Raw genomic sequence first — 51,528 nt, 5'->3', positions numbered from 1 at the left:
TTCTTGAATGATCGGTATTGCAAAATAAATTAAATGTGAACTATAAGTTGTACTGAATTTTGACAAATTGGGGAAAAACGTGATTGCCCGATAATAAATCATTTGCGTTTTTCTCTCATCAAGCTAAAACAGTGTAAGTTGGGTAATATCGGCTCGCTCTTCTGGAAATATCTTGAGCCGTCTGCTGATTTTATGAATTATTAATGTCTTAGTCATTTTTTGTAAATTATATGTCAAGTCAAGATATTTCATACTAAGTATTCGATAGTTCTAAATTTAGACAATATGCATAGATATTATTTGAAAATTTCATTGGGTATTTCTTCATAATATTGTCCTAGTTTCAATAGAATTAGTAATAACCCAATAGTCCATTTTCGTTTTGAAATAAACAGAAACCGTACCAGTTGCTATAAATAGCTGTGACGTTGATCGGCGCTTGCGCATTGGGTTTGTTTACAACAAACGAAGTACTCTTCGTGAAGATTCTGCCGGCTGGTCGATATTCAACTATCGAAGCTGCCAAACATGGAGGGAGTTTTTATTGCGGATTATATTAAAAAGAAGAGAAGGAGGAAAGTAAGACAATTATATTTATCTTTAATAATTATCCATACTTCATTTATTTAAACTTGTATTGCATGACAGTATGTATTTAACCGTTAAATTTTGAATTCAAATCTGCATGCCGGTACATCGTTTAATGATATTCTTCTACGCACAAATGTACGTATTGATCCGGGCCTTTAATGCTGATGTAAGGAACAGATAGAGCTGGAGCGCTTTAGTTGTTGCCCTTTTTGAACATGAGTGCATTATTAACAAACAAACATGTTTGGGATGAAAAGGCTATCATAACTTACATAAAATACTTAACATCTATATGATCAAGCCGGATTCCGACACTCTCGTTTTTAAAGTGTTTAATGCATCCTGTACAAAAGTGATAACATTTATGTAGACCTAGAAGTTGCATGGACTTGTCGCTGCAATTGTGTGCGATATCAAATTCCTTTTTTGAATAGTTTCCTTAATCAGAACGTTTAAGTTGAACAACTGATATGCACTTGTAAAACTTCTTCTGATTAACCGATCTACGGAAAATGTTGAATACATGTATTTATTTGCAGTTCGTATTCAACGGTTAATAATTTATAGAGGAAAAATACTGGGGCATTTATCATTCTTGTTGATTTATGAATATTATTAACGTGCATTCGTTATAGCGAATATGTATGAAACTAACTATTGACACGGTCATAACTTGAACTCAATAAATTACTAAACATAATCATCCAACTGCATCTGAAGAAGGCAGTACTGAACTTATAAACCAAACATTGCCCTGTCATTTAGAGTATAATAACATGTAGTCTGTCATTTTTCACGCGCCCCGTTAAAGTTAACATATCGATACAAGAATGACATGCATGTACAAAACCCTTTGGGGTTTAATGATAAAACTACTCAAGACATGTTTTATTGAAAATGCTGTCCGTATTTGTTTAAACTTGAAAATTATCGTTTATACTTAAGTGAACAAATATGACTTAAAACATGTTTACTATGATAATGACATGCTCGAGGTAACGATATTATAGTTGATTTATTGCTTAGTGCTCAAACCAGTTCAGTGCCTCTATGCAGAATCGTTATATAACTTGTTGTGGGTTGATTATGTAATAGTCTGAGGTCGATTTATCACAAGGTTGAGGTTGAAAACATCTGTTTCGCTGATGGATACAATAGCATTAGTGTTCTATAAAAACTATATATTGTACTGTTTAATGTAGTACATTTGTCCTAGTCCTTGAAATGACATTAAAAAGATTCTAAACACTATTTTGTGGTTTTCACGTCCGCTTTAACCCATATACACGAGTGTATGACTGATGTTAATAACTTTAAAAAGTATTATCTGATTATTAAACATTAAATGACTCGCTACTGGTGTTTTTAATCTTTACAACAGTTTTAATTCAACCATTTCTGTATGTAATATGTCTGAGCCGATACATGTATGTATGTATTTATGTAACAATATTACTTTATTGTATAACTTTTACCGCTATCATTATTGAGTTATCGTGATGTTCTTATTACATAGAAATATAATGAAAACAGCGTCATAAGAAAGAAAATATAGGCTTTTCGCAACACGTAATGCAATTTCCCAGACAAAAATTGCAACGTTTTATGACATTGTATATTCTTCCAGTTATTAGGCTAGACGACATTTTGCTCTAGATATAAAAGAGGTCTTAAAAAGCGTAGTGATGAAAATGTAACCCAACACAGATGAGAGGTTAGCTATGTATTGGGAGATATTGTCTAAACTCGGCAGTAACATCACTTATCTATCTGTTTAACGGGTTTAAAGATAACCATAAAAAGCATATGTCAAGCATTGACAAGTATAAAGAAAGGCACTTTTTGTCTTAATAATACAAGAACGTCAATTATCTATCTTTTTTAACGGGGTTAAAGATAACCATAAAAAACATGTGCCGAACAATAAAGAAAGGCACTTTTTGTCTTCATATGACACGAACGTCAATTATCTATCTATTTAACGAGTTTAATGATAACCATAAAAAAAACACGTGCCAAGCATTGACAAGTATAAAGAAAGGCACTTTTTGGCTTAATAAGACAGGAGCGTCAATTTTTTATTTATATTGAAGGGTTTAAAGATAACCATAAAAAAGCAAATGTCGAGCATTGACGGTATAAAGTAAGACACTTAAGATATTACGATCTAATTACGTTTAAGAGTCACCATCTTACATTAAAAGCATTTTAAGGAAAGAAGTATGAATAAAATATCGTATAAATATATACATTTCAAATTTGAATTCTTAACTACATTTTGAGAAATTTAAACAGACATGTTGAGGCTAACAAAGTCGTTTTCAATGTGGCAGAAAACCCCATATAATTATGCCATCCTTATGTTTAATGTTATTGTCATAAAAGCATAAACCATGCAAGGTAAATATGACTCTAATAAGATATTTTCAATTACATGTAGCCGTAAATCATAGAATTTCATATCTATATTTGCATATAATCACACATGTGCGGTTTGATTTTCAGGGACAGTTCGAGTTTCTGGTGAAGTGGAAAGGTTACTCAACCAGGTAAGGTTTTGTGAATATCTGTCTTGTGATATAATCATTACAGGTGTCTTGTGAAATAGCTGGTATCGGCCTTTACGTTTAGAACGTTAAATTCGTGACTTGGGTATTACACAACCATCTTATGATGCTTACTCATTTTACTCATGTGGTTTGGGACACGATTTAGAAGAAAATGTTAAGGATAACGAATAATTTAATTGTCAACAAAGATTAAGGATCACGAGTCATTTAATTGTCAACAAAGATTAAGGATCACGAGTCATTTAATTGTCAACAAAGATTAAGGATCACGAGTCATTTAATTGTCAACAAAGATTAAGGATCACGAGTCATTTAATTGTCAACAAAGATTAAGGATCACGAGTCATTTAATTGTCAACAAAGATTAAGGATCACGAGTCATTTAATTGTCAACAAAGATTAAGGATCACGAATAATTTAATTGTCAACAAAGATTAAGGATCACGAGTCATTTAATTGTCAACAAAGATTAAGGATCACGAATAATTTAATTGTCAACAAAGATTAAGGATCACGAGTCATTTAATTGTCAACAAAGATTAAGGATCACGAGTCATTTAATTGTCAACAATGGTTCGAATCTTCAAAGACACTCTGACCCAATTTCATATACAAGAATTAGATTGTATTCCATTAGAAATGAAAATATTTTGTGATGAAATTGTCAGAATTCATTAAAAAAACATCGTATATTTTGATCCTTTAGTTACAAACAAATATACATGAACAGTTGAGGGAGCATAAGCATAATATATACTGAATTTTGTTTGAACTTTACGATAGAACACGAACTCCCTGATGGACGTAGAACACTTCTAATTCATGTTTTAAGATGGAAAAATATCTATTTCGAAGACGCTATGACCTTAAATAACAGTCTTCCGTGACTGTGGTTATTGCAAGACTTTTACTGCCCTCTCGACTCTTTAAGTCTCGACCTAACCGATGTTCGACGTAACCGTCGTAATTTGTTCAAGAATCACTAACTCATAAAGGTAAAATGATTTTATATGCGTCTTTATGATATGTCTCTTAGAACATATTTGCCTGTATACCTGGGTATGTTGTATAGAGTCAATCGTCCCGAGGGACCGGGGCCGGTCTCCATAAAACATATTCCAAGTCATTTCCGTACTTAAGCGGTTTTCCTAAGTTAAGTAGCTCACTTTTTACATGATATTATAACATATGTTATATGCATACGTTGCTGCGAAAAATACTAATCTTTAAATTTGACTATTCAAATTTTAGGAAATCTACTTAAGTGCAGATATGACTAATGATGTTTTATGAATAACGACCTAGGACATAATGCAAAACGTTCATGGTATAATTCATTGCGCCATTTAATGAACTTAGGCTATGCGCCATTTAATGAACTTAGGCTATATATGTATGTACTCAAGATCTCATATCAAAAGGTGGTGTACTGAAAAACACACGATTTGTGTATTTCGAACCCGGATATATTAGCCTTTCTGAAACAGAGCGTTTCCTGTGCCCTTAGTCAGAACGTTTATTTATAGTTATAGTTCATGTACTACAAATTAAGCGAATTCCTTTTAAGGGTGCGACAGCGACCGCTGGGATATTTTTGTTTCAATCTTGCTAAATATTAACTATAGGGGGTTTATCGGTTATCATTGAAACTCAGGAACGTCTCGAATGAGTGTGACGTAACAGCCACGTGGTCGAGCGGCTCAATCACGTACACCAATTAACGAAAAAGAGTGGACGAAATATTCCGGACGAAGCTCCGATTCACGCGGCTTGTTTGAGCATTAAGTTTTTGAAAAAGAGCATTGAAATTAGAAATGAGAACATTTAATGGGAAAACAAGATATGAGATGTTATAATGATAACCAATTGGACAGTTACATGATATAAGTTTTCATATTGCACCATATCACGTATAAATGTATCGCCTATCGAGCGTATAATATACATCACCGACTTTTATCGCGTGTTATATAAGAAATACGATATCAACTTAACATACATGTAAACAGTCACGCTTTTCCCAATAGCTTAGTTTAGCATTACATGAGCGGTATTACAGAACAATTTGTCTGAAATCATAATTGCATAGGCAATGTGAATCGTGACCTCAACCTGGCGTTCAATATATTCCTACTAGTATTCGATACTGACTAGACATGTTTTATGTAAGTCGAGGGCTTACTGTAAAACAGACGTAAAATCTTGTAATTTTATGTGAAGATACGATTATATCAAATGGATTGCGTAGGTTGCAAATTGGGCACGCTACGTGTGAAATATTTAACAACTATCCGTGTACATGTAATATCTGAGACATCCATATACTTAAGTATATATGTATGGGGTTTATGCTAGATCTTTTTAAAGCTGCATCCCACAGATTGACCGTTCTGACAAGGTTTTTAAATATTTTTTTGTCTTTTAATGAGTCATTTTTGCGTTAATCTCTTGAAACCAGTGATATAAGACTTCTGACTAATTATCACGTCGCAGTTGTCATATTTACGTTCGAAAGTTAATCTTTAATGGCTAAAAACGTTACAAACGCTCTTACTAACGCCCTGAGATAAATGACTTGTTTTTTTTGCATTAAAAACAATTTTGAACGTAAATATGAAACCTGCGATCGGATATACTGTAAGCAGTCTTATAACATTGGTTTCCTAAAGTTTAAGCAATCATTTACTAATTAAAAGGCAAAATTAAGAAAGTTATCAAAATGGTCAATCTGTGAGAGTGCAGCGTTAAAGGACATAGACAAGTTTTCAGTCCAATGCCATTTTATGTCGATGTGACCTTAAAGGCAATCGTTTATCATAAGATCTTCGTCAAAACCTAGGAATGAATTCCTCTAAATTAATTAAAGAATTAGTTACCAAAGCTTTGTTGATATAAACACACTGACCGAAAAACGTCAGTTATGGTTAGAAATAAATGTAAATGTAATAAAACAACACAAATCAATGATAATGAGTCGTATTTCGGAAAATCACTACCCAAACTCGTGTCTACCAAAATAATGAGAAACAAGGCACTTTTACGGGAAAAATGAACAAATAAAGTGATGAGTAAAACCGATGAATAGATGAATGGAAAAACGGTCTGAAAACGGTCTTTGTGTTATAGGGGGAGGGGGAAAGCGGTTACGCATCCCTATTTAAGAACAGCTGACGGATATGGACGGGTGACTGATTCCTAATGGCGCGGTGCCTTATTTGGAGACGCGCGTGATCTTGAGTTTATTATAGATTATCACTGCTATATTTAGTGTATTTAATCATGTCGAAGCGCGTGGTATTTATGATACATACTATTTAAGGCTTTATTTGCTTTTGAAAATGACTACGCCTTCCATTAAACGCCCGTCTTTTTATTCAGAAGTAATATAATTACTATTTAATACATGAACAATCATGGTTGTGACCATATTGAGATTAAACATCTTCTTTCGTGAACTAGTTGATAATATGTTTCATATATTTACTTTAACTATTATATATTTTACAACGATTGTGAAGGAAGCTATGATAGCTTATACTTAGTCACTCTCGTTGGCACGATGTTAACGAGAGTATGGTCTTGAGTTGTGGGGGAAACCGGAGTACCCGGAGAAAACCCACTTGTCCGGCTTGGTGACCACTTACCAAACTCACATACATTTCATATATTTAAAGAAAACAAGTGCAGCTGAAACACTGGTCTCAATTCTTGTTAGAAATACTGCAAATCACAAGTCTACCATTGAAACTTCCAGGGCAGAAACTAATTGAAAGTTAACAACGTTGACGTTAACAACGTTGTTAACTTAAAAAAGTTCCCAACGATTGGCCTAATGTTAAATACTTTTATATGTATTACTAACATGCATCTTAATCATTTAACTAGAAAATAGTTGGTCTATAGGCGCAACCTTTATATTAAAAAAACTCCCATTCAGTGTAATTACTCGGGTGACGGAAGTTAAAATCCACTGAACGTGGAGGGGGGTATTTACCATTTATATTACTTTGTTTCATTAATAAAATGGTTAGTTTCATAGGGCTTGGTCAGTGATAGTTTCCTGGTGTCGTTTTCGAAATTGAACCTTAATATAGTCAAACGATAATAAAGAAATAATAAGAATGAGTTATACACAATATTGACCGTTCACAAGTGATATTGTCTCTTAATTTGACCCGAAATCTTTTAGTGATAAAAGTTTTGTCAACATGTTTACAAACATTAAGAATACGGTTACTTTAACCTTTAGTCCTCGTCAATACTTCCATTGACCATTGAGCCGGCGGAGATTGCCGAGTTGATACGACTGACGCAACCTTATCTGGCCAAAAGGCAAGATAGCAATTAACCTGTGAGCGTATTAAGCTACTTTGAATGCCTTTTGGTATATTGGACGCTCCTGTGACGTATCGAAGTTTGATGTAAACAAATAACAAACACGTACTACAATAATATGACAAGAGCAACAACAACATTTGTTTATTTGCTACGGTTGAATCAAAGGCATTCATGGTTTATTGAATCGAAATGATGGCAACATTTATAGCAACAATAGTATAACTTTTGTACATTTGATTAATATTACATACCTGGCTATTATTATTATTGCAAAATAATGAGATGGTCAATGCTTAATATTCATGACGTATTTCGATCACAGTAACAATGAAACATTTGTTTATTGGCTATTATTGGACCAAACTATTGATATGGGAAATGTATCACATAAACATCTCGACGTAGGACGAAGACAACAACAATGAAACTTGTGTTTACGTGCTGTTGAACCAGAAGTAACTCGTATATTGGACGCATCTACGACGTGTGATAAGGGATATAATAAAAGCTTGTATTTGCTATATCAGTAGAACAAATCCATTTTGTAAGTCGATCACGCTATTTCAAGAGTTATTTTCACAACTAAATCAGAAAGAAGAGTTAATTAATACAGTCTGGCGGACAATCCTTAATAGATATATTTTATTTATTGCGTGTTTTTTTTTTTCGTATGAAGACCTAACCCTTAAACCACGTTGCTAATATGTTTCTCCGGTGGCGATCTAATTAGTATTGACTACCGTTGTTCCATCCTTCATGTAAGACGATGATGATGACAATAAAATAGGATAAATGATAAACAAGTCTGTTATACAGAAGTGACAACAGCCCTAGAAAAACACGAAAAGACCAAAGACGTAATTGTCCGCCCATCAGCCCATCGCCCATCATCGAATATCGAACCACAACAGGATGGGGGTATTGACGTCATTAAGTCCCACGATTTCTTGTTTTTGCAAAGCTGTTATCAACCGTCTCTGTAAATCGTGGATGTGAATGGATTAGGCGTATATTTACCAATATGACGTCCGCTATGGAGATCCGTATAATATATCAGAACTCATTTTCCTCAGGGATCAAAGAAGCAATTGACATTTAAAAACAGAAAAGCTGATATCTTTTCCATCGTTTTTATTCTCGATGTATTCAGAATACTGCGGTTGTGTTGGAGGTGTTTTTTACCAGATTTGCTATGTTTCCATTTCTATGCAAATTGGTTTTGAATTTCCATGACTAAAAGCTTCGACGACAAAACTCGGGTTTGACATTAATATTAAAAGTTATAAAAGAGGATTGATTCCTAAAAGGGATGGTGGAATTTCTCTGAAGGTTCCAGCTTAAAATTAAAAGTTTGTTTTACTATTGATATCTCAAAGGGCTTTAATTATCTTTGATTCTCAAAGAATTAAAGCTGCACTTTCACAAAATTTGACAACTTTTTGTCTTGATATGAGCAATTTTTGGCGTAGATATCATAAAACTTGTGATAAAAGACTGCTGACAAAAGCTCAGATCGCAGTTTTTCATATCTAAGTTCGAAAACTAATGAATTATAGTTAATAGCGTTACAAATGCTTTTTCGGCATTAAACATCAATTTACGAATGTAAACATATATAAAAAAACTGCGATTTGATCTTTTGTCAGCAGTCTAATACCACTGGTTCTCAGACATTTACGCAAATACTGCCTCATTCCATCACAAACAAATAAAAGAAGTCAAAACAGTCCATCTGTGAGAGTGCAGCTTTAGCAATTCCGGCGCTCGTTTCGGCAACCTGTCGGAGGGCGTGCTCGTTAAAGTGGGAATTAATTGAAAACACTGCAACTGTTGTTCTTTAACATTTTGTCTGTTCTTTTCATGTACACAAAAGTTTTAGAGGCTTAGTCGCGTGGCCGATCGTAAACATCAAAGCGATTCCACAGTTATAGTTGAAATACAATATTGATCATAAGGTCATTGAAAATCATTCCGAAACAGATGTCCCTTTAAAGAGAGACTTTTTGGCGCGAACATTTTCAGAACAAAGGTTGGACGACAAAAATCGATTATGAATTTAATTAGTTGTCCATGGCAGCCGTCTGCTAGCGGATGAATGTTAATATTGTTACGCTTTATGATGCATTCACCCGTACATTTCTCAGATTACGAAAAAATGGCGCAAATTGATTGATTGATATGTTCGAATTCCGCTACTGCGTACGCATTGTTTAACAGAGTTTCGTCTCGGTTTTTTTTTCTGAATTTAAAGTTATGTATTTAATAATACCATAACTCAGCGAATGACTCCAGCTAAGATTGATTACGACATCAAACTTTCCCGCGATAAACGAATCGGCAGCTTGGATTGAACATATGATTCCAGAAATAGAATTCCGATGCTATAGAGCTTTGGCATAATTTTAATTATCACTTCGTGAATTATCATTACAACTATTTTCATGACGTCGCCCGTAGTTATTAAATCAAATGAAAACGATGATAATTGTTTGTTTCAGTGTAAGATAATAATATATTTCACCGAGTCAGCGACAACAGTTTTATTTCAAGAGCGGGGTAGCCACGGGTGAAATATTTATTTTGTGTTACTGTAGAGGTAAAATGCATCGATAGTTTACACTGAAACAAACAATATATTTTTTATTATATGCCTGAAAGTGATTTAAAAGTTGATGTTAGTTTTTCAGACAAACGCGTTAAATTGTATACGAACGTTACGTCTTTTCGAAAATGACGTCGGCGAAATTGTATGTCAACCCTGTGCGCCCTGACGTTTAATTTGAAAGTGAGAGTGTGCTAAAATTTCAAAATAGTGGAAAAAGACAATATTTTATTTAACTGTTAAAACAGTTAAATATAATTTTAATTTCACTCATAAATCTCTATAAACCACCAGTAAGCATATAATAACAGTTAATTCATGTATCATTTTGATTCTTACTCAATATCGATATTATGATCTGGTAAAAAACAGCAACACTGCACGTATATCATGCAGCATTCCGTGACATTGACAATAGACAACTGTGAGATGGTATCCGAAAACACCTGCAGATACTAATAAATAAGAACGCCTCGTAGTTAAGTGATTAAAATCATGTACATGGTAATAGTTGTTGTTTCATTCGGTTTCAATAATGCGCGTAACAATAAAAACGCACGTTTTGTGGAAAAGTATCGGTTAAGTAGTTTTGCTGTCGCGAAAGTGTCAAGTAAAACAGATGATATTATATTAGACAATGAGAAAAATAGAATTAAAGAATACAACCATATCGAACAATGTCATACAGTGATATGACGTATACAGTTGATTAGCGTTGACGGTCGTTGACGTTTACGGTAATACTATAGTGACCTGCTTTTCATGAATAAATTTCTAATTTGATATGTTAACGTGAATGCAAATGAGTTAGATTAAAAATAAAACGTTACACAGCAATTTGTCGTCAAATGAATTAATTAAAACTGCCTTAATGGAATATTAAACGATATTTTACATAAAAATATTAAAATCAAATAAATCACACTGATGGAGATATTTTTCAAATGAATTATTTAAAACTAGGGGAGGGTCCAGGTTAGAACGTTAAAGGCGGCACCTTTCAGGGGCTCAACTTACATTTGTGTGTGCCCCTTTTCACAGGGACCAAAACAATGGCCTCTCAATATGATAAGTGGGAGGTGGGGGTGGGGTGGGGCTATTTTCAGTGGTGCATTGTGATATAATTTAAACGTATGTGTTTTACCATATTGACCGACCAACATTCATTCCATCTCTGTTGTAGTGAAGGGTTTAAAGATAACTATTACAAATTGTATGCCATTTTTAGACGGGGACGTCGTCTCTTATACAACAAAACACACATAATATACTAGACACCAGATGGTCCCTAAATCGGCTTAACAGTATTTCCGCAAAACAAGCCTGGAATTATCAAGACGAAGTAGTATGAGAACGATTATACATCATTTTACATGATAAATACAATATTTCGTTGCTGTCTCAACTGAGTTTACCCGTTTGAATATATCGCGTAATGCTTTCCCAGTTCATAGTGTGTATATTTAGCACTTGAAAGTAACGTGATTAGTAAAGTGACAAATTCCGACGTTATTTTTAAATTTGCTGGGATTTACGCGGTAGATAAACCCAGTAAAATTCCAATTGGAAAAATACCCCAAAACTGCGAAAAATACATGTGTCGTAAGCGATATGATACATCAGTCTTACATTAAGATTCAACGTTTTGTACACAACGATATCAATTTCAATATCAAGTTTTTGACAAATTTCGTTTCTGTATTGCAATGGTATCATCTGACGTCTAGTCGCTTTAAATACTTGGCTATTTGTGTCTCTTTAAGGGAGTGCGTCAATAAGGTAGATAATACTAGAGTGTCGCACTCAAGGCAGTATTGAATTATAACGTTCTTGTAAATTATAACGTTCTTGTAAATTATAACGTTCTTGTAAATTATAACGTTCTTGTAAAGTCATTATTACAGATATACATTTTTTTCACTATTAGTGGTGATGCTCATTTCTCCGCTAGTGAGACAGTTTGGTTGGGACGAAACAACAGACTGGGTCCGATTTCTCGAAACAACTTATACATGTTATAATACGGTTAAGCTAAGCTCAATATTTGTTCTTATATATATATATATTGTGGAAAATGTACTTTTTACTGTTTATTGAAGTTATCTGATAATCACTAAAAGCTATGTTTAAGTTTTCAAAATCAAGTTTAAGTACGACAATTTGCTTAACAAAATAAGCTGCATAAGTCTATTAAGCTTACGAAGAAACGAAGTTTCGAGATATCAGGGCCAGATGGTCATTAATTGTTTTAAGTGGGCTATTCCGCGGTTCACTCATGGGAAATGGTTAACATGGGGACATTTGCGCAAACAATAAGGAAGTGTGAACAGAAAACTAAGATAGCCTTCTGAGTACATTCTTATTCATCAGTGGTCATCGACAATTATAAATCTAACCATAGAATCACCGCCCTGGCGTATGTGAATAAATAGAAAATATGACACAGTCCTCTAAAGGGTCGTTTGTAAATAATCAAATACGGAAATATTATCATCGTTATTGTTGCTTATGTTTTAAACCTCTGGTTTCAGGAATGATTAGCCATCATCTCTCAAGGCTCATTTGACTTTAAGGATAAAAAATACATACGAGCTAGGTACAGAAAAAAACGCTATCAGTGACATTTTGGCACTTTTTAAACTTGGGAATTAATGGCCACGTGGCTATTAATCAGAAAACAGCATTTATATTTGCTATTATTTGTATCTGTTCCTAAATCATATGTTTTCTGATATATTTTAAGCCATTAACGCCAATGAGTTAAACACGACAATGCAATATTTTATGTTTTGGCATACATTAATAGTGTGCGCCTTTTAAGCTGCACTCTCACAGATTGACCGTTTTAATTTGTGGTCTTGGAATGAACCAATTTTTGTGTAAATGTCTGGAAACCAGTGATAAAAGAAGGCTGACTAGAGGTCTAATTTTGTGACGTTTTTTTAACAATTGTGACCCGTTCTTTTCTGAGTAATCTTTTATGACTGAATTGAAGGCATTGATGCCGAAATCAGCTGATTCTGAGACAAATTTAAAAAAAAAATGTCATGACTGTCAATTTGTGAGAGAGTAGTTTTAACACAAAAATATAGATCTATCATCTAACTACTTTATAATAGTTGATATTGACAATGTTTCGAGTTTCGTTCTCAATTCACTAAGCAATATAGTAATACATGTCAACAATAGCTACATTCGATCTGGTTACTCTCTGAGAGGGTACTGTTTTGTTGTATTTGTTTACCCAATACAAGGTCTGATGAATTATCATGCAGGAGGGATCGTAGACCATCTGTTTTCCTTGTTGCTAGAAAATACGCTATGCTTGTTAAACAAATCGACCTAATTCTAGTAATATTACCGCCAGCTTTTAAAGAAGCCCTGTCAGAGATTTCATGTTGGCGAATTGTTTTTATCAAAATGTGTTTAAATAAAGTTTTTTTTTGTAATTATCTGATAACATCTAAAACCTCAACTTAACTCAACTCAATATTATCTTATTATATCACAGTTTAAAAATAAGTAAATGCAAGTGAAAAAGTCAATATTACTTTACATGTGGACACGGTTACCAAGTAAACCTGGGCATATAAGTAAGCGGATGAAAAGTGCACCCGGTGTGGGTCCCGAACCTACAGCCTCCGGAACACTAGCACAGAGCTGTAACCAACTAGACTAACAGGGTGGTTGGTTCTTACCCACTCACACTACACGCTTAAATAGGTGGATTTACAATAAACGCGGCAGATATGTATTTGTTATTTCGTAAATAATGATTGAAGAAGAAATTATCGGCAAATTGAAGCATTTGCTTTCATATTTGAAAACGTTTGTGAACAAAACATCTAGTATCTGATCATCATCGGACTGCTTTCCATTGTTACAAGCAGTAATTTTATGTTTAACGTTAAGTTAAAAGCATATGGTATCTGACACTAAAAAAGTGAGTAAGTTTCTTTAAAGATTTAAACTGGTTGTCAATAACAGGTGGTTGCTAATCCATTGATTGTCATTTGTAATCGCCTGTAATATGTGCCGTGTTATTATGTTGCTACTCCAACAAGGTAATTACTAATTACTAATCCGTTGTTATGACTAGAACACAGTGCAGTCAAGTCAAGTCAGTATTTAATTAGCCCAATACATGAAGAATATTGTCATTAGTATCGTACAAACAAACAGACATCGTTGTAAAATAAGATCGTATAATAATTTACAGTAGTTCAATATTAATTATAATCTTAAAGCGAAAAGTATGCAAATGAAATGGCTAAAAGCCGATCGGTTTTAGATTAGAACACAATTAAAACTTCTTTTTATTCTAATAGATGGTTAAATATAAGTCTTTTGCAAGGCTTAAATTGTAAAAAAAGGTTTAAAACTTACACCAATGGCCATTTTAGATGCAAGTTAAGTAATTCCAGCATGACCAAATGTGTGGGATCTACTAATCCTGGGTGGGGGAATGGTATGTTAAATGCAAATGCCGTGTGGGTTTGATATCTCGCCAAATAATGTCGAAAAATTCTACATGACTGTATTTAAACATGTTTTTATCTATGTGGGGTTTCGTAATTAACTTCTCAATCACTAAAAAATTGGGACAAAAACCGCTAGGTATTTCATTTCCATCCATCAAAGTGTCTTAATCATGGTACGTGCACAAAGCTCATACTCGGAGCTTAATGTAAAACTACTGTAACTTCATATACCAGTTTAAGGCGGTCAGAATAGTCTTGAACTCAACTCGGACAACGATCAATTACATGGTTATTTTAGCCTTATAAATACAATGTTCGACATTATAATAAAAAAACAGGTGATGTTTTAGCATCATTATTTTTTTTTCAATTGATATTTTAGTTGGTGTTGTTAACTTAATGTGAAATGTAGCACGTTTTTTTTTCCTTCGTTCATAAAATAAAACTGACGATGTAAGTTTGTAAGAAAGTTAATTCTTCTATAAAGAGAAATAATGCTTCATTTGCACTGAGACATTAAGACACAATTGGTTAAAAATGAAACGAATGTCTTTTTCTTTCCTTATATATTACACCCCCCGCCCCCAATAGTTATACGACAAAAAACATTATGGTATCAAATCAGTTATTTATTCGTAGAATCTAATTCGTTTTATATTCGTAGAATCTGGTTACCAATCTGTTACGGACGAAAGGCACATGACAAGTTATCATTTAGAATATTGCGAAACTTGTTTTTTTTTCTAGATGTACGATAAGTGATGTCAATAGTTTGCTGTATTTTTTCCACCGGGCATAAAAAATGAAGCATGCTTTCAATAGGGACGAGCCGTGCTTTGAATAGAGACGAGCCGTGCTTTAAACCGGATATGCGTTTTTAATGAAGATCGTTTTCTTGGTTTTGAGTACAAGCTTTCGAAATTGGATACAATTTAAAGTGTGCTCTCAATGACAAGTTCGTAAGGTATTACGATACCATCTACGGAAGCCTTAGTTAAGTACAATATGAAGGGCGTATGTGTTATGTATTTTAAGTAATTGTTATTGTTTCTTATTGCTGTACTTAACCACAAAATCTGCATAAGCCGGGAGCTGCCCTTCTTCCGATTTAATTGTTTAGTAAGCCAAATTTTAAAAAATATCTTCTTAGTGTATGCGCGAATGTCTCTTTACTAGCTAGCATGTTATTACGAACCGCCGAAATCAATAACTAAAATAAAATTAGAACTTTATGGAACTTTGAAATGAGTAAGTCAAATTCAAATAAGAGTTTCTTAGTGTTTGTGCAAATGTCTCTCCACTAGCTAGCATGTAATTACGAACCGCCGAAAAAGAAGTAGAACTAATTGGAACTTTGGGTTTAGTGAGTCTTATCCAATTAAAAGTGTTCTAGTGTTTGCGCGAATGTCTCTCCACTAGCTAGCATGTCAGTTCGAACCGCCGAAAGAAGAACAAAAACTGATTTGAACTTTGAGTCTAGTGTGTCAAATTCAAATCAACCATGTCAGCACAAACGCCGAAAAAATAATAATAAAAAAACACTGATTGGAACTTTGGTGGTCGTTTTCGTCGGAGATTTCTTATGATGCACTAAAATTCTGTTCGGTAATCCCATTTGCGGATAAATAAGCCTAAATAATAAAATAAAGGGTAAGTTTTATTTGTCTGCGTCTGCTCTATAAAAGAAAACAAAACAGAGATATAAGTCAAATTGAGATCACAGTTTCGCGCAAATACGTGACATAAATAAGAGCACGTACGCATAAACCATACGTACGTGATAAAAGACTTAAATCTTAACGTACGATAACAATGTAAATAAACAAATAAACGTAAACAAATACACGTGAACTATAACTAGATAAGTAGTGTTTTATCGTTACCAACGTTAGCTTTTCAATACATGTCTTAGCAACAAAATAACATGACATTGTTACATGTAAAACCATCGATCTTCAATACTATGGCAACATATGATTTAAACAAACATATATAAATGTATAACAACAGGACGGCTCATTTAATTGAATAACAGAAAAGTGGGTCAACGAGGGAAATCGCAACGCGAATATCGATACAATAATAGTAGTGTGTTTACACTGATCACCAACTCTTCTCTCTCTCGTGACCTTGCACTCGGTTTCAACCCAAACCTGTTTACCAATCGCTCGCGTGGAGGCACTGAAGCGGAACAGTCCTCCTGACCTGGGTTGTTTTTATTTCAACTCATTAACTGAGTTTATGTAAGGTTAAGTAGATATTGTTTACGATATGTTATTGATTTACCAATGCAGTTTGATACGTTTGTGTTTATATTTTGAGTTTAAGAGTCAATATATCAGATTTCTGTGTATGCACAATGGCTAAATTGAAGGAGGTGAAGTGCTTTAATATCACGTTCAAACAAAACATTTAGAAACATGAGCTATGGTGATATAGAATGAATTCGTAACATCTGTCCTTGACCAGGCAATATAGGTTGTTGTTTATCGATTCAAATCAGATCTATGAGGCAAAACTTGTATTGAGCGACCATCTAATATGACTGTCTTTTTTGTACTAACTATATAAGTATCGATGTTGTTTTGAAATCCGCCATAATTCTAAGACACATTAATTATGTGATATTTAGTCGTATTAATGTTGCTGAATTCATGGCCACTAATTCTGCGATGACACAGATACAAGACCGACTTAGACAGTTCAAACTATACATTTGCATATACATTTGATTTTTTTCTTTTTCATAAAATTTATTCATATAAAACTAACTAACATGAGGGTGGGGTGTAGAGAGCCCCAACAAACATGCATCAAGAAATCACATTAACAGAACTTGCTTAAAAATCATACTGAATTAAATTTCAGTCTGAAAGTTGTTTTTGCAATAAGATGGGCCTTTGTTTTGCGTCACATCATGACATCATGGTCACTTCATGACGTTATTATTACGGATACCTTATTGGAGTAAGCGCGTGATTCTAAATCGGACGTTATGATTGGTTATACAATGATATTCAGACAGTTCTATTAACATTGTTTTCATTGGCTGTTCAATCTTTTCTCACGAATTGTACTTTGGATATATGCATGCTCAGACTGTTTGTTAACTGTATTTTCATTGGTTGTTTGTGTTTTTCAGGCACTGCACGTGGGAACCGGAGGAAAATATACTCGATGTGTCTCTTATACACCAGTTCGACGAGGAGTGAGTACTTTTGTCAAATAGTAAAATATTGTAAAATGTCTGATGTATTTACGTTAGAATTTATTATAACCTACACGTTCTTCAAATAAAATCGCCTAATGCCTTCAAAAAGTACATTGTCTTTATAAATTGCAGTTTGTCATGTTAAGTAACCCGCATATTAAATGAAAATATATATATAATAAAAGACACTTCACTTAGGAATGGCTCGCTTGACGTTCATTGAGTGTTCAAGTGTTATGATCTAATTATTACAACGTCAATGACGTCATAGTAAACTACACTGACGTTTGTATATAGATATTCTTAACTGCCGCTATACAGCATTTGTACGTCATAGACATAAACATTAATTAACATGACTTAATGTGTTAATTTCTATGCCGTTAATTTTTACATGCCTTTTGAGTGCTTAAAAAACCCCAGCCATTGACTATATACTTAGTTAATTAATTATTTTTGCCCATTTGTGGTTGTTGACGTTTGATGTATGTGCACGAGTGTGTTGCATATGTGCTAGAACATCATTAATTTCGATTAAAGAACGCTTCAATATGTCAGAATGTACTTGTGATCTTCATTCAAAGCAATGAAGGCAAATGGCCTTTTAGGAATTGATAAATTAATTATTTAATTTATTCACTAATCACAAAGTTAACATAGTTGTTTTGTCGGCAAAACATCTTTCTTCAAGCCTTTTAATTAAGAGTTTCACTTGACATTGAACAACCACAATTGTGATAAACAGTCCAAACTCGCTATGTCGATCTCTGATATTTCGATTTTCCTGTTATGTCGAACTTTTCACCCAATCACAAATTTATTCCTTCTTTTTCTATATATGATATAATATAATTCCGCTTATATCAATTTTTCTATCTCGATTCTTTTCGCTATATTTCAGTCCCTGGGGTCGAATTTCTCACATTTTCTGTGTTCTTTATGTTGAACTGTATGTGCGAAAAAATCATTAAGGTTTGCAGTATGTTGCTGTATTACGTGCGCTGAGGTCATTTTGCACGTGCGGTTAATCATATTCTATTCGGTGTTATGCTACTCGCATTGTTTTCCCCGGAAACTACTGTGAAAGATAAACACGTAAAACACCAATGCTGACCTTTCCATTTCTCCAGTTTCCACTTATCAGAAATTGTGGTGTTACACCTTTTTAAAATCTTTGCGTTTTTGCGGTTAAGAGTGCATGGGCGTATACTTTTCTTTCAATTTCTGAGCGACTGAGTTTTTTTCTGCAACAATTTGTCTCAGATGCATAAACAGGTTTTCAAATAGTTGGGAATGTTGGTTTCTGAATAATTATATTCATTTGAACATGTATTCATTAGAGCAGCTGACGTAAATAGCCTATGTAATATTTGATTTAATACTTCTTCAATGCATTGCAATCTGAGAAATCATACTAATATTTATCTTCAAACTGCATAAATACTGAGTTTTAAAAGAATAATTATGCAAAGTTTTGTGTAAGAATGTCATGGGTTTTTTTATTTAGCAAACGAATTTACGTATTTAAAGGATCATACAAACAAAGGTACGATGGCAAACAGATGATATGTGTGATTTTTGTTTATCTCGTGGCCACGTGTAACTTACGTACATACTTACCTAATGGCCACGACTTACGGTCTCGTTCCAACGACTTTGTTATCTTTTTGCCAGCACATACTTTATCGTTCTGACGACGTTGTTATCTCGTGACCACGTCTTACTTACCCGTTCCCACGACTTCGTGGTTCTTGGCCACTGTTTCGATGTTTATCTCGGGTCCACGATTTACCATCTCGTTCCAACGACTTAGTCATCAGGTGGCCACGACTGACCATCTCGTTCCAACGACTTATTTATATCGGGTCCACGATTTACCATCTTGTTTTTACGACTTAGTTTTTCATGGCCACGACTTACCGTCTCGTTCCAACGACTTATTTATATCGGGTCCACGATTTACGATCTCGTTTTTACGACTTAGTTTTTCATGGCCACGACTTACGTCTCGTTCCAACGACTTAGTCATCTCGGGTCCACGATTTACAATCTCGTTTCCACGACTTAGTTTTTCATGGCCACGACTTTGCGTCTCGTTCCAACGACTTATTTATATCGGGTCCACGATTTACCATCTCGTTTTTACGACTTAGTTTTTCATGGCCACGACTTACCTTCTCGTTCCAACGACTTAGTTATCTCGTGTCCACGATTTACCATCTCGTTTTTACGACTTAGTTTTTCATGGCCACGACTTACCGTCTCGTTCCAACGACTAAGTTATCTCGTGGCCACGATTTACCATTTCGTTTTTACGACTAAATGTGTCATGGCAACGACTTGCTGTCTTGTACCAGGAGCGAGATAATACGTATGGATAAACAACCTCACGCATCCAAAGTTTTGCACCTTGATAACTAGTCATACAAATGGCATACAAACCTGTTGTCGAGTTATTCGCTTTATTGCTGAACTGTCTGATTATGTCTGATTAAGTTCATATTTCAAAAGTTCAGGAAGCCAATCTTCTTTAAGCAAGCGTCTCAGAAAACAACAACTGAAGGTCAATTTCGAGAAACGTATTAAAATGGACATCTGCGTCTCTAAATATTACCATAAGGCCACAATTCTAGACGTTTCCCTATACCCATGTTTGATATTCATATACAGTTGAACCTCGTTGGCTCGAACTCCTAAGAACCGGCGAAAATACCTCGAGCCTCGAAAATATTCGAGCCAAGCAGGAATGCTTACTTCCAATATTAAGAAATCGGTCCTTTACATCCACTTCGAACCAACGAGGAATTCGAGACAAGCGAGTTCGAGCCAACGGGGTTCAAATGTATACATATCGGTATGTAGGTAGTTTTGTTGCTTAAATCAGTACAAAAGAAAAACAATTATCCTTAAAAAATACTTTCGGGTCGCTTGTATTTTGAGTTTACGGGGATTTTTCCCTCAATTTTTTTTATTCATGGCGGCGTGGGTTTTTCACGTTTCTTCTTCACATCATACAGCTGGTGATTGACACTTAAAAGGGGGGAATGTGAATCGTGAATATATAAGTTCCCTTGGCCGATTGGCTTTTACGTAAGGATAGGTGGTTATTCAGAAATTAACGCCACTTCCTTGTTTGTTTACATCGGATGTGACCCGTGATGACCCATGTGAGAACCCCTTTTATTTTAGTCACGTGATTTCTCACCCGTCATTGACCGATAAACTTTAACGTTAAGGATAGGTAAACCATTGATGCAAATATACTGGCCACCTTTCTGGACACAATTTCTCCTTCAATTATGCTATGACGTACAACATGGACTCTCTGTTGCCCATAGCGATAAATTCACCAATAATGTTTTGTATTTTATATATGTTGATTGTCGAAGAAGAGATTTCAGTACCAGATGTTACATCAATTCGATGATTTCCTATTGGACTATTCAATTCTAGACATTAGTCAGACTTTTGCTGATGTAGTTTCCAACGAATGACTAAGAAAATACTGAATCACTCTTCCTGCCTAATAATTTCCTTTTAAATGGCCCCAGACGATGACTCCTCAAATTTATGTATTTCTAAGAGCTCTCTGTATATATCTCATGAAGAGGAAATTTGTGTTGTCCATATAATTATCATGTTACCACTTCGTCTAAACTTTCACTTAGCTCAAGTGTATTTAATTAATATATCCATTATAAATATGAATATAAAGAACTGATTAAAGTTATACTCGTATTTATAATCAATATAACAAACATAAAATTTGAAATATAAACTTTTTACTACTTACTTAACTTACTAAATAATTCAGTTATTGAAAATATTAATTACTAATAACAAAATTGTAACCGTGTATTTAATAGCTGAAAACGCACGAATATTAAATGACTGGTGGGTCCTAAAAGACTTACAGGGATCAACTATCGTCTCATAAGGTAGAAATACCGTGTTTTCTGCACATTTCATTCAAATTTAGCACAGAATCCTTCATAAGAACTATTGTTTTCAATATTTTCTCATCCCTTTAAAACAATAGTATTATTTGCGGTAATGCTTAATTGGGAGTAAGAGTGCATCTTTAAATTGTTCAGATCCTACGATCTAAGATAACTTAATAAACGCGAACTGTCTTTTCCTCAAAAGGCTTGCTTTAATTTTTGATGAGGCGAACAAGAGTCTTTCACTTTTTATAAAATGGCAGACATTTTCCAGACACAACAGTCCCTGCAGTGTCATCGCGTGATTAAGCGAAATAATCCGGTGACGTCATCAAGAGATAAAATGATAAAACATCCCATATATAGACATGAAGTAGCGCATATACGGCTTTAATCAAGACAGTTTAAAACAGCTTTGTGAGTTAGACCACATCATTATTGATGTTAATATGTTATAATATATATTACCTATTAATATAAAACGCCGATATATATTGTTTTCTATTGACTGATTCTTTCTTGGAGTATATGATGGGCCTTCGCTATTGACTGAATTTTCTTGACGTAAATAATAGACCTTTGACATTTAGCAACACAATGTTGTTTCAAATGGCTGTTTCTTTTGCTAAGGCCTAGAAGATATATATCAGGGATTCAGGATTTCGCGTTGGGGATGGCCGCACTTTAGAAATGCAACAAAGAACGTACGTTCGCTTCCCAAAGAATACCGGAACAATATATGGCTTTAATTGGTTAATTGGGGCTTGAAATCGCCCCAAGGAAATATTGAGAGATTTTAGTCTGAAATATGGTATCATTTTCATTTTAGATCGGGGGGGGGGGGGGGGGGGGGGCGCCGGTCGAGCCCCCGTCTTAAGCCGCTAGTGTATTTGTGTAGTTCTTTTATAATCTAAACATAGGGTAGATGAGTATGCAGCACTCGACATTCTAAAATAGGTTATATATATATATATATTAGAATGTCGAATATATGACATATAGTTGTAAGCGGCGTTCGATTTTTATATGAACGAGAAGGAAGCTAAGTTAAGTCAACGATACATTGTATTTAAAGTAATTTAAACATGTAAATACATGTTACTCTTGAATGGCTGTTATCTTTAAGGACGGAAATGATTGCTTAAGTATTTCTCTCTTTTTGTACAAATGCCAATACGAATAAAAACCAATTGCTAATGATCTTTTAAAGGAATTGCGTCTGTGTAATAAAGGGGACTGTCTTGCCAGGGAACGTTTGAAAAAAAATACACACAAATTAAATATTTTTTTCATTGCCTTCGGTTGAATATCTTATAAGTGTCACATATTAAATTTACAGTTTTGCATGCAAACTCAAAAACTCGAACGTTCCTTGAATTGATAAGATGACTCCGCATTCGGAACACCTCGGCCATTTTCCATCGAAAACAACCTCGGGTGTATGCCGGTACATTGGTAGAAGTAGTTCGTGAAAATTTGAATAATGATATTCAATTGAATTGTTTAAACGAGTAATTTGTATAACTAAGTAAAACTGATCCCCATATAAGTCTTTAATTGCATAAATAGTAAAGATTTCCAAGAATAAAGGCAGAACGTTTAACTGCTCAATCGAAAATACTACGCGATCTACTTGTTGCGCAGTTAAATGTAAAGATTTATGACATTGTGAACCGTCAATATACAACCGAGGTTAACTTCGATGGAAAATGACCGAGGTGTACCGAATGATGACACCGAATGGATGCCATTTTCCTTAAAAGGTTCAAGTTCAGTATGTTCATTTTACAGCGCGCCAAATAATTTATAGTCTGTTTTCATTATCTAGCGATTGTATGCAAACAACCATTAAACACTTTGAATTGTCGAGAGATAATTCGCATTAGACTTCATGAGTAATTTTCCGGCATAGATGACTGTTGCTCATACAATTATAATGTCTTTGACAATGATATCTCGTGTCTGGAATCGACAATTGCAGGTCACAACAAATTAATCACTAAAGCACGTACACTCTTGTATTGTCATGCGTAAAATAAATTCTAAAACAGGTCCGGCCAGTATCACGCACGTGGTGATTCACACTTTCAGGAAAAGGTTAATGGCATAATAACTGTTTTAGTAAGTGAACTGCAATTGATATTTCTGTCTAGACATGCCTCTGTCACTTATGTAGACTGTCAAATACGCACGAGTACACGTGCGCGTAGTAGTTTAGAAAGGGGGCCAGGTTCACGAAAAACATATTTTCCCGCTAAAAATCCTACCGTTTGATTTGACAGTGATAATAAACTATAGTAACATGGCATGAAGTAACATTTTAATGATGAAGAATGGACGGAATGAGAGGAACGAACGAGCCCTTCTTGTTTATTAAAATATTACTTCAGGACATCTAACAGTCTTAGAATACTACCTCATTGGCTGATACATTGTCAACGCAAAATCTGACGTAATGTGTGTATATCGGATGAGTGGCAATAGTCGGACCTTTAAAGCTGCACTCTCACGGATTGAACGTTTTGACAATGTTTTTTATTTTTTGTATTGGAACAAGCCAAATTTTGCGAAACTCCATGGAAACCAGTTAAATAAGACTGCTGACAATAACTTAGATCGCAGATTTTTATATGTAAGTTCAAAAATTGATGTTTTATGCACTTTTCTTAAACCGTTTGTAACGGTTTAAGATATAAAACATAAATTTTCGAACTGAAATATGAACATCTGCGATCTGATCTTCTGTCAGATACCTTACATCATTGGTTTGCAGATATTAAGCAAACATTTGCTCTTTCCAAGACAAAAATAAAAAAGTTGTAAAATTTTTTAAATCTGTGAGAGTGCAGTTTTAAACGCCCGCGAAAGTTAAGATTCCTAATAGTTAAGCCTAGTACTTAATGATTGCATTTTTATTGGCTGAAGATGTAAGTTGTATTCTTATTATCAGGTGACTGAAAGTCTTTGCTTCGCTTGTAAATGACTAAAAACAAAAATATTTGAAAGTTATTAATATTATGCACGTGCGCATATCTCGTGCTGTTACTTATATCGCCAGTAAATCTAGCTTAATTACCTACAGTTAATACGACATGTGACATGTTCTGAAGTTCATTTAAGTATGCAGTCTTACTCCCAAATAAGATTTACCACAGTTAATACGAAGGTTTAGAAATTAAAATATTAAATCAAAAAGGATGAATGAATGACATAAACAATTGTTATTATAAAGGATACCGAGTTTAATTTGAAAGAAATGTGCTGAAAACACGGTATTTCTACCTTATGAAACGAAAGCAGACTACAGTGTATCTTTTAGCACTCACAAATCATTTAATATTAATGCGTTTTCAGCTATTAAATACACGGTTACAATCTTGTTATCAGTAATTAATATTTTCCATAAATGCAATATTATTTTATAAGTAGTGAAAAGTGTATCACTCAAAATTAATGTTTGTTATACATGTGTATGTTTTTTGTTTTTGAATAAGAGTGTCACTAATTAATAGAAAAATAATGCGTTGATCTACATGAGTGCTGAAGTCAGCATGTGTCAATTTAAAACCATGATAATAACCACATACGGTAATCATTTTAGTGATATTTTCCGACAATACATCATGTGGGCTTAAATACACATTGCGACTTCGTACAGATCATTCTCCACGTAATTAATGATACAAGTAAAAGCAGTGTGAAGTACCTCGGTGCGTGGGACAGATGGTTGAGATAAAATACGATGTTCGAGGATCTCTTTTTTAGGTTAAGCAAAAACATTATGTGGTTTTGGTCCATTCTTACTGTTATTTGGCCTTCAAGGTGGCGTTAACCGTTTGATGTTTCAGAAGGGAGGTTTAAAATAGTTCGTCCGTCCGTCCGTCCGTCCGTTAGTACCATGTCTCAGTTGTAATTGTGTTTTCAAATTTCCATCAAACTTCACAGAGCTATAGACCAACACGTGTAAGAGTGTCGCGATGCATTCGTTCTCTCGCCTCAAAGGTCAAGGTCATACTTATTAGTCAATGGATCCAGATAGGGATTTATAATTTGTGTCTCAGATGTTTCTTTGTCACCTTCAATCGGAGTTTGATTGAACTTTACAGAGTTTCACAGAACTACACTTCAACATAGTAAGATGTGTCGCACATGACATTGTAACTCTCACTGCTGTCACACTCAAAGGTCAAAAAGCCTTTTGCAACTTATATTAATCACTCTCGTTGGCACGACGTTGCACGAGAGATGGATATTAATTACTCCGACTTTGTGACATATTTTGTTTTGTATATAGCCGGACATAAGCACATCTCACATGTGTTTTGCTTGTTTGTATTCAAGGACATCATAAATACAGACATTCAATATTTATCTTTACAAAAACGAGAATTATAAATAGTTAATTCATTCGAAATATAAAAAATAAATTTTACTTGTCCTTGCATGTTTAGTAAAACTGCAAAACAGTCGCTTCACACTGGTTAATCTGAGATAACGCCCTCAAATTACTACCATCTTTGTATTTCGTTATCAAAATACGTACAATCTACCTCAAGTGGAATTCAGTTCGGTTTTTGTAAACATTTCTTCTGTACGTGATACCGCTTTAAGTGCATTGGATATTAATCGGTCTCTTAATGATCCCTCTAAAATGATATTAGCTTGATTGCTGGGGAATGCCCATATTACGTTACAATCAGTAAATGGCTTACGTATTGGAACACGACAACCTAATGCACCAGTCAGTTGTTAACACGCCAACCCACCGCCGGTACCCCACCCCATCCCCTAGGTCCGGGAAATAGCGGGGCCTTTTACTTTCAGTCCAGCCAATTCCTGGTAAACTCCCCTTCCTGCGGGCACAACGTGCTGGTAAAATCCCCGCCAAATGGCCCCGCAACTCGGGGACGTCCTGAGTAAGGTCCATTTCCCGCCATTTTCGGCGCGAACACAAATCCACTCCATTCACTCGGCACTGCAGGACCACCTGGAAGGTAAAAACACGGCCCTTTTCCACCGCTATCCTCGGTATACCCCGGACCTGGGAGAGGGGGTGGGAGGTCGGGTTGACAATTGACCGGTGCATAAGTAGGTGAACTATTTAGCTTATCACTCTCCCGACCGGCCATCGGGGCGGTTGTACCTTAAGCAAGATAACCGTATACCATATTAAGGTGATGAGGCCGTAATGCAGCCTATGTATACTCATGAAAACTAAAATTTTGATACACGCAGCAGAAGTCGTTAATTGGAATCCGCTGTCATCTAATAGTTTCGGAATAATCGGAATGTTCGTATGAACCATTTTTGTTGAAGAAGAGGCTCTTCATTAATTTTAACACTTCAGGTTACGAATTTGATACCTTTGTTCTCTTGTGTACTAATAAACGAGGGGCAGGTCCTGGATTCGAGAGGGGTTGTAAGTTAGGGTCGTAACCTTTTGACTTGCGCCCCACCCTCAGAACCGAAATGTATTTGGTTATGGAGTGTTCGCAGTGGGGTTCTGGGGTTCTCCTTTAATATTTTTGAACAATGTCCAGTCCGAAATGGTGCATATTTGGCGTTTTTTATTACTTATTTCTCCTATATTGAAATAAAAAGTAAACTTGGAAGATTTCAGGTGGGGGGGGGGGCACTCCCCTGGATCCGCTAGTGTTAACAATAATAATCTATACTACAATTTGTCACCAACCTGATAACTGTCCTCAAAGTGTACAAAACCCCGTTATGACCTTCTCACCTTTAGTTCACCTTAAAGTCTGTGGAAACTGACCATTATTCTTACAAACGTGATCTCTCAGAGTTCATTTATGTAAGGTCTAGGAGAAAGCAATATAATCAACGAAAGAGTACAAGTACATTAACAAATTTTTATCTTAATTTATATGTGTTCATCTGTATTTCCTCTGTTGATGGACAAGTAAACACACAACTCAAAACAGACAGACAGACATACAGAAGGACGGACAAGGCAGACAGACAGACAGAGAGACGGATAGACGGAAGGACGGAGGGAGGGAGGGTGTTACGGATGGACGGTCGGACGGACGGACGGACGGACGGACAGACAGACAGACAGACGGACAGACGGACGCGTTAACAATTAAACATAGTATATGATGGTGGAATATGTGTAACAGTTTTAAAACAAATACAAGTTTATAAAAGAAAAAAAATCGTCTACAATAAATATTTGAATAATTTCATTGCGAACAGATATCTACAGATAATTCCATAACACTATTGTTGAACTTGTCTGCAGGATTTGCCGCTAGATCAATTGATGATAATCCGGACTGAAAAAATATTGGTTCTTAGGCATGCAAAGAAATATTTATAGACAATTTACGGCAGAATCATTGCCCGATAATTCTCGTCTGCTTTCTGAGTTTGGCAAGTTCGAGTAAACATGTTTATGTTTTTCTTGGGTATTTTTTGTTCTCTTGAATAACCGATTGCTTTGGCTAATGGAGTCAAGGTTAGGGTCAATATGTTGTTTCCTGTCCGTTAAAAGTTCAAAGGTTTTTCTTTACTTCTCTCCACGTAACTCATTTCTTTAATCCTGGAAATATTATCTTGTTGTTTTGCCTTAGTTCATACACTTATTATCAAATATCTTGTAATTGTTTGATTTTAGGATTCAGATGTTGTTGTTTTTTGCTTTGGTATTATTCCTGAATTTTAAATCCTATTTCTTGCATCGAAGTTCAAAAAGTATCGTATTTGTGTAATTGTTGTTATACTTCGTTTTTGCTGTGAACTTTTTGCTTAAACGCACGAAGCGAACCATATTATCCTGAACATATTCAAATCAAAGGAGAAACCGCAAAGTCCTGTTTGAGTGATGCATGTATGCAGATATCGTGTTTGTTAGCTCGTATGTTTTACGAAGAAGAAGAAAAGGTTGAGATTTTCTGATTATCTTGGTGTCGTCGCCGACGACCTTGACCTTAATCATAACTATAAAAAGACATTTACCATAGTTAAATGAAACTTGGTACACAAATAGTCATGTAAAGTAACCTTAACTTGAAATGGGAAATTAAATAATAAATCCGACCAGCTGAAAATAAGCGCTCTTAATATTAAAGCTGCACTTGCACAGATAGAACGTTTTGACAACTTTTTTTATTTATTTTTTTGTCTTGGATAGAGCCAATTTATGCAGAAATTCATGTAAACTAGTCATATGAGACTGCTGACAAAAATAAGATCGCGGATTATGCATTTTTCTTATACCATTAGTAACGCTTTTAGCCATAAAAACATTAATTTTCGAACGGAAATATGAAAATCGGCGATCTGATCTTTTGTCAGCAGTCTTTAATCACTGGTTTGCAGATACTCACTCAAAAAATGCTCATTCAAAGACAGAACATTCTAAAAACGGCAAATATTTGAGAGTCTAGCCTTAATACAGGCAATTCCTAAAAAAATAATATATTTTAGGTGAAAGTGATTTGGATTTTTGTCTTCGACAATATATCGTGATTTGACAATTATTGCTGATCGTTGGAATATTTTTTCTCATTTACTTGAGTTTATAATTGTGTTTGAAGGTCACATGGAAAGTTGCATGTGAACACGCGATGTTGTTTTATGATACTGTGTTTTCACCAGGGTCGAGTAATTCAAGGGCTGAGGGCGAAAATGCTCTATCCTCCTTTGTATATGATGTCACTTAGATCATTTTGGCTTTGAACCCTACCTGTTTATATAAGTTTTTCTCGCAGATTTTATTTCGTCTGAAAATGAATTCCGGTAAACAGAAGTAAAAAGGTCGGAACTATCTGTTTCATCTAACCGGTCAATGTCTCCTTTAAAAAATATTAAATGAGATAGGTATATCAGTTGGGAGATCTTTTCATACATTGCTGATGAGACCTTGGTATATTTTCTAACAATAGAAGATACTGCGGGAAATATTAATTACGATTTCATGAACTCGGTTATTCGATCTTGAGGAGTGGTCTTAATTGTATATAGCTGTTAGGGTCAAAAGTTTGCATTTCATTTCAATATGAATGTTTGTGTCAAGGAATGGCGTAATGTTTGACCATTGGTCAATTGTTTTCGTAAACATCGTGTGGTCAACTGTTTCCGTAAACATCGTGTGGTCAACAGGTCAATTGTTTCCGTAAACATCGTGTGGTCAACAGGTCAACTGTTTCCGTAAACATCGTGTTGTCAACAGGTCAACTGTTTCCGTAAACATCGAGTGGTCAACAGGTCAATTGTTTCCGTAAACATTGTGTGGTCAACAGGTCAACTGTTTCCGTAAACATCATGTGGTCAACAGGTCAACTGTTTCCGTATACATCGTGTGGTCAACAGGTCAGCTGTTTCCGTAAACATCGTGTGGTCATCTGTTTCCGTAATCATCGTGTGGTCAGCTGTTTCCGTAAACATCGTGTTTAGTACTGTTAACGACTTGCATATAAGCAAACATATATTATATATCAACACATTTTCCTACTATGATAATTAGTTGCAAGTTGTTATATAACGTCAATAGACGTTTCAAATTTCTTTTGAAATATCGGCAAATTGATATCAAAAAAGTCAGATATGATTAAATATTAAAAAAGTAAGCATTTATTTTTCTGTTGGAAGTGTACGATAAGACAAATTATCAGTAAATTAGAAGTCCAATTTGTATGGATATTTTTTACCATAATCTTTTTTACACAAAACACCTGAAGTATTGAGAATAATCACGTAAACAATTCTTGCAACGTAGAAAATTCTTAGACAAACTTAAATGTCAAGGTTATGTTGATAAAGCGTTGCTTAGTTCACAGCCGGTGGCATATTGCGCAATAAATTAACCAATCAATATAAACAAACGTGATAGACATTTTGCACTTAATTTCATTTGCACTCAATTTCATATGAGATTTATAAATCATATGTTTGCGTCTTTATTCAAGCAAGAATAATTATGATTTATTTGCATCGTTATTCTATATTTTGTGGCATGTGTGTTTAAAAAATGCAATACAGGTTTAAAAAATATAACAGATGCAAGTTTGTGTTAAGCAAAACACGTTGTTGAGCATCGGGTTTGCATAACACTGTATACCATCTTTGGTGATTACGTAATAGTTAGAATATAGGTCGTCTGGACTATGATGTTATAGTCTTGAGGTCGTCTGGACTATGATGGCGTAGGCTTGAGGTCGCCTGGACTATGATGGCGTAGTCTTGAGGTCGCCTGGACTATGATGTCGTAGTCTTGAGGTCGCCTGGACTATGATGTCGTAGTCTTGAGGTCGTCTGGACTATGATGTCGTAGTCTTGGGGTCGTCTGGACTATGATGTCGTAGTCTTGGGGTCGTCTGGACTATGATGTCGTAGTCTTGGGGTCGTCTGGACTATGATGTCGTAGTCTTGGGGTCGTCTGGACTATGATGTCGTAGTCTTGAGGTCGTCTGGACTATGATGTCGTAGTCTTGGGGTCGTCTGGACTATGATGGCGTAGTCTTGGGGTCGTCTGGACTATGATGGCGTAGGCTTGAGGTCGTCTGGACTATGATGGCGTAGGCTTGAGGTCGTCTGGACTATGATGGCGTAGGCTTGAGGTCGTCTGGACTATGATGTTATAGTCTTGAGGTCGTCTGGACTATGATGTTGTAGTCTTGAGGTCGTCTGGACTATGATGTTATAGGCTTGAGGCCGCCTGGACTATGATGTTATAGTCTTGAGGCCGCCTGGACTATGATGTTATAGTCTTGAGGCCGCCTGGACTATGATGTTATAGTCTTGAGGCCGCCTGGACTATGATGTTATAGTCTTGAGGCCGCCTGGACTATGATGTTATAGTCTTGAGGCCGCCTGGACTATGATGTTATAGTCTTGAGGCCGTCTGGACTATGATGTTATAGTCTTGAGGCCGTCTGGACTATGATGTTATAGTCTTGAGGCCGTCTGGACTATGATGTTATAGTCTTGAGGCCGTCTGGACTATGATGTTATAGTCTTGAGGTCGTCTGGACTATGATGTTATAGTCTTGAGGTCGTCTGGACTATGATGTTATAGTCTTGAGGTCGTCTGGACTATGATGTTATAGTCTTGAGGCCGTCTGGACTATGATGTTATAGTCTTGAGGCCGTCTGGACTATGATGTTATAGTCTTGAGGTCGTCTCGAGTATGGTGTTATAGTCTTGAGGTCGTCTGGACTATGATGTTATAGTCTTGAGGACGTCTGGACTATGATGTTATAGTCTTGAGGTCGTCTGGACTATGATGGCGTTGGCTTGAGGTCGCCTGGACTATGATGGCGTAGGCTGGAGGTCGTCTGGACAATGATGTTATAGTCTTGAGGTCGTCTGGACTATGATGTTATAGTCTTGAGGCCGTCTGGACTATGATGTTATAGTCTTGAGGTCGTCTGGACTAGGCTTGAGGTCGTCTGGACTATGATGGCGTAAGTTTGAGGTCGTCTGGACTATGATGTTATAGTCTTGAGGTCGCCTGGACTATGATGGCGTAGGCTTGAGGTCGTCTGGACTATGATGTTATAGTCTTTATGTCGTCTGGACTATGATGGCGTAGGCTTGAGGTCGTCTGGACTATGATCTTATAGTCTTGAGGTCGTCTGGACTATGATGTTATAGTCTTGAGGTCGTCTGGACTATATGTTATAGTCTTGAGGTTGTCTGGAATATTATGTTATAGTCTTGAGGTCGTCTGGACTATGATGTTATAATCTTGAGGTAGTCTGGACTATAATGTTATAGTCTTGAGGTCGTCTGGACTATGATGGCGTAGGCTTGAGGTCGTCTGGACCATGATGTTATTGTCTTGAAGTCGTCTAGTCTATGATGTTATAGTCCTTTGTATCATCTTGCTGTATTCTAATTGCTTAGACTGATGCGGGTTTTTAAATATAAAGATTGTATTTTTGTCGTTTCAGGGGTTACGATCCTCGTCGAATAAGGGCGTGTGCTCGTCGTAAAAAGAGAAGGAAGAGCGAGGTGAGATTTGATATTGTAGTTAACTTGAAATGCAGGAGCTGCATTTTTTCTGTTTCGGAATTATTACTTCACTAAAATCATGAAGAGCCGCGTCTAACTGCAAAATGCCGAGTAAATGATAGTCCAGTGGGAAAATAGTGTCGTATCATGTGATCAAAATGACGATCACTGATTGGACATCTTAAAGAGAAGCTTAAAATCCCGAACCTTCAAAAATCGTAATTACGAAAATTGTAACTTCGGCATTTTGTAAAAAAAAAATGTGTGATCAAGTTACCAAGATCAAATACTTAAAACGTTGCTATTGAAAACATGGGATTTTGTAGCTTCGACATTTGAAAGTGAGGCCATCGATATAATATTGTAGTTCACTTAAAATGTCTTTGAAATGAATCAGAAACAGGTCAATTCAGAAACACGTCATGGAGGAATGTTCACCTTTACAAAATATTGAGTCGATTGCTCAGATGGTTGTTAAAGATAACAACGTTGTTAACGTCATCGTTGTAACTTTCAAATCTGTACTGCTCTGGAAATTTCACGGAAACACTGGTGCTCTGATAAGCAAAATTTGGGAGATTGTTTAAGCTGTACTTGTTTTATTGTATAGCTGTACTTGTTTTATTGAACTATATTTCACATTTAAAATAAGATAACAATGGGCCGATTGTTCAGAAGTTTGTTGAAGTTAACAACGTGATTAACGAAATCGTTGTTAACTTTTTAAATGTTAACTTTTTTATAATGTGCTCATACATTTACATTAATCAAGTACAGCTGAAACAGCTGTCTCAAATCATGTTAGAAAAACTGCTGGTCTCAACTGTTCCCATTAAAGTTCAAGAACAGTAAATTTTTGAAATTTAACAATGAGGACGTTAACGACGTTGTTTACTATAACAACGTTTTAAACAATCGGCCCAAAGTCTTTAATATTGTTGTTTAACTTAAACAAAGTTTTTTAACAATCACCCCATTCGGTCAATTTTTCGAAATGTTGTTAACGTTAACAACGACATTGACGCCATCGCTGTTAACTTTTAAATCCATTTTTGGACCGACTGTGATAATATAATTTTAACATATGTTGACAACTGATTCTTCTTTGCACGTTTTTCAATAAGTCAACACATCATACTAAGGTTCACAATCAACTGTTAACGATATGTTATCAACATTGGCCTGATTGTTCAGAACCTTGTTAAAGTTACCAATGTTGTTAACGTCATTGTTATTAACTTATAAAGCTTTCCTGCTTTGTGTGTTTAATGGAAACACTTGTGGTCAGCAGTGTTTCGAAAACGATTTGAGAAACCAGTTGATTCTGTACTTGTTTTATACAAAAAAATGAGTAATTCATTAACTAGTTCAGCTTTTAAAGTTAACAACGCTACTGTTAACTACGTTGTTTACTTTAACAAAGTTCTTCACAGTCGGCCCAATGTTGTTTACTTTAACAAAGTTCTTCACAGTCGGCCCTTTACTTTAACAAAGTTCTTCACAGTCGGCCCAATGTTGTTTACTTTAACAAAGTTCTTCACAATCGGCCCAATGTTGTTTACTTTAACAAGGTTCTTCACAATCGGCCCAATGTTGTTTACTTTAACAAAGTTCTTCACAGTCGGCCCAATGTTGTTTACTTTAACAAAGTTCTTCACAGTCGGCCCAATGTTGTTTACTTTAACAAAGTTCTTCACAGTCGGCCCAATGTTGTTTACTTTAACAAAGTTCTTCACAATCGGCCCAATGTTGTTTACTTTAACAAAGTTCTTCACAGTCGGCCCAATGTTGTTTACTTTAACAAGGTTCTTCACAATCGGCCCAATGTTGTTTACTTTAACAAAGTTCTTCACAATCGGCCCAATGTTGTTTACTTTAACAAGGTTCTTCACAATCGGCCCAATGATGTTTACTTTAACAAAGTTCTTCACAATCGGCCCAATGTTGTTTACTTTAACAAAGTTCTTCACAATCGGCCCAATGTTGTTTACTTTAACAAAGTTCTTCACAATCGGTCCAATGTTGTTTACTTTAACAAAGTTCTTCACAATCGGTCCAATGTTGTTTACTTTAACAAAGTTCTTCACAATCGGCCCAATGTTGTTTACTTTAACAAAGTTCTTCACAATCGGCCCAATGTTGTTTACTTTAAAAAGGTTCTTCACAATCGGCCCAATGTTGTTTACTTTAACAAAGTTCTTCACAGTCGACCCAATGTTGTTTACTTTAACAACGTTCTTCACAGTCGGCCCAATGTTGTTTACTTTAACAAAGTTCTTCACAGTCGGCCCAATGTTGTTTACTTTAACAAGGTTCTTCACAATCGGCCCAATGTTGTTTACTTAACAAAGTTCTTCACAGTCGGCCCAATGTTGTTTACTTTAACAAAGTTCTTCACAATCGGCCCAATGTTGTTAACTTTTACAATGATCTTGATATACTATTAGGGACTTTGAGCTCATGTTGGCTTTTAAATTACTTTTTATATGACTCCTTACATTCAAATTCAAGTCTTGAGTTCAAAAACAGATGAAAACTTTATCCAACGCGAATTTGAATTTGTATACAATGTATATATGCAAGCGTTTTTATGTCGCCTATAAAACATCGTAAACAGATAATTATTATTTAAGTGGTTTTGTAAACTATATTCTTGTTCAATTTATATTTTGTAATTTTTTGTTAAAAGATATCGTATCTTTAATGTTTCCCTAGTAAGATCATATTTACATAAATCGTAAGATAACTTCCTTCTTAATGTCATACAAACACTTTTAATATGAAACAAGGAAAGTCGACCATTTTAAGTTTCAATATCGATCAAAGTCTCCAGTGTCAGTTTTACCGAGTTATTAAATGATGCATATATATATATATATATACATGTATGTCCTTGAACATTGAAGTGTCAAGTGTGATATACAAGAATGAACATCTTTTTAGAAATGGTTTTCTTACGTCGCTAAGAACACAATAAGAATTATAAACATATATTTTCATTTTTTTATAAACGGTTTTCTTTCGTCGCCTAGAACACAAAAATAATTATTAACATATATTTTCATGATTTTATAAACGATTTTCTTTCGTCGCTAAGAACTAAATAAGAAATATTAACATATATTTTCATCATTTTATAAACGGTTTTCTGTCGTCGCTAAGAACAAAATAAGAATAATTATTATATCTTGTTTGCAGAGCTCTCTACATTGCTAAATTTATTAATGCCTAAGTGTACTTTTAGTTTAAACAGTATTTGTATGACAATTTTCCGTCAAGAGCACTTTATTTTGCTATCTTTATTATTGCCATATTGTACTTTTAAGTTAAAACAGTTTTTGTATGACAAATTTCTTTCCTACATTTCAGATAACCGAGTCTCGGTCGGTGACAAATCCCTTTATCGACGAGCGGGAATCCGAATCCGATGACGAAATCGTTCCAAGGCATCGCCCACGAGATTTCCTGAGCGAGAATGTCACTAAAGTGGCTCCAATTTCATTGTCGAAATATGGAAACGTTTGGCGGAAGGAATCCACAGCAGACGACACGCCACGTGACCTTTTGTTCGATAATGAGATCGCGCGAGTTGATGAACAAAACACACGCAATTTGGAGCCTGCTGATACAAAGAATAATAATAATCTGAGCCCATTAGAATCTCTCCACAAAGAGGCTGGAAATGGAATTAGTGCGCTTCATAAAAATGGCGGGAAAAGTTGTCATCCGAAAATGCGCGCGAAATATATGTTCCGGTCTGGTGACTTGGAAACGTGTACATGGGGATATGACTGGAGCAGTTCAGACAATGAAAGTGTGAAAGCCGCATCCCCAGTGCAAATTGAGACCAAGCCTGTCATTAAAACGGAACCAGAATCCCCAACGCTATCCGATTCTCGACCGCCATTAAAACGAACATACAGTGACATTTCTGAAGCGTCAGATGAAGAAGAGGAGCCAATAAAATTCACCTTGCCCAGATCTGAAAACCTGACACATGCCTTTGACTGGACATCGTATGGACTGATAAACAAAACAGCAAACGAAACGTGTCTTAGTCAGTTTGACAAACATGGCATGGGAACACAGTTGCCGTACGACTCTGAACTACGATTCACGGACCACAATGCTATTTTTGATTGCGAAAATTACGACCATGAGGAAACGATAACGGACACAAATGGAAATGAGTTTAAAACAGACATGATTAATAAACCAGAACAGCAGAATGAAACTATTAAAGAAACTGAAAATGAAAAAGGAAAAATCGGCAAGGAAAACGTGCAATCTGAACAGCAAACCATCAAAACGAAATCAGACACAAATAGCAATGACGTCATTGAAGTTCCACATGATGACGTATACGCAATGGAAGTGACGTGTGATGATGTAACTGTGATATTTCAGGAAAGTAGTCGCCCGAAAGGTTTTTTTCTCTGGCGGAATTAAACAAGCATTGCAATATTAAACGAAACGGACACGGACACATGGACTTAATGATAAATCAGGCTTGAACATATTTATTGCATTTAAATTTGCAAAAATATATGAAATGTTTATATACAATAACTTGATTAATGTTGTCCAAACTTTTTGTTGGTCATGTGACGTAAAGATGACTGTTTTGGTATATAAGGGTGTTTTGTTTGAATACATGGATGTGACTGTAAATGTTCAATTTTCATTTGAACACTTAAACTACTTTTCGAATATGTCAAGAAACTTTCAAGACATTTATTATTTGCACAATAACCAGGTGCGGCTATCTCTCGTTTTCGTCAACCAGGAACTTCATGTGGTCAAACTAACCAGGAACGATTATATATAGTTACGTTAATTCCCTTCCTCTTTCTGCTTGTACACGACACGTTCCGAAATGCTATTTTTTCTTAAGGTAAGGGGCGCAACCAGCAAAATATTATTTGCATAATAATTATATAACCAACACAGTTAGCCCCCTTGATAAGTTAAAGGTATTTTATGTTTGTGTCACTCAATTGTATATTCAAAACACTTCTTTCTATGTCAATATGTTCGTTATCTTTCTGATGCAGATGCTATTAAAGTGATGAAAATAGTATTATGTTTTATGTTTTACAATAACTTGACGGAATTTGACAAACACACGCAATTCATGCTAAGAATAATTGAGTGGTAAGCGTCGAATAACAAACAAAAAGCTGACTAATATAAAGACCGTGATGACTTAATTTATTCATTTTTTGTGTAACCCTTAATAAGTATTTTAAAGCTGCAATCTGACAGATTGACCGTTTTGACATTTTTTGTGTTAGTATGGAGCATTTCTTGGGGGTGGGGTAGGGGGGGGGGGTGTTGATGTGTGGAAACCAATGATACAAGACTGCTAAAAAATATTAGATTGCAGTTCTTTATATAAACGTTCAAAAATTTAGGTTTATTGCTTAAATCGTTACTAGCGCTTTAAAGAAAAAGGAAATCTTCGACAGTTTTCCAAACAAATGAGATCTGCTCTATCGTGAGTTATCTTACATGACTGAATTGAAGGCATTAATACCAAGATCATGTGACTTTTTATTTTAAATGTCAAAACTGTCAATATGTAAATTTAACACTTGGACCCCTGTCACATTACGGTTACGTTCCAATGGCGTCCAAGAAACATCCAGAACGCCGACATGCGCGCATTGGGATCGCAAGCAACGCCACATCAACGCAATGTTATCGCCAGTGAACGGCTTGTGTTCGCATTGAACGCCGAGCAGCGGCGTGCACTTAGATAATTCCCAAAACAAACGCCGTCGCTCGGCGTTCTTATAAGAGCGCAGTGTTGGATCACCGTGAAGTCGCCGTAGCAGCGCACTTAGGTCTGCTACAACGCCACAGGATCGCCGCTGGCGCGCACAGAGGTGGTAGTGCGAACGCAATGGTTATCTGTTGCGCTTGCACGGCGATCGTATGGCGTTTTCCGAGATGACACTGCATCTATTCTGCGTTTATATGCAAGTATATGGCGCCTACAAGTGGTATTATTTTTCGTACTGCGCAACTACTGTACGGAGCTGCCACGGCGATCATTGCGCACCAAATGCGCTTCTACCGCGTCAATCGGCGCTGAGCTCCGTAGAAGCGCTAAGGTCCCCATGTGAAAACTGATCTCGCAATTTTCATGAAAAAATATATTTTCATTGCGATCTCACGGAGCCCTTGGAAATTTAACAACGCCGTGCAATCGCATTGGCAACGCGGCTAGGTGGTTTAAGAAACACTTTTCAGAAATGTGAAAACCTTCTTACTGTAAAGCTCCAATGTTTTAGTGGGAACACTAGAACAAGGATGAAACGTTTTCGTCAAATAAATCAGAATTTTCATGTGTTCAAACTAACCACGAACGTTCAGATATAGTTACGGTAGTTCCTTCAAACTTTTCTAGCTTTTTTCTTAAGGTAAGGGACGCAACCTGCGAAACGTTTTACTCACAAGTAGCCTATGAAGTTCGCCCCCTTGTTTTAATGGTTCGGGCCATTAAATTGTATGTTCAACACACTGGAGCTTTACGTCAATAAAGGCGTTATATTTCAGATCCAGATATCATTTAAGTGATGGGGATAATAATCTTAATATGTTTTAATACATCGTGTTGGAATTCGACAGTTTAATGCAATGCTTTTTGAGGACAATTCTAGCGTCCTATATGAAGGAGAAAAACATCGTACACAGATTACGGTAAAAAGCTTCAAAAAGTTCACTTGACTTCGTCTAAGCACGAGCTTTTCATGCAAGGATGAATTGTCCATGGTTATTATTACTTTCATGAAACCTTCCGTATTTTGCAAATTGGGGACAGTGAAGTACTGTTGGTTTTGGGATAAATGTTTAAAGTTGCTCTTTTTTGGATTAAATGTTTAAATTAGGTCTTATCATCCGTGTTACTAGTGTTTAGCAATTATGTTTATTTATCATGCAGCGTTTGTGTATTAATAAATCCGTTTGTAGATTGATTGCTTTAGACTAAGAAACCGATATTGGAGTAACGCTTTACCAAACGGGTAAACTAATCTTGAGAAATATTAGGGTTGCGTTCAGTGGGGTAGCTAGCCCTGTATTCAAGTGAATTTAAAATTGTGCTAGGGGGGTCCGGGGCATGCCCCTTTGGAAAATTTGAAAACCATTGTGCACTCTTGTACATTTTGGGCGTTCTGGTGATGTTTTATTTTGAACTGGAAAATGGACAGTTTTATGATCATGTAGTCAAGTACGCATACTTCAATTTTGACTGGTTTTTATTTGATTTTTTTGTCAGAGTCATGTGGATTCAGTCGCGTGCTCGCTTATAGGCGGCTACGCGCCTGGCGTTATCTATAAGAATTTATCGAGAAACCAGGAACACACATATTTTTGTTCTGCCTATAAAACTCTGTCTCTGTAGACTGTGTCTTCCAGGGTCGCTTTCATTCACATTGACGTAGCTGATCTTTGATCAATGACACTTACTTGTTCGACTATATACATGAGTTTGGTTTCTACTTTCAAAACATGTCCAAGTATATACATTTGTGTAGCATCGTGCTCAATCATTGTTAAATAAAATCATTTAAAACTATACATACTATTGCAGAATGTGTAACTTATAATCCTGTTAGTTGTATACACTTAATCGATCGAAAGTACTTTAAGCAGTTTTGTAGGGAAAAAAACACAACACAACTATATAAAGTGGAAACACACTATTTCGGATAGTATAAAATTCATGTAGTAATGTGTTGGGAAACAACAACAACTCAATAACGAGTTCTGCGTACTACGTTGGGTAGGTGTACAATACTGCGACACTGAGTGCGTTCGTCTGTGTGTATGGATTCACCATAGATTGCTGCCGGAACGATGGTTCGACGTATTTTAATTAGTATGTTGCAAGTAAGTCTTAAATGCTATAGTTAAGTGTAGGCCCTTTTCCACTAACGTTTTGAGTCAGAGTTGCAAAATAATCAAAAATGTAAATCCTTAGTCTATATAACATTGCTACATATAAAGCATAGCTTCAATAATGAGCGATCAGGGATACTTTTTTTTTATTATTTTGACATTTCTAATGTATCCCTGTAACGAGTCTGCCATAGTAAAAAAAACACATCAAAACACTCGTTGACGGCCATTTAGGTGGACTAATATAAAGCAATGAGTGTGAAAGATCTTGTACATGTTAAAAATTATTTTGTTATAATTAATGCAAGCTTTATCGAATTAAGATTTCTGAGTATGAGCCTGATATTAAGAATCAACACAATAGTGAATATAACATATATTTGCTCTTAAAGCTGCAAACTCACAGACTGACCGTTTTGGGCATTTTCTAGGAATTAGTCCATTTAGCGTTAATGTCTGGAAACTAGTGATATAAGACTGCTGAAAAAGATCAAATCGCATTGTTTTCATATTTAGGTTCGAAACATGTTTTATGGCTAAAAGTGTTTCTAACGCTTTAAGAAAAATGAGTTTTTCGGCAGGTTTACAAATAATTGAGATCTTATCTATTGTCAGTTGCTTATACGTCTGAATTGAAGAGATTGGTGCCCAAATCAGCCAATTCTGAGACAAAACATAAAATAAAACTCAAAACTGGCAATCTGTGAGAGAGCAGCTTTAACAGAAGCTTCATCGAAATAAGATTTCTGAGTCTGAGTCTAAAATTAAGACTCAAGGCGTTTAATAGTATTACATTTGTTTTTAAGAGAGGTAAAAAATCAAAGCACTGAAAGTGCAGAAAGGTCTGGTCGTATATTCTTGTTCATAAATCAGGTACCTGTTTAGTTCTAAACACGCTTTCGCTTGATATCGTTTGAGCAATGGATGTTCATGATAAACATGATGTATGAGCATGACTGACGAGATGTAGATGGTATAAGGGAATTTTAGTATTTTATAATAATGTCAGGTGTATGCAATTCACAGATCTTAAAGGGGCTAGACACCAGATGATAAAAGCAAGAGAAAACAAAAATTATCAAACACTTAAACATAAAATTGACATCGTTGTTTACAACGCATTGCATCTTATTTACTAGTTTATATCATCAGTTACGACACATGAATCTTTAGCAGTGTTTACATCTTGGGTATATTTTACTCTATAGCATGCATGATTACAATTGCTTTTCATGCAGATTGACTTTTTAATTATACAAAGAAGCATATATATGTATATCGATGTATAAACACCCATTTTTAAGAAGTTGTATTCAATGCCGCGTTTACCGCAGAATGCTTCTCCGCGGGTTTTAGGATCTTGTTTAGCCGAATTAACATTGAGAAAGGAAAAATTCATGTTGAATGGTTTGTACTAGTATGTTTGGTTGCTGCCCAAATTAAGTCTAGTATCTGCAATCCGAAAAAAAATACATGGATAGCTCTGGGATTTATTTAGTTAGTGTAACTAAATACAGAGTAAATTTCATACCTGAAACGCAATTTAATGGCATTTCAATCCGTATGAAGTTTGCCTAATTACATTAAAATATATCAAGACATTAATTACTAACGTTATGCGGGGAGGGAGGAGATTGGAAATATAGACGGACAGACAATAACGTAAGGTTAACTTATGCCTCGAAATCTAGTATATTAATAAGGAGAATCGTGTATCGCCTTTGTGTGGTAGGTTTTAATAAATCCTACAAACAGTAACTTTATGCTTGACTTAGCCTTAGTTTAGTGCAACCGCAAAACATACGAAACACATTAACTCCTTTAAAATATACAAACTATACAGATGTAGGTTGTTTCATTTCGTTAAAAAGGCTTCTTGAAAATCCTTAAGTTTTAAGCACAGGAAACTCACAGTTGCCTGCGAATAAAATGAATAATTTCAGCACTCGATAATAGTTACTTGCAGATGACATGCATGATTTAAGCACTCGATAATAGTTACCTGAGAACGGAAGTCATGCTTTATAACAGGTTCTTGCGAAGAAATAAATGTTTTAAGCGCTTGAAACGATACGATACGCATTCGTCATATATAAAGCTGATGTGGCGGGAAATAAGTTTTATTATGTAACACAATGTTATCCCTCCTGGTCAGGAAATTGGGCAATGATTTCTCATGTAGTCTGCCTCGTCTATCTAGTAGTATTAAGCGCAAACGATCGGAGGAAACTTCATTAAAGTTCGTGGTATAGGCCAAAATATAAAGTGTTTGAAAATGTTTTTCTTCATATAGTTTATATTAAATCTTTTTCAAGGATGACCCATACAGTATTTGATTTATTTTCATTTAATGATGAGTAGAGCAAATTTTACGATTTGTAAAATATATGTTTGCATTCAAAATGTATCCAATGTGAAATAATGTGAATGGTTTGTTTAAATGATATTTAATTAAATAAACAATGCAATATAAAGAATACAAACATAAAGCATAATGAAACTAGTACAAGTGAAAATGCAAGCTTAAGTACATGGATAATGCATAATGTTGGTAAAACATATTGACAGAATTGGAAAGAGGGCTTAATGTTTATACAAGTGTCTCGTTTCTGTCTTACAAACTGTTTTTACAATGTTAAAAAATGGTTGGTGTAAGCTACGTGTATTGATGTGTTTAGTAGTTACAATATTGGATAGTGTAAATTATTATGAATCTTGTTGTAAATTGTAATGAGGTATGGATGTGAGTAAATAACAGAGAACAAACGTGTAACCTGGAATAAATAAATAAAGAAGAGTACGAGTGGTTGGAAAGATAGACGAATGACATGTCAAGAAGTAAATGGTAGATACCAGGTATGTTCTTATGATGTTGATGAGGAGTTTTTTTTTTAATATATCGAATCCAATTACATAAATGTGAATGTTTGATACCTGTAGTCCCCATATAATTTTTGTATCCTTTAAAAGGGTGTACTTTGTACAGACAAATTGTGAAAATGTTATACAGATAAAAGCATTGCACACACGCTGAGCTGATCTTAATATATTGAAAAGTTGGTCCTTTCATTGATTACTGTTGGAATAAAGAACAAGATTACAAACAGTTAAATGTTGAGGTCTAGTGGTAACATTTAATGTTGTTATTATTTAGAAGGTTTAGAACGGTTACTATATTGTAATTGACCTTTAAAAACATTATATTTGAATTTATCACAGTTTCACTCATATAGTTTACATATAAGTATTTATTAAGCAAAACCCATATAAATAATATCAAAGTTATGTGGGATCACTATGCTTCGAACGTCAATTAACATTACGGCAAATTACCCTATGATAAAAAGTAAATTGTATTTGTACAACAGTTACCTGAAACGAAATGTCTGGCGACAAAATATACATGATTGTGTTTATGTAAAAATGTTCCAGACTATACATTTAACAATTAAATGTTGCTTATTGATGATATTTTTCAATGAAAGGAAACATTGAAAATAAAACAACAGTGTCTTAAATTAATTTCCTTTGAACCAATATTAATGCAATAGGCTACAGAACGAAATACATATTTTTGACACAAGGCAACACTACTCGTACATTGGAAAATTATTGGAAAGTGTCAAACATATTGGCACCCAAATCTATTCCTGACACCAACAAAAAACATCTTAAACGGAAAAAAATGTAAAAATATTTTTCATGACCCCATACACAAGTTTAAAATCACATGTGTTAATATTGGTATGCCTCATAACAATTGAAACTATCAACGACAGGATTAGAATTGTTTCCAATATTGGACATCTGAACATTTACTTCATGATGAACCTTTTGTTTGCAGCTCCTCCTGTGAAATAAAGAATTAACAATCGGGTAAACTATTTTGTATTCTCATGACTTATACGAAAACATGACATTTTCGAATTAAACTATCTATTATTTATCTTTATTATTTTAATATAATATATGAGTTCATATTCGCTATACTTACATGCACTTGAGAGCGAGAATGATAACAACAGGAACGGTAACCGTCACGAAGAGACCAAATCCAATACTAATTAACACGATAGCTGAAAAGGTTTCAAAAAACGGTTTAGGCACAGTTTTTGAATATTCAAACTTATGAGTTGGTGTCTTGTATCAAAGAAAACTGATTTTTGCGTACATCAGAAATTATTTCTAAAACATTATACTAAAAACGTATATTAATTAAATGTACAGCATTTAAATGGAATAGATTAACCGTTTGTAATACTCTTACCCGTTGTGGAAAATGTTTTTGTTTTGGTGATGTTTGACTCCAAAACAGGAGTAGTTCCTGGACTCGACTCAGGACCTTTTGGTTCTCTGGTCGATGTTTTTGCTGGTGTGTGATGGGATTGAAGAGTGCTTGGTGTTGTTTACGGTGCTGTTATATGTGTTGGTAACGATGATAAGGTTGTTGTTGTCGTTGTTGGCGGTTTTGATGTCTGTGATGTAGGCGACGTCCGTAAATTGGTTGATGGAAAACCCGATGAAGGTGAATTTGATGTTGTAGATTGCAACAGTGTTGGCTGCATTGTGCTAGAGAATTTTGTTGTTCCCTCTGGTGGCTCTTCGCCAATTTTATAGCACGTTATGTTTACTGCGTATTCTTCTGTGAAATGAAAACAACGTATTGCTCTGATAAATATTACTTAATGCTTTATATTTGCGTTAAATCAGATGAGAATCAATCCATGAAATATATTCTCAATATTTTAATTTCGATGTCAAACGAGTCGTTCAAATTAATACATTTTTGTGTATTATGTACGTTATAACTAAATGCAATAATTAATGACATGAAGTAAAAGCATAATGATTTGGAATGGGTTGAGTGAGCGTAAGGTCATCTAGTGAATCGACTTACAATACAAGCTCATTGGCTGCCACATTGCAAACGCAAACTTTAAAACAGGGGGTGTGTATCGGATAAGTGGCAGTAGGCGGACCTTAAAACAACAGCGATATTTGGAAATATTAATCTGCAAAACTAAGTACTAGGTTGTATTCTTATTTCAGTCATGAGAATGCTACTTGAAATTAAAATTATGTTGAAGCCTGAGTGATGCACATTATTTATAGATGTTATACTTCAAATTTAGTGCAGTACCTAGTCTTAGAGAGAAAAAAAAATCATAAATATCGCAGATCTTTCATATTTTCTGTTCTACAAAAACTTCCGCCCTGCTGCATCATGGAATTCATGTACGATTATCGGTGCTAAATTTACCTGCACTCAGAGAGAAACGTTTCAAATATATCTTATATCTTAAATATGTTCTGCTGGACAAGAGCTTTTCTATCTTCCGGCCTGATGCATCATGGGTTTATTTAAAGAATAACGGGGCTTAACTTCAGAGGGAATGATTTGTGCATTAAAATGTAAAGGGAAATAACCTTTACTGACCTGCTTCTAAATATATGCACCATTAATCGTTGTCGGCATAACTTTTTCAAAATATAACCTGGTAGCAGTTGGTAAAACAAAACTCGAGGAACCGTCATAACATGAAAATACACGGGGGTTTAAATACAGTCTTGTTCCACAATAATTGTATCCAGGTCCGTCGAAATAAAAATTAATATTTGTTCGGCTCTGTGCGTGAAGGTCACAAACACATTGAACAATCTGATCGTTTGGGACTTTATTATTTCGTATTCCAAATCGCATTCCAGTTGTACTTCCAGCGCTGGATATGTTGATCTCTGAATAAAAAGATGTTGAAATAAAAATTCACTCAAGTTTCTTCAGTTGAAGAATGAAGAAGAAGTACATTTTTAGCTCGATAATCTAATCGGAATCATTAATTTTAAGCACCATGGAATTAAATGTAAAATGATATTGTACCCATTTACAAAACGAGATAGTTTGCTTACCGTTACTGGTAGAGTAGGTGCAGCCGTTGCATTCTGAATTAATGCAAGTCCAAATACAGTAGCAGTGAGCTTGAATGATAAAAGGTTGTCCGAATGATAAATTGAAAATACTTGCACCAAGGGCCGTTAAACTTGAGTTGGAGGTTGAACCTGATCAGTAGATGACCCCTATTTATTTTGGGGGTCATCAAGCCAAAGGTCAAGGTCACAGTGACCTTGAATATTAAACGTTTGTCCGAGTGATAACTTGACAATGCCTCCACCCATGGCCGTTTAACTTGAGTTGGAGCATGGGCATGACCAGTAGATGACCTCTATTGATTTAAGGGCTCATCGGACTAAAGGTAAAGGTCACAGTGGCCTTTAATGCGAAAAGTTAACTAAGCCTCTCCCAGTGATATCTCAACAGTGCCTAGACCTATTATCATTAATCTCGGCATGGAGGCTGGACCTGACCAGCAGATGACACTTGATTTTAGGAGTCAAATAGCAAGTTCACAGTGACCTTGAATGCGAAAATGTTGTTCGAGTGATAACTCGACAATGCCTGCACCCATGGCCCTTAAACTTCTTTTGGGGGCTGGGCCTGACCTGTAGATGACCCCTTTTGATTTTAGAGGTCATTGGGTCAAAGGTCAAGGTCACAATGACCTTGAACGCGTAAAGCTTGACAAACATCTCTTGTTTCATTTAATGATGAATTGAGCAGATTTAACGATGTAATATTTTATCAGAGAGTTGTAAAAAGTAAATTTGCATTAAAGTTATCTTTGCCTGGTGACCCCATATTAGTTTGGTATCCTTTGAAAGCTTGTAACATATAGAGAAAGATTGGGTAAATATAATTCCGATTAAAATCATCGCCCGTACGCTGAGCTGAACTTTATATATAAGAAAGATGGTCCTTTTACTGATTTCTATTGGAGTACAGAACAAAACTACAATTAGTTAAACGTTGAAGCCTGGCCCAAATATCCCAAAAATACTCAAGTCAAATGTCAACGCATTTTATCACATACAAGCACAGAAAAAAATCTTGCTATGTTTGCTATATTTTTATTTAGTCCACTAAACTTCCACGTAATGGTATGCCTACTTTAATCTCTGTTAATTAAAACATTATATATTAAATAAAAGACACTAAATTTAATTCAGAGTGAATCGAGTACCACTGTAGCAACTTTCTTTAGTTTAAGTTAAGTGCAACATTAAATATACCAAAACATATAATCCTTTAAAATATACGAATTATACTGATGCATGTTGTTCCATTTCGTATTAAAGACCTACTTGCAAAAACATATGATTTAAGCACAGGTTACTCATAGTTACTTGCACATGAAATGAATGTTCAACTACTCGATATTAGTTACGTGCGAATGATATGAATGCTTAAAGCACTCGATAATAGTTACCTGCGAATGATATGAATGTTTAAAGCACTCGTTAATAGTTACGTGCGAATGATATGAATGTTTAAAGCACTCGTTAATAGTTACGTGCGAATGATATGAATGTTTAAAGCACTCGTTAATAGTTACGTGCGAATGATATGAATGTTTAAAGCACTCGATAATAGTTACCTGCGAATGATATGAATGTTTAAAGCACTCGTTAATAGTTACGTGCGAATGATATGAATGTTTAAAGCACTCGTTAATAGTTACGTGCGAATGATATGAATGTTTAAAGCACTCGTTAATAGTTACGTGCGAATGATATGAATGTTTAAAGCACTCGTTAATAGTTACGTGCGAATGATATGAATGTTTAAAGCACTCGATAATAGTTACGTGCGAATGATATGAATGTTTAAAGCACTCGTTAATAGTTACGTGCGAATGATATGAATGCTTAAAGCACTCGATAATAGTTACCTGCGAATGATATGAATGTTTAAAGCACTCGTTAATAGTTACGTGCGAATGATATGAATGTTTAAAGCACTCGATAATAGTTACCTGCGAATGATATGAATGTTTAAAGCACTCGTTAATAGTTACGTGCGAATGATATGAATGTTTAAAGCACTCGATAATAGTTACGTGCGAATGATATGAATGTTTAAAGCACTCGATAATAGTTACCTGCGAATGAAATGAATGTTTTAAGCACGCGATAAAAGTTACTTGCACATGAAATGAATGTTTAAGCACTCGTTAATAGTTACATGCAAATGAATAAAATGCTTTAAGCACTCGATAATAGTAACCTGAATATGAAATGAATTAAAAGCCCTCGATACTTAAAGTTGATTGTTAATGAAATATATGGTTTAGCATCTGAAACGATATGATACGAATCCGTCATCTATAAAGCTGATTTGGCGGGAATGAAGTTTAATTATGTAACACAATGCCAACGTTTGACGGTCCTCTCGGTCAAGATATTGGGCAATGGCTGTTCTATGATCTTGACATGATCTAGTAGTTCGATAATGTCATATATCTAGTAGTATTAAGCGCTAACGATCGGAAGAAACTTTATCTAAGATTTTCAACAGTTCAACGTTGGTGAGAAAGACCAAAATATTAAGTGTTTGGACATTTCTTTCTTCATTTAGTTTTGAATATAATATTTTTCATGGATGATACATACATAATTTTCTTCGTTTTTAATTAAATGATAAATTGAGCAAATTGTACGATGTTATATTTTATCAGAGAGTTGTAAAACATATATTTTCATTAAAGATATCCAGCTTTTTACAATAATGTGAATGTTTAATGTGATGCCTGGTGACCCATATAAGTTTGGTTTCATTTGAAAGCGTTTAATATGTAGAGGAAAAATTGTGTAAATATTATTCCGATTAAAACATTACACAAACGCTGAGCTGAACTTTATATATGGGTAAGATGGTCCTTTAACTGATTTCTGTTGCGAAAAGAACAAAACGACAATCAGTTAAACGTTGAAGCCTGGCCCAAATATCACAAAAACGCAAATCCAAATCTCAACTCGTATCACATAAGAGAATGGTAAAGATGAAAAATCTTGCATGTTTTTATTCTTTTTATAATGGTAATTGCTCATAGAATGAGTTGATAAAAAGAAGTTGTCAATATTTCAAAAAAAATCTGATGGTTTGTACTCATGTAATTGTTTGGTTGAATAGTAAAATAGTTTCCCTTGGTATCAAGACCAAGGGTTTCTATCAACATATTCAATGATAGAATGCGGTTTTAAATGGTGTAACACATGTTATTTTCAATAACTTTTCATGCTATGTTGTGTAATAAGTTGAAGTATTGACTTAAGCATTTTTGTGATATTGGGGGCTGGTGATCCCATATTATTTTGTTATTATTTAGAAGGTTATTGCTGAATCATTATTATAAAGTAATTGACCTTCAAATACATTATATATAAATTTATCCAAATTTCACACATTTGGTTTACCTACTAGTTACAATTAAGCAATACCCTTATAAATGGTATCAAAAATACATGGGATCACCAGGCATCGAAAATCATTTAACATTACGGCAAATGACCCCATCATAAAAAGGAAATTGTATTCGTCAAACGGATAACTTTAAACGAAATGTTTTGCGACAAAATGCAACAATTTTATAGGGTTTATTGATGATAGTTATCAATAAAAGGAAACACTGAAAATAAAACAACAGTGACTAACATTAATTTCTTGGTAACCTAAAAGAAATGGGGGGTTTTAAATACACTTTACACAGAGCAACACTACTTTGTTTTATTGGAAAATGTCGAACGTATTGGCACCCGAAACTATTTCATGCAGTGTATAACTTGAAATTGAATTTGAACGAAAGCATTTTTAACTAATACATATTTAAATACTTTTCATGACATTTACACAAGTTTGAAATCACATGTGTTAACATTGGTGTGCTTTATAACGTTGAAACTATCAAAGACCTAAAACTGGACTTTTTGTTGAATGTGTGTTTTGGTCCTTAATACTCTCTTTTGCAGTGTTTCTATTCCATAACATATGCCCTTCCTATGGAAACGTTCAGTGGATACCCAAATGATCACGTTCCCTTACTTTACGTTTGCAAAGTAGAGTAACAGTGGTCGGAAAGTGGACCAGTGCGTGGATTGAGGGATTCATATCGTGCCGAACTGTTTACTGATAGTGGCTGCGAACTAGAGTTTTGATAGTGAGATTCATTATAGTTAGTAGCGCTGGCGTTTTCATTCCTATGGCCAGTAGAAGAATCCCCAACATACAAATGCTGCAAATGGTTGTTTTGATTGCCCGTCGACATTTGCAAGTTCGTGTAACTATCATCAGCTGTACGTTTCTGAAGACTTTCATATCTTAAGGAATTGGTATCAGGGAATGTTTGTAAATCGTTGTTGGTTTGAGGATTAGAATTGTTTCCAATTTTGGTCATCTGATCATTTTTGGCTGCATGGTTAATTTTCTGTTTGTTGCTCCTCCTGAGAAAGCAAAACTTAGTAATTGGGTAAACTATTTGCTTAAAAGGCTGTTTCTACCAAGAAAGTAGTATACATTTTGTATTCTCATGACTTATACGAAAACTTGGCATTTTCGAATTAAACTATCTATTATTTATCTTTATTCATATTTGTTATACTTACATGTACTTGAGAGCGAGAATGATAACAACGGGAACGGAAACGAAGAGACCAAATCCAATACTAATTAATACGATAGCTGAAAAGGTTTTAAAAATCGTTTTGGCATAGTTTTGTAATATTCAAACTAATGAGTTGGTGTCTTGTATCAAAGAAAAATTATTTTATGCGTACATCAGAAATTATTTCTAAAACATTGTACTAAAAATGTATATTAATTAATTGTACAGCATTTAAATGGAAATAGATAAACCGTTTGTAATACTCTTACCGGTTGTGGAAAATGTTTTTGTTTTGGTGATGTTTGACTCCAAAACAGGAGTAGTTCCAGGACTCGAATCTGAATCCTTTGGTTCTCTGGTCGATGATTTTGCTGGTGTGGGATGGGGTTGAAGAGTGCTTGGTGTTGTTGTTGGTGGT

General features: G+C 35.0%; 1 protein-coding gene across 1 annotated transcript; it reads left to right on the top strand.

Moving 5' to 3' along the window:
* The first annotated feature begins 422 nt into the window (after positions 1 to 422).
* On the top strand, positions 423 to 37,790 carry LOC128211786 (uncharacterized). Its single transcript, XM_052916853.1, has 5 exons — positions 423 to 579; positions 3,097 to 3,140; positions 17,725 to 17,790; positions 32,652 to 32,712; positions 36,082 to 37,790. The coding sequence occupies exons 1-5, from the start codon at positions 529 to 531 to the stop codon at positions 37,159 to 37,161; spliced, it is 1,302 nt and encodes a 433-aa protein (XP_052772813.1). The 5' UTR covers positions 423 to 528; the 3' UTR covers positions 37,162 to 37,790.
* Positions 37,791 to 51,528: the final 13,738 nt, after the last annotated feature.

The sequence above is a fragment of the Mya arenaria genome, chromosome 2, assembly GCF_026914265.1.
Source record: "Mya arenaria isolate MELC-2E11 chromosome 2, ASM2691426v1".
Lineage (NCBI taxonomy): Eukaryota > Metazoa > Mollusca > Bivalvia > Myida > Myidae > Mya > Mya arenaria.
The sequence above is the reverse complement of the archived record's forward strand: the minus strand, read 5'-3'. Positions and strand labels throughout refer to the sequence as shown.

What these genes read in the sequence shown, in the direction of transcription:
- LOC128211786 (XM_052916853.1), top strand. Translation starts at nt 529, where the DNA reads ATGGAGGGAGTTTTTATTGCGGATTATATTAAAAAGAAGAGAAGGAGG. An exon ending in ATACACCAGTTCGACGAGGA is followed by an intron (nt 17,791 to 32,651) that starts GTGAGTACTTTT and finishes TTGTCGTTTCAG; the next exon opens with GGGTTACGATCCTCGTCGAA. An exon ending in AAAAGAGAAGGAAGAGCGAG is followed by an intron (nt 32,713 to 36,081) that starts GTGAGATTTGAT and finishes CCTACATTTCAG; the next exon opens with ATAACCGAGTCTCGGTCGGT.